Raw genomic sequence first — 72,089 nt, forward strand, 5'->3', positions numbered from 1 at the left:
GCAATTATTTCTGTAGTACATGCTTAAAACCGTACAACAATAGAGACCAGCATTCGTGTGAAACAACATGTACTGTCTGCTGCAGCTCGGACTGTATAAACACGTCCAGTATAATGTCTTGTCGTACATGCAACAGGATTTGCAGATCACTGGAATGCTTTCGAAAACACGTAGAGAAAAAACAAACACGAAAAGGAGGATTATTACATTCGGAATGCGACAAACGATATCAATGTAAAATATGCAAAAAAATACTAGTTTGGGACGATCGTTCTCCCGCCATTCACCAATGTGGGGAATGGAAATGTCCTTGCTGCAACGAATATTACACGGGAGAACACCTGTGTTATCAGAGAAGAATTACCAAGGAACTTACCGATAATGTTATGATTTTTTTCGACACCGAAACGAAGCAGGATACATTATTACAGTGCGAAAACGGCTACCAACCTACAAATACAAGGTGTGAAAATTGTACGGGCAAAGGTAAAAAATGTGAAAAATGTAAACTGTGTCAGACATGTAGCAAATCTTGGTGTGGTTCTAGCGAACACACAGTAAACTTTATTTGTATGCAGACGGCTTGTGACCTCTGTAAAGATAAGCCAATACTACACAATACTAAATGTTCGTATTGTGGTGTTCGTTGTCCGCTTTGTTCTCAACGTGATAAGAAAGTTTTCAAAGGCGGACCTTGTGCTAACACTTGTGGGTTTCGAATGAAACTGTTCAAAGGTAGTACCGCAACGGCCGAATTCTGCAGAACAGTATTTTCTGACCAATATAAAAATGGGATTGTCCTCAGTCACAACGGAAGTGGTTACGATAACTATTTTCTTCTTGAATGGTTACTCTCCAACTCCATCCGTCCAGAAATAATTTTCAACGGGAGTAAAATTATGTACATGTTAGTGCAACGTGGATTGAACATCAAGGTGTTGGACTCCTTAAACTTTCTTCCAATGAAACTTTCGAAAATTCCTAAAGCGTTTGGATTGACGGAATTGAAAAAAGGCTATTTTCCCCATTTTTTCAACAGAGAGGAAAATCAAAATTACGTTGGTTCCTACCCTCCCACCAGGTATTATGGAGCCGATTACATGAATACATCAGACAGAGAAAACTTTTTAACTTGGCACAAGTCACGCCAAAATGAAATTTTCGACTTTGCAAAAGAAATGGAGGCGTATTGTGTTAGTGACACGACAATTTTGAGAGAAGGTCTATTGAAATTCAGAAATCTAATGTTACAAGTCACTGGAACAGAAACCGAGATCACCGATCCCGAAACCGGACATGTAAAAATAACGTATCCAGGCGGGGTAGATCCACTTGATTACGTTACAATAGCCAGTGTATGCATGGGAATATACAAATCGAAGTTTTTAACCGAGGACTATGACATACAAGTAACTACTCTCACTGCAGACCATGTCGAATGGAAACGTATGAAACCTACAGAAGAGGGGTTCGACGTGTGGCATGATGGTAATTGGTATTCGTCCAATACCTATTTATCTGAAAACCCTCAACATAGATTCGGAAAAAGAAAATTCGTCAAGAGCCCCCTCGCACATGTACCTTCTGAGGGATATACCAGAAGATACAATCACAGTAAAATATCGATTGCTTGGTTGGAATGGGTCAAGAAACAGAACAAGATTCATATACAACACGCTCTGAATGGAGGTGAATTCAAGATACCAGGGACGAATTATCACACCGATGGTTACTGTCGGGAGACCAATACAGTGTACGAATTTTTAGGGTGAGTTTGTGAATGAAGTTGTGCCTTAAAATATTCTTAAAAATTTGGTCGCCGCCGCCGCCGCCCGCCCTCCGCACGCGCGCGTAATCAATTACGCGTATTCCATCATATGTTATAAGTTACGCGTTATTCATGACGCGTTCTAAGTTACGCGTAGTGCAGAACGTATTCATTTACGGGTATAAATATTTCATGGTACCGAAAACGTGTGTTAATTTCATAAAAAGTTCGGTAAAATGTTTTGCTGTTGGTGTACCATATTGCATACTCATGTGTGTCATTGCATGCTCAAACGTTCATGGTATTGTTCAATTTTCTTTTTTTTTTACAGTTGCTGTTTTCATGGTTGTCGTGTATGCTACCCAAAAGATAGATCGGAAACGAAACATCCACTTACTAAACAATCCATGGAGGAGTTATATGTTGTCACAAAAAAGAGAGAGTCAACTATTCGAGATCTTGGATACAGATATCGTCATATATGGGACCATGAATTTAGACAAGATATTGACAAAAAAGACGATCTTAAAACGTTCATTGATAATTTGGATTTGGTGGAGAGAATTTCGGAGAGGGAAGCATTCATGGGCGGAAGATGCGACGGGACGAAAATGTACTGCAAAGCAGATATTGGAGAAAAGATTAAATATGTAGACTTTACATCCCTGTATCCATGGACTAATAAATATTCTCGATATCCTGTTGGTCATCCCGAAATCATAACGAACGATTTCAAAGACATACATAATTACTTTGGACTGTGTAAATTGAAAATACTGCCACCAAGAGGACTTTACCACCCTGTATTACCATATCGATGCAACAAGAAACTCACTTTTCCTCTCTGCAGGACTTGTGTAGAAGCGGAAAACAGAAGTACATGCACGTGTTCAGAGGAAGCGCGAGCATTCATCGGTACTTATGCTACACCCGAGGTGTTTTTAGCCGTTAAAAAAGGATATAAAATTATAAAGATTTATGAGATATGGCATTTCCCTGAAACTACAAAATATGACAAAGAAACGAAATCCGGGGGTCTGTTTTCAGACTATGTGCAATTGTTTCTCAAGATAAAACAGGAGAGTTCCGGATTTCCAAAAGATTGCAAAACAGAATTAGAAAAGCAAGAATACATTCGACTCTATAGAGAAAACGAAGGCATACATCTTGACTATGATAACATCAAAGAAAACCCCGGTTTGAGAAGTTTGGCGAAGTTATGTCTTAACAGTTTTTGGGGAAAATTTGGCCAGAGACTGATCCTAAAGAGGCATTCATACTTCCACGAAACGGAATGTGACAAATTCTTTCAGGTGTTGTCAGATCCGACGAAAATGGTAGAAAACTTTCACATAGTTTCGAACGATACCATACAATTAGAATGGTCACAAAACTCACTATTTCCACCTGTGGATGTAAAAACGAACATTTTCATTGCAATATTCACCACAATGTGGGCACGGTTAAAACTGTACTCGGTGTTAGACTTAGTCGGTAGTGAATGTTTATATTACGATACCGACAGCTGTGTGTATTTGTCTCGTAAAGACACAAAAGAGCCAACACTTGGAAATTACCTTGGCGAACTGACGTCCGAAATATCACCAGAGGAAGGTCACATTGTGGAATTTGTATGTGGAGGCCCTAAGAACTATGCATACAGAACTTTAAGTACAGAAACATGCAAGGTGAAAGGTTTTACTCTGAATTTTACGAATTCAAACATAGTGAATTTCGATGCTATTAAAAGCATGATTTCTCGTGATAGGAGTGTGCATAAAACACTGACTAACCCAAGCAAAATCACCCGCCTTGCAACGCACAGAAAAATATATAGTCGAGAGGAAAACAAAAAGTACTGTATCACATACAATAAACGAGTTTTACTAGACAATTACGACACCATTCCTTACGGATATTGATTAAAGAGAGACATTTTTGTTTTACCACAATTTATTGAGAAATGTAGATAGTGTTTGTCAAAACAAATAAATTCAATATTTTAACCAGTGTTTCTTTTCGTTCGTATTTCGCATGCCGGGTACAACGTCACGCCTTCCTCCTCTTCTCTTAACGAACAGTCCACCTGATTGTTTGAATTGACACTTTCTTTTTCCTGTTATTAACCTTTTAGGTACATGTAGTTTTTCTAAAATGTCTTTGAACGTTTTGTCACCAATTGGCGTGTTTTCCCCAGGACACACAGAATGGCGAATGAGATCAATAATGTGTGACCCCTTAATGCATTCTCCATTAACGACCAATTCACCTTGCCCGTTATGACTCAGCTCGTTTTGATCTTGAGCCACAATGAACTTGTAAAGTTCCACAGCACGTTTGTTCATCCTTTTAGGTATAGAATGTACTATCATTGACAGCAACGTACTATCGTTTTTTTCCCCTTCGTTGGTATCTTGATCCATTTTTTTCCCATCTGTGTCTTTCTTGTTCGTTAGGGATGTCTGTTTCCTTAAACGATCATAGCGTTCCTTTGATATCAGCATGAGTTCCTGGGCCATTACTGTTCGTTCACCAGGGGCAAAATTGGTTTGATCAAGAGTGCTATCAGAATCGGATGTCTCACCAAAATATTCCTTTTTCGCCTGTGTGCAATCGATCGGGAACACAGGGCACGAATGTTCAACTGGTAAGGTCGGAGTTTTCTTATATGATGAGGACTCATATGCAAAACACCTCTGTAAATATTCAATGCTATTTCCGATAAAATATCGATTTGCTCATTCGTTGCAGACTGAATCAACACTACGTTGTCGGGATTCGGCATGATACAAAAAAATAAGAAATGTACTGTATGATCTGATTCTGAGTGACATTTTCTAACGTAATGATGTCATGTGGTAGTGTTCTCTACTTTTATTCACTTTGGTGTATACACTACTGTGACGTCATCAGATGGGAAGATCGACGTTCGTAACCGATACCTTTTATCCGTATACGGTGATAAGTCACATATGAGATATCCACCAATTGAAACAGAGCTAATAGCTTTTTCGTACGCCTCTTTGAAATAATTCACTTCACCTGGAAAAGCCTGACTTGCAAAGGCAAGGAGTTGTTTTTTATCCCTGTTATTAGCCATCAGGACGAATATATGAATATTTAAACTTATGGATCTAAAATGTGTTCCTTTTTCAAACAGGTTTTGTGTGATGTAAATCACAGAACAGTTTCGATGGTGCGATAGAACCGTAACCAGATGTAAAGCGTCGTCGCTTTTGCTTATTAATCTCATCATGTCATCAAGAACAATGACCGTGTGCTTCTCAGGGTTTGTCCATTCAATGAGATCACTTCGAGATGGTAACCCCTCGTGCAAGTCGAAATTGGGTATTGTATTTTCAGCTTGTTCTAAAGTAGGTGGAAACTCAGTATAACAATAGACGATTCTCACCGGAGGTATCTTGAACATGGTTGATGAATGTTTTAGTAGTTTCATAACAAAAGTTGTTTTCCCACTTTGCGTTGCACCCGATACCATACAAGTGCATGGACTTTGGAAAGGTAGAAGCGTTGTCGACGTTTCCATGACGGTGTCTAAAGTATGTGTGCGAGGATAGGTTTGAGGAGAGACAATTAAATACTGTGAAAAATGACTCTATATTTTATTAACAAAAACTAAAATACGTATTAACAAAATTAAGAACAATACGGTCGTTAACATCATCATCTGAATGAAAAAAACATGCAATATCTTCTAATGAATAATTTAAACATACAATCAACATTAAAAAAGTTAAAACAAACAAACCACAGTGAGAAGAGTTCTTCGACTGCACTTGAACATTAAAACATTCGTACTTTCTCACGTTAGAGTTCAAAAAGAGATTTAATTCTTCACCATAATATTCTGGCGGGTTCCCGAAACTATCAAAAAACATCCCTTCAGATTTGTTCTTGAACACGATGCCTAACCAATGTTCTCCTGGTCGATCGGCGCTGTCGCTGTTAACGATATAGGCACTAGGGTACTGTGTCATATCATCCGTTGGTAAGCTGTTTCTAGCATACACTCCTTTCACTAAATTTTGTAAACACGGATTTGATCTGATGGCACATTCTAACTCGTATCCATTCATGATTGCACGTAACGAACGTTACGTGATTTGTCTATTTCCAGAAACGAACCAAATACTCCGAAGGCAATACAGGTAACGGCTGTAGGAAGTGCAGTACTGAATTTCATTTCAAGTCTCACATTTCTATGTTTAACCAAGTTTATATAGTCATCTCCCAATCCGCTTGGGTCCAATTGGAAAGCATATAAGGTGTAACCCTTACCAAAATCTTCTCTGGAAATGGTAAGTCCGGCATCTTTATTTAACTTTTCACAGGCTTCAAATAAATTAGTGTATGCCACTGCATATTGTCGATTATCTCCAAAGTCCAGTTTTAAGGGTCTTGACGGAACGCTCTCTCCATTGACATATAGACCTACGTCAGTGGCGTTGTAGTGATTAGTGATTAAAAAAGAACGGATTTGTCCCATAAGAACCGTTACCGCTATCTTGTGATATTAAACCAACCACCAGAGTACTAGGGCGAATGGTAAATAGATTGTCCCAAATGAACTCACTTGAGGATTTGTTCCTTTTGACTTCAGTACGTTGGAAATAGTAGCGTACAGGTTTTATTTCGATCTGTTTCATATGATTAACGAGGATACCAGGATCGACTTTAATTTTACAGGCCTTGTAAACACAGTCTAATAGCTCTAACTTGTAGGCAGCACCATCTTCACCTGATATGACAAAAAACGGATTGGTAGTACGATACAACTTAATCGAGAGGTCAACACCTTCAATTAAATGATGGTCTAATGAAAATATATCTTCAAAAAGCGGTCCTTCCATTTCGAATTCTCTGCTTGCCTTGATAAAATCTCGACGAAGGACTAGACCTGTGTTTGCTCCTGATTTCCCATCTGTAGAAGCTAAATTGCCGATATCTTTCATAAAAAGCTGTGACTGGAGTTGTGATTTCTGCTCGTCTGAACCACTGTTCAAAATCGTCTTAAGGTAAGCTTTCCAAGGGTAGTTTGAAGTGCTTACGGAGACAAGTTTATTGTTCATATACACATCGATTTGTGACCACATGGCTTGGAGTGGTAAATTAACAATACTTGTCGTATCCGTGTCATCAAAGGCACTACCATCACCTTTGACGATCTTTGCACGAACGTACAGTCTACTCCGTCTCAAATCCATGTATTCAGGACCTTGTCCAGAAATGAAAAATTCAACTGTAGAAGCATCTGATGATGTAAAGTTAGAAAGCGGTCTTGTTTCTGAATAAAAAATCCTGTCGATCGCTACTTGATTTTTAGGTTCATCGAATAAATCTAGCTCCATTGGTATGTTAATGTCTGTGTTTTCATCGTTCAAATAAGCCATTATTTTGTCTTTACTCTATCGAAAATGGATGGGGTTGTGTCGAAATCTAATCTGCGAACTCTGTTTTGTTTTCTCCTCTTCCCGAGAGTTTTTTTTTTCTTAGAGCTTTTCTGTGCTCTTACTCCTTTTGAGTTGACGATTGAAATGCTTTGTTTTTTTGAGTTTTTTCCTTTTATACCCTTGGACATTGAACTTGACTTTTTCCTTCCAATGTACGGAGTTTTGTCTTGCTTTTGGTGTTTTAGTTCCGATTCTGCGCGGTCCTCAATTGCAACAGTTGAAGCCACCAGTTCTACTTTAGGTTCGTTTGTCGGTAATTTATTTTTCGGAAAAACAAACCGACGTTTCCTACTGTAACGTTTCGATAAACCGCCTCCTGACTGATTGTTTACACGCTTCTTTCGATTACTCGCTTTTTTTATTGATTCTTCCCAAGCTAGTACATCGCTTACGTATGGTGAATTGAACATTACTGCAGAAACGGATACTTTTTTAAATGAAGTGTCACGCAGCAGTTCTTGTTGATGAATGAGCTCGGTTGTCCAATTTCATCAGTTATATAGATATGGATTTGGTTCAGTCGCCCTAGACGTACAGGGACAAAATAGGGGACGCCAAATATTAAGTTTGTTTTATAGTGTTTCTGTTTGTTTACAGTATATTGCTCCGTTGTTTCTTTCTTTATGTAAACTTTTCGAAGAAGGGGTTTCTCTGAGGACCCCACAAAACTCTCTTCACAGATGTTTGAATAAACGTAGATATCCTCTATGTGCTTCGAAGTATCTTTATACGTGATACTTATTTCTGTCAACCCCACCATCCAATATCCTGTTAGATCTATTTGTCTATCCAGTTGTATTGTAAAGTTACATGCTGTGTTGTTTTCAAAAAGAAGATTTCCATCTGTTGATTTAAGAACCATGCGTATACTCATCTTGGCACCGAATGAAGAAAAACAAAGATTTGAAACTACTTATTCGTTTTGAATATCAGACATCGGTAACCAAGCGTCAAATTTTTTGGGGTAGCCAAGCCAACGTACCAAAGCTTGATTAATCCCATTCTGTTTCCGCTTTCTTAATATTTTTTCGATTTTCCATATCGTGTTTTTCTCGTCTTTTCTAACCTTCTGAAGTTCTGGATGATGGAAGGAACCAAGTATGTTTTCAGTTAACAAATCTTTGAGTAAGTAAGTGGGCAAACGATCTCGGTAATATCGACGTCGAATTTTAAAGAGCTCTTCTGTCCATTTCTGTTGATACCCTCTCTGAAACGGATGACGTTTAAATGTAATCCTGACCAGATCATTAACTCTGTATTTAAAGCTGTTGTCTGGTTTCTTTTTTCCCTTTGATGACATTGTTTGCTCATCTTTAGTTCTCTTCTTTTCATTTTTTTTTTGCTAGGGTTTCGGGCAAAATATGCACTCAGTCGAACTTCATCTGCGTTTTGTTTGTTCACTTCGGACGGGGTATATCCACCTAGTGAACGATGCGGTCTTTTATTATAACTCGCCACCATATCCTGTATAACGTCAATGTATTTATACGTTTGTTTGTGTCTGAAATATGTGTACATGATTGTTTTAATACTTCTGATACTTCGCTCCACAACAGCTGACTTGGTTTCATTTTGAGAATAGTATGTGTTTATCCCTTCTTTTGAAAGATAACCGCGTACATACTTATTGACAAACTCTTTACCTAAATCAGAACGGATAGAGGTTGGTCTTCGGCTTCCAGATAGAATTTTTTTTAAAGCTTTCAGCACACTTTTATGTGTTTTATCTTTCAGGCTTTCTATCCACAAATGTTTTGAGAAGACGTCAATAACAAACAACAAATACTTCACACCTAAATTTTCACTCTGAAAGCTATCAAATTGAGCCAAATCTATTTCCCATAAACTGTCTATCGTGTTGACAACATATCTACTTCTTCTGAACTTACGCACTGTATTTCTGGATAAACTGTACGAGTCCTGATCCTGTAACCATTGCCTTATTTTATGTCTTCCTATTTTAAATTTTCCATCTTTTTTTACTATGCGATACAGTTTATCAGGACCTGTAAATGATGCCGGATGTTTTAGATCATACCATATTTTGTGTAAGTAGTCCTCATAGTTTAATGAACTCATTCTGACTAAAGATATTTTAAAGTAAGTTGGATATTTAAACACATTTGTTCTTCAAATGTTAATTGATTGCGGATTGTGTGTGTGTGTGAGTCATTTTTCGTTTTTTAGCCATTATTGAGAATTACTTCCAATGCGGCATTATGATATTTACTGCTATATGCATGAAAAAAATTCAGAATGATTTTGATTTCTTGTGTTTATACACAGTAAAACAAAAAACAAAAACAAAAAAATAAAATATAAATAATTGCTGTTGTCTATGATCTGTTCACATTGTCGGCTCTTTTCAAGGCTTGGTTAATAGTTGATCTTATTCTCAGTAGGTAATTCCATTGTCTTTTGTTTAAAAATATGCCACTTGTTATATTTCCGATGAAATGTCGAATACCTATCCAAACTTGTTTTTGGTGGGTGCAGATAGTCACTTTATATTGTTCTGGTAAATCAAACTGTTTTAGATATCCACATGATATGTTGTTGATTCCACTGCTCTGATAATCTTCTGCTCCGTTGATCTTTTTACAGTCTGTATAGTTATAATGCGCACTATTCTTAATCATTCCACTGGTCAAAGCTAAACTTGTAGACATTAATGCCAGTAGAACAACGACTCCAGTCCATTTTATAATGTTTATATGCATGGTGTATTTTTCATATATTGACGATATATTTGAAACCACACTTGACTGAGATGGTATTCTACCTCCCATAGAAAACGTTATAGGTGGCATCTCAGTTTTATCAACTAATCCAGTCTCACATGATACTGTTCTTGACATCATGTTGTTTCCCGAACGAGTAAAAGACCTAATGACAATATAACACGAAGTCAATGCTTTTATACACAGCTGTTTACAAAATTTCCCCGAATGGATTACAACTTGAACAGTTTAACATGCTCTCTTGTACTTGGTGATCTTCTCCTAAAATACAAGGAACAATGTTTTCCAGTTCTGGTACAACCTGTCTTACTTCAGTAAATGTTCCTTTAAGAGCTTCCCACTTATCGTATGTTAAAGAAATACCTTTCTTTGTTGGAACAACTTGGCTTGAATTGGGAATCATCCAACGCTGTCGCACGTCTACGGTTGGATATATTCTATTCACAGTAACGTACACACCTTTACCAAGATGAAATGTCATTTCGGGATTTCCGTCAACATCATCAATCATCTGACCTATAGCATCATCTATGTCACTAGCATACATTTCCAAAAGCACCCATTGTGGTAAATTCAAAGCTATTCCTTTTTTGGTTGGAATATAAGCACCTGTGGAGTTTTTCTCGTATTTACGAATATGGATCAACAATTTATCACACCATTCGTTAGGAACAACAAATATGTCTCCACCTATAGGTAACATACATAGATTTTTGCTCACTCCTGAAGTATCAGTTATTGAACTTTTCAAAAGATTAACCAGATTTGATTTTCCCTCTAAAGTAAGAGCAGAGCAAAAACTTTCGAATGCTTGTGCACCTCTTCTCTGAATAGTAGATATCAGCTGTCTAGTTTTTGAATACGAATTCGACTGTTGTAAAATATCTTCCTTCAATTCGTCAGTAAGTATTCCAGCCTGGTATAGATGGTCTGTTACAACATCCACCGGCGTTTCTTTAACCAATTTCACGTAATTACGCTGAAGAGAATCTTTGTGTTCTTTCTGCATGTTGTCAGTAACTTTGTTTCACTAAAACTGATGTCGTGAACAACTTTTAACAGTGATTTTATACTATTTAAATACTGGGAGTGTCACAATGATGGTAAAAACTATTATTCTAAATTTTTGGGGTTATAGTGTGTATGGTGTATATTAAATGTAATTAAGTTGTATATTTTTAATCTATGTTCTGGAGACAAAATAGGTGTAATTATCGTCTCAGTCGTGTGAATACGTCTTTTAAAACGATGGTGATCAATTGCAAACTGTATCCAATGACTTTTCCTTGCTTGTCGGTATGAAAAGGACCAAGCTATCAAGTGATGTGTTTTCTTTATTTCTTCTCCTGGTAAAAATTGAACCTTCAAATAATAAAAAAAGGTACATCATTAAAAATAACCGAAGCATGCATCAATTGAAAGATATGTTGGATTCTTTTAACATTTACTTACAGTTCTCCTTTCTTTCGAAAGTACGTTTGACATTGCAACCAGATAGAGTTATCTCTTTTTGTTTGTTAAAACATCTGTTTATGTAGCTAATGCTTTTGAGTGTAAATCTATAAGGAGTGACAGTTATTCAAAATAGGGTGTGAAGGTTCGCATTGCATCAGTGTATTATTAGAGTGTTTAAAAGTGAACATTTATAAAGTGCTTACACTTTCACCTCAAAATATTTATAACCCCCTCTTATTTTTAAAAAGAAAAAAACTTTGACCCCAATATTTTATAACCCCCTCATATTTATGGCCCCATTTGAAAAGGGGGTGTGGGGTTATAATTATGCACCCACACTCAAGGGGCTTTGGGTGTTCAGTGATACTACACTACTGGCAAGTAAGTTTTACAACAAAAATCTGATTTTTTTTAATGTGAAATGAAAAGCTTAGGAGTATTATCGATTTAATTGCTAATTAGTGAACAAATGGGATACACAAGAGAGAAGAAAATCTGTAATTATTTTTGGATTTTATGGATTTCTACGTCAAGTTATCAGAAACCTTACTTCATTAGACGTAACCTTAAAGACATTGACAAACTACTTTACAGTATTAAGGTGTCTTTTGTTTAATCATAGTGTTCCTTGTGAAATTGAAAACAATTTAAATCACTAGGAAGCTTCTGAGTTTCGATCTGTTCTACTCTTTTATGCGTTACCATTCATTTCTTCAAATAAATAAATAGCCGGTTGTATTTTAAGGTTTTAAATTATGAGTATTTTATTTTAATGATACAACAGCTAAAAATTGATCTACAACACATAAATATAACTTATCTTTCTAAAATGGCTAACTTTATTTTTAAACCTTCATTCAGCAAAATGCTTTCATAAGTTTTACCACAAAATTATTTTGCCTCGCTTTTTCGTGGATTAAGCCAGAGAAGACAACCTTGCATGCCGATCCACTAATGATAAATGATGCATTGGAACCGTCGGACAATTCTTTAAATAAAACATTGAGACCGCCGGACAATCCTTGAATAAAACATTGGGATCGCCGGACAACTCTTTTAATAAAACATTGTGACCGCTGGACATAATTTATTAAATAGCAATTGACAGAACAGATTCAGAAGATAGGATAATGTGTGAACATTGTTTTAAATGGTATAGTTGTAATAAATCATGCAAAAGACACATGAAGAAAGTGCATTCAGCAGATTATAAAACAGAACGGATTAAATGTTTGATTTGCCATGAGGTATTTAGCAGAAAGAGAAATTTCAGGAGACATACAAGACAGGGAAACAGAAACAAGTGTATATGCAGAACAGAGCCGCTATGATGCTCATGGAAATTTGATGGAAAAAGAATCAATGTTTCACAATACGCCAACCTTTGAGGAACCGACATTCAGTGAAATGCCTGATTTTCTAGAGGACATTTCCTTGGACGAATTTAATACTGAACCATAATTGTACGACACGGAACGTAATGAAAATCGCAAATACAACGATAAAAAGAATAGGACAGTAGAACCGGACGAAAACGATAACCCTAGCAGTAATGTCATTGACAGTCAAAAAGAAACACTTATCCTAAAACTGGAAACTATCAACAGTTATTCAAAAAATACAGTGATACTGTAACATAGAATATTGTCCTCCATGAAATATTGACTGTCGGACAAATTTTCATATCCAATATTGTCCACTGACAGTATTTCAGAATTAAATATTGTCTTGGAATAGTGTCCTTGTCCATGAAATTCTGTTCATGACAATACTTCACTATGAAATTCTGGCTTTGAAAATATTTTTTAATCGAATTATTTCAGATTAAGAAATAGTACACAAGCATGCATCATGCACATTTTTAGATTTATAACTGATTTGAGGAAAAGTGTAACATATTTATTGATGTTGAATAAAATATGTTTGTAGCTACAACTACATAATGTTGGAATAAAAGTTTAACACATTTATAGATGTTCGATTAATTGTATGAATATCTACAAATTAATATGAATATCTATAAGTTTATATGTATGATTTCAAGATAATTGTGGGTTTGATTTGCTTTTAAATCTTTTTTCGTCTCTCTCATTGAGTCCATTAACTTCAAGAGTTCGTAACTGTTGCATCCAAAATCACTTTCTCTTTTGTCTTCCTTGTTAATCCCGATGTTGATTTCCTTAATGATTTAAAATGTGACGTTTTCAAAATCATGTCATGCTCTTGAAAGGTGTCTTGTAAGAATGTAGGACAGAAAGTTACAGGACAAGTATTATCCATTAGATACACTTGACGGAAGAAACTTATGTCATTGTACCATAAGTGTCAATTTTTTTTTCTACTGTCCCTCTGGTATCTTGCGTCCCTCTTTTATACACCGACAAATTCTTTTATAAAGGCGGTAAATCCTTATAACTATTTAAAATAAAAGATACGAAATTGTATTTTCCTAATCTTAACCTCTATCACATATATTGTGTATTTGACATTGAATATTGGCCTCGGGCATGGTTATATTTCTTGGTAAGCGCAACAAAATGTACTTTCATTTAAATCTGATAAAAAAAACTACAAGAGTATTTGCATCAATTTGTCTTTACAACAATTTTTTAATTTAATAATTAACATAAAATTCAACAAACATCATTTTCGGTGCGGTGTTTTTGTATGGTGTACAAATCAATGATCTACATTGTTTAAATATTATGGTTGTCTATAGTTGCTTGTATTTCAATGAACCTGACCAAATACCCGACTGATATATGTACAATAAGTCAATCACATCTTAGTGATAACCATTAATCGTAGTATACAAAAAGGCAACAGTAGTATACCGATGTTCAAAACTCGTAAATCGATAGAAAAAAAAACAAGGGGGGGGGGGGGGCATACCTTATTCCTGTTGTTGATGACTTTTGGGTGCAACACCAGGCTGATCCTTATGAATATCAAGGAAAATACGTGATTGTTATGCCCCACCTACGTTAGTAGAGAGGCATTATGTTTTCTGGTCTGTGCGTCCTTCCGTCTGTTCGTCCCTGGACATTTGACAATTTCCGTGGTTTGGGTTGGACAACCAGACGAGTGAAGTATTGTCAACTTATCAGTCACAAGAACAAGTTAGTTAGACAAGATTGGTGTCTTAATGCATTGGACAAAAAAGAGACATTTCAAAATGTCATTTTCACCGATGAAACATCCGTTGAGATAGGGTCTGATGGCAGACTTTTCTTCCACAAACCAAATTCAGCTCTTCAGTGCCATCCAGCAAAGAGACCTAAACCAAAACATTCTTATAAAGTAATTAATATTAACCTAAAATGTGTCTTTCCCTATTCTACATGTGACTCTGAATTGATATATGATAGTTATTTTGTTTTTCTTCTCTATTGTTTATTTTGGAATGTAAAAAGTTGATATTCTATACATGTATATAGGTGAACTATATTTGTTGTATGGAAGAGCTGTACGTGTCTACCTGGCATGGTTTATCTGCCCATGACCTCATTTTCATGGTTCTGTACTCAATGTTTAGTTTATGTGACAGTTGTAATAAAGCTTTATTTTTAGGACGATCAACATAATATCAATAATTTACAGTAAAGAAGACGAGACATTTCAGCGTGTCTCTCATGTTTAGCACGAGTCTTTCCTTTAAAATTATATATGTTTTCAGTTGATATTATTTTTTAAGAATTTTGTTATTTGGTAATAGTGACTCCAAGACTAGTGGACATGTCTTGTTCATTACCCTGTGTACACAGAACATGCATGAACATATCTTTATTGAGTTCATTCAGTTGAAAATTATCATGTTTTACTGATTATTAGAGATGGACACGTTAACAACTTCAAAGAAATCCTTAACATGGGGTATTTGAAAATTATGCTGCTCATCTCTAAAAGGAGTAGGTTCAGTAAGACCCCTTTTTGGCCCCAAAATATAGCAGTTTTAGAAAATTGTGAAAATGTAATCGTTTAGATATTTATTGAAAAGTAGAATGTTTCTGCTACATAAATATGGGCTGTTTTTGACAATACAATGCACATGTATCGGGTACTAGCATTATTAAGTCATGCTAAATTACTGAAATTTTCACAATTGTAGCATTTTAGTTAAATTGTAGACGGTTTCCGTCTTAAATGAAAGTGGCCGCATTCGTGTTCATTCATAATATTGAAATGTAAGTTGTATTTGATGATAATACATAATATATATAAAAGTTTAGGATGAACACGGATGCGGCCACTTTCATTTTTGACAAAAACCATCTGAAAAGTGACGATTTTTGGCATATTTGATAGATTTTTCATATTTAAGCTTGAATTGGAGCGTTTTTAATGACTTAATAAGTTAAAATCTTTCACATAAACTAATTGAATCAATTGAAAGAGTCAAAATCTTTCACATAAACTAATTGAATCAATTGAAATAGACTCTTAAGTGTTTATAAAGTGTCTAAAATCTGTCGTTAGATGGACTTGAAAATTGAGGCCGAAATCGGCTCTTACCGGACCTACTCCTTTGATACCAAAGCACTTAATGTATTAATATTTTAAATTTGTTCAAGGTTCACGTTTGGGCAGGAACATCTTACAGAGGGAGAACGAACCTTTGTGTTTTCAATGGAAATAATGGACTCAGTGATATACCAGAAAATTTTAAAGGACAATTTTATTCCATTTGTGCAACAGCGTTTTCCTGATGGTTACAGACTTTACCAGTCAAGTTTTATTTTTCTACAAACCTTAATTTAAAAGAATTCTGAACAAATTTATAATCTTATTCCAAATGTTTCATGCAAATTAGACAACAAAATGATTTTTTCCTGGTAATCCCTTCATTTGCCCATAGGTCACTAGTACACTCCTGTTTCAAAGATGTTATAGAAAACACACATATTTTTATTTGACCTCAACTTTCCTTGTGGACTTCTTTTTTTTGTTCTTTTTTCTCGTGTTTATAATTCGATATGTTATGAACTGTTCACATTGTGGGTCAAATAACTAATTGTGTGCATACGTGACGTCTAAGATTGAAAGACATGAATTGACTTGTAAACCAGTATTAATTAAATAAATACATCAAATGTTTGTGCCTTTTTTGACAAAATATAAACAGACCAACTATTTATTTCTATCTGTTACAAAAAATTATATGAAGCTTTAATTGAATTTCAAAAGTCCTTGATTTGAATACTCATAACACTATATACCCAAACACAGCAACTATTGCATACTAAACTGAGTTCAAACTGACCAGAATTGTTCGCTGTCAGTTACAGAGCAATATCATAGACTATTCATTTCCTGGACATGCTAGGTGTCTGATCATGTGGTGGCATACATGTACATTTGTGTTTGGAATATCAGTATGCACTTCATAACTAATGCTTTATTATGTTTTGTAGGACAATGACAAAAAATACGTCAAAAAGTACCAACAAATGGATGGAAGAGAATGACATCATGAACAATGTTATGGAAACACCAGCATCATCTCCTGACCTAAATCCTATTGAAAATGTATGGTCCACATTCAAAAATTATATGGAGACAGTTGTTAAGCCAAAGAAGAAAGCCGAGTTAATTGCTGGGATAAGAAAGTTTTGGTTGAATTTATCTGCAACTGCCTGTGGAAAGTACATTGACCATATTCACCGTGTTATTCCAAATGTGGTTTTGGATGAGGGAGCTCCCTCTGGATTTTGAAGATTACAATCATCATGAGTTGCCTGTGCAAGAACCAAAATGTGTACAGTTGAACATTATAACTTCATTTATAAATGAATTGTCAATGTTGTAGTCGTGATAAAGATGACGTGTATGCTTTTAGTGCCTGGTAAACTCTGGATATATGTTTGGTTAGGAACATGTAATATTGCAACAAAAGAAGGGAATTTTATCCCTAACCTCAGAAAATAATCAAGCTGTGCTAAATATTACACACTTTTTTCAAGAATTTTCAACATTTATCTAAAAGTATCCTGAATATAAATTAACTTTCTTGAAACACCAGTTCTCTCTATTGGAGCCTTTAACTAATCACGAAATAACCCAGATCCAAACATTTTCAAAAACCAGGACCGTAAACTCCAAGATGAAATATATGAGCTCAACTCCTGTATTCGCTATACAAGCACAACAATAAATTCACATTCTCCACAATTTTCAAGTGATCTATACCGTCGATCAAATTACAGACGAGGAAACAACCATCGCACCCCTGCAGCAAGGGCATTTTATAACTTCTCTCTCTACCAGGACGGTATACATCCAGAAAAAATGTTGGCTGAAGTTTGGCTCCGCAAAATACTGAAACACAGCGAGACCAACTCATATATAATTCACAACTCATATATAATTCAAAATACATTGTAGTACAGCTAACCAACTCAAGTTCGCTGTTTGACCAAGTCAGTGTGGGTTTTTTCTACGCTATACTTGGTTGATAGTTTTTACCATAATAATATCATCAGAGCTCTGTTGAACCAAGTCAGTGTGGGTGTTTTTCTACGCTATACTAGGTTGGCAGTAGCACCTTTGGGAAAATAACCTAAAGACAACAACTCGACTATCCACCTAAACTTCAAAACAAGTAAAAAAAAATTCATAATGTATTCTGTATTTTTTTTATAAAACTGCAATTAACAGTGTTGAGAAATTGATAATTTAGTAAAGATTCATTGTTTATTGCGTTAAATGGGATAGATAAATCATTTTTAGTGATGACTTTTGTTCAGTGCATCGTGTCTTGTAAACAATTGATCACTTCCGGTTCTGCTTCACTACCTGCATGTGGCCTGTGGAGGCAAAACGATGTTGTTAATCATACAGTATGCAGCTGTTATCAAAGAAATTCTTGTTGTGTTCTTTACTAATGTTACTCTACAGACACAACTAAAGCTAAGTGTGTGTCACAGAGATGTAAAATATCATTTGAAATTAGCTTTTGGACTGAAAAGTATCGCTCTGTACAAAATACTACAACTAACAACTGAAGAAAGCAGACTTGTTTATAGTGTTATCCCACAGAGAATGGATGTTAACTATTTATATTTCACTCGGAGTATAAACACCACACTGTTACAAACTTAGTATAGAGTTTCAACAAGGTAATTAAAAGTTACAAATGGAAACTTGACATGAGGATGAAGACAAAATACAGACAGTCAGAGGCCTTTTCATCATTGTTCATAGCCAAAGGAGCCTGAAGGAATACAAAATACTTCTCCCAGTTGATATTGGTACGTTTAACATTATGATTACTTTTTTTTCATGAAATGCGGAATAAAAGTACATTCATAAAATAGGATATTTTTATTTTATGGATTGATTGATTGATTGTTGGTTGCTTTACGCCGCATTAGCACAAAAAGGCTATATCGCGGCGAGAGCTAATTCGAATATTTTTACAATTTAAAGCATATTTTTAAAATAAGACAAAAAGTCCTTCAATATACTAAAATTCTAGACTAAAGCAAATTGATTATTTACAAATAAAAATCAATATGAGTAAAATAACGTGATAGAAAATTAAAAACGACTTAAATATAATAACATTTTTATATTCTATAATAAATTCCAATTTCTTTTAAAAATGCAACAATATTTGTAAATGGAACATTATTAAATAAATCATACATATTATTGACATTGAAATGCTTCTTACGAATATCAGCAAAGTCAATACAATTAATTAAAACATGTTTAATAGTATACTTGCAGTTGCAAGGTACACATTGTGGTTCATCTTCATTTTTAAAAAGATACTCGTGTGTTATTCTAGTATGACCAATACGACATCTAGTAATAACACACTGATCTTTTCTGCACATAAAATTATTAAAAGGTTTACCTATATTAGGTTTAATTTCATGTAATTTATTATCATCTGTTTTACTCCATTCATTTTTTAAAATATTAAACACATATTCTCTAATATTAGATTTAAAATCAGTATATGGTATATCACAGTTAGATAAAGGGTCACCCAGGGCATGCTTTGCCTCGAGGTCTACAGCTGTGTTTCCAAGGATTCCAACATGACTCGGAACCCATAGAAATATCATTTCTTTCAGAAGAATTTTCAAATTCCTCATTACATATAAAATTTGGAGAATTGTTGGGTTTTTAATTTTAGTATTTTGTATGGCATGAAAATACGGATTTTTTTATGTTATTAAAATTTGCTGTTACAAAATGATAGAAATTATTATAAATTAAGGAATGTATCTCCCTCATGCAAAGCTCTGATTCCTTTCACGGATTTGGCTATACTTTTTGGACCTTTTGGATTATAGCTCTTCATCTTTTATATAAGTTTTGGATTTCAAATATTTTGGCCACGAGCATCACTGAAGAGACATGTATTGTCGAAATGCGCATCTGGTGCAAGAAAATTGATACCGTTAATTTTATTTTATTGTAAGCATGAAAGTGAATCAGAACATATAATAAATTTGGATTTATCTGAAGAAGCAATAAATTTCAAAGCCAAAATTATTGCTTCTGCTTCAGCAGTAAAGATGGATGCATCAGATGGCAAACGGAGAGTTGCAGCTCTGTCCCCGAAGACAGCAGCAGATGCAACTCTGTCGCCATCTTTTGATCCATCAGTATGGACGGTTGAAAAATCTGGATACTTGGCTTTAATTTCAGCATAGTGTTGCTGAATTAAAAGAGGATTTGTTTTATTTTTATTGTGTTCACGGAGATCAAATATCATTTTTGGTTTGGGAAGTTCCCATGGAGGACATTTGCAAATTTTAACTTGAGCAACAGATTTTAAATCAAAAGAAGCTAAATGTGGTTTTAAACGTATACCTAACGGAGGAATTTTATTTTCATGTTTTGCAAAAATATCTTCATAAATCGGATTAAAAACACAGCTGTAGGCAGGATTATCTGAATAGGCTTTTAGTTTGACAGCATATTGAAGTCCAAGCTTCAAACGTCTGTCCGAGAGTGAGTGCTCATCAGCCTCTACATACAGACTCTCAACTGGTGAGGTTTTAAATGCGCCAAGACAGAGACGAAGACCCTGGTGATGCACATCATCAGGAATCTGTATGTAGGACTTCCTTGCAGAGCCATACACTATAGAGCCATAATCTAGTTTAGATCTAACTAGAGATCTATATAAATTGAGTAAAATGTTGCGATCAGCACCCCAGTCAGTGCTGCCGACAACTTTTAAAATATCTAAAGCTTTTAAACATCTCGATTTTACCATTTTGATATGTGGTAGAAAGGTTAACTTTTTATCGAAAATTAACCCAAGAAATTTGGTCTCATCAACCATTTTAATTGGGTTGCCGTACAAAGTGAGTTCTGGATCAAGATGCAATTTCCTTTTGTTACAAAAATGCATTCCGACCGTTTTTGACGTGGAAAATTTAAAACCATTTTCCGAGGCCCATTTTTCAATTCTTCCAAGACATAATTGTAATTGTCTTTCTATGTTATTCATATTTTTGCCTCTGTAACATATTAAAAAATCATCAACGTACAATGAACCTTCAATATTACTTTTTAAAACTTCAACAAGGCTGTTGATTTTAAGACTAAATAATGTAACAGATAAAAAACGCGCGTTTCTCTACAAAAGACTCATCAGACTTTCAAAAGACTTAACTTGCAAAGAGCGTGGCACTATCTTTACACTAGGCATCGGATTTAACGTCCCCCTTCTGACCGGACGTGACTGCGAACTTGACACATCCCGCACAGCCAAACGGACGCCCAACTTCGGCAAGCGTTTTACTGCCGGTCGGGAAAAGACCAAGTGACCATATTTCTATACCCTAGTCACCCTTGGGTTATGTGAGTGTAACATTTTTACGTTGTGTCATTTGTTTGTGTGTGTTACATTTTAATGTGTCGTTGTCCTCCTCTTATATTTAATTCGTTTCCTCAGTTTTAGTTTGTTACCCCGATTTTGTTTTTTGTCCATATATTTACGAGTTTTGAACAGCGGTATACTACTGTTGCCTTTATTAGAAACGTTTAAAGTACCACGAGCAGAAAACAACATTATTGAAGGCCGATAGGACAAAGAATGTCCCACTCACTCTCATTACTAAATATAATCCAATGGCAAAAACCTTAGTAAGGTTATAAGAAAACATTGGAGCAATCTGCAAAAAGACAAACACAGTAGTGAAATCTTCACCCAGGTGCCTATCATAGCGTATAAACGTAACAAAAATATCAAAGAATATCTTGCTAAATCAAGGAAATGGTTGGGAGACTTTTGAAAAGGGACCCATGCTTTAATAGTATAAGCAAAAAATCCCGAAACACTGTTAGTTATGTTTTTAAATGTAGGCAACAAACTTTCATTAGAAGAAATTTATATATAAAAAAAAAAAACGGCGTTAAGTTTTGAGATTTATTACGTATGTTGGTTGAAGGAACCGCATTTAATTATAAAGTCCTTTTCGATGGTTTAGGAACAATAACAAAATTTCCAAATCGAAATACCAGATACAATAAACACTGTCTTTGACAATTTTCCAAGTTAAACACCACCACACACAGATAGGTACATGTGAATCGGTGTCAGAATACTTCAAAACGTCTCATGAATCCGAAGAAGTCAATGCTGAAACTGAAACTCTATAACAAATCTAGCAAGATGGATACAACATAAAAATCTGATGACAGTAGTAGCTAAGAAATACAGAGTGCACAACAGGAAATGGTGCGACCAAGCTTTAGAGAGGAACAAAGCACTGAAAACAAACCAGTAGAGCAAAGTCCAACTATTGCTAAAACAGTTGAAGAACTTAGAAGACTTGAGTAATGTGAAATATATTTTTTATACAATACAAGAAGGACTAAATTTAGCCAAGGTGACCCGTGAACTTCCACCTTAGTTAAGGCTTGAACTTTCATTTACCCCGAAGATGTTAGAGCATCCATCAAAGGAGGTTGTGAAGGACGAGATACGTTCTACTAACTTGGAGTTACGAAAGCTGGCATTATCCAAACTCTCGGGAATGAATGCAAAACACATTTTAGAAGTGTCAAAATAGCTGGACTCAAAGATGCAAGAATTGGACGAGGAATTAGATAAGGGAGGACGTTACACAGATCGCCGAGAATTTTTTAAGATTGTCGAGGAGCTGATTGAGGAGTTTAAAGAGAAGCTCAGAAGCTCAGACGCTACAAAGAAACTATTATAAGAAAACCAGCTCAAAGTGGATACAAACCCAAAGACAAATTTGAAAGGCAATTTTAAGTTTACTATTATTCCGATAGTGGGATTAATTTACCAGCAAGGATGGCGATCCACCGGAGGGTAGAATTTTGTGAAAGGAGTAGGTCCGGTAAGACCCCTTTTTGGCCCAAATATATAACAGTTTTACAAAATTGTTATAATGTTAACTTTTAGCAATTTATTGGACAGTTGAATACTTCTGCTACATAAATATGGGCTGTTTTTAATCTTGGTACCTTTGACAACTATTTGACAATACAATGCACATCCATCGGGTTGTAGCACCATTAAATCATGCTAAATTACTGAAATTTTCAAAATTCTATCATTTTAGTTAAATTTTAGACGGTTTCCCTGTAAAACGAAAGTTGCCGCATTCGTGTTTATCCTTAAGTATTTTACGATAATACACAAAAGTTGTGGATGAACACGGATGCGGCCACTTTCATTTTTGACTAAAAAACATCTGAAAAGTGATTTTTTTGGCATATTTTAAAGATTTTTCATATTTGAGCTTGAATCGGAGCGTTTTTAATGGCTTAATCAGTTAAAATCTTTCACTTAAACTATTTGAATCAAGTGATATAAACACTTAAGTGTTTAAAAAGTGGTCAAAATCTTTCGTCAGATGATACTGAAATATGAGGCCAAAATGAGTCCTTACCGGACCTACACCTTTATACTTCATGCAAATTTAGAACCATCAACCATAAATCACCCATTGACATAGGGAGATGGACAAATATTTAGAGAGATGGACGAAATTGTAAATTATGCAACTGTCAAGATCTTGGATCTATATTATGATGTGCACAGAGATGTCAGTAAAAAGAAACAAATGTATACCATTGTAATTGCAAAGTTTTGATAGAATAAAGATATACATAGAGACCAAATAATTGTTTATGTCCTTAGGTAAGATATTAAATGCTATTTTTTTATTCATACTATATTCTCTTTTAATTTTAATGAGCATTAGTTATCATATAATTACTCAATAATCATTTCATTTCTTTTTCAGTAACCAGTGAAGGTTCTTACAAAGATAGATGATATTTCACTATGTTATAAAGTAAAGGGACAAAAGCTCAGAGCAGCTATATTATATACCATCAGTGCTCTTTCAACTGCTGCAAATCAATAAACAAATGAACAATTTATTCATGATAAGGGATGCCCTTGAATTAACATTTTATAATATTTTGTGATAACTTATTGAAAATGTGAGACTCTATTTGTCAGAATTTTGAGAGTTTAAAATGATCTTGGTCTTAAACATTAAAAAAATTGATTTGACAAAAGTTGAAATGTTGAGCAAAGAACAATAACAATTCGCTAAGGAGGGAAAAAACGGCAAAATTTCCTTAAAATTACCAATTCAGGGGCAGCAACCCAACAACAGGTTGTATGATTACACTGAAAATGTCAGGGCAGATAGATCTTGACCTGTAAAACAATTTGACCCCATGCCAGATTTGCTCTAAATGCTTTGGTTTTTGAGTTATAAGCCAAAAACTGCATTTTACCCCTATGTTCTATTTTTAGCCGTGGCGGCCATATTGGTTGGTTGACCGGGTCATCGGACACATTTTTTTAAACTAAATACCCCAATGATGATTGTGGCCAAGTTTGGTTAAATTTGGCCCAGTTGTTTCAGAGGAGAAGATTTTTGTAAAAGTTAACGACGACGGACGCAAATTGATGGGAAAAGCTCACTTGGCACTTTGGGCCAGGTGAGCAAAAAAATGAAGATGAACCACAATATCCTAGCAAGCCCATATAAGACTGGTTAAAAAGGGAAAATAAAAAGACAATTTCAGACATTCATATAAGCACCATCAACTGTAAAATGGATCCAACATTCTCCTACAGAAGGAAACAAATAGTTGAGGATAAGGTGCGAGTCGAGGAACTTATAGACATGTTCCCCTGGCTACAATCTCGTCAAGAGGTATAACTGTAAATTCAGAAATTATTGTGTTTTTTTAGCAGTTTTGCTTACATTATATAAGACCAACATTTAATGTTAATTTTTGAGTTATTGAAAAATCGCCTGAGAAAAGGCATTTGATTTTACCATGTGATAATGAACTTGCCGATTGGATTGCCATGTGATTATGGACTTTCCTATTGGATTATCCTCTGAGTTTAGTATTTTTGTGATTTTACTTTGTACATTTAGATGTTACTCTGGTGAACAGCACGCCCCGATAGCTGCACCAATACATTGTTGATATAGGAGTCCATTAAAATCAAAAGTATTGTTTACGAGGACAGATTAAAGGAGGTGTAGTAGATCCTCTAGGTAGCCATTTTGTTTTGTATTGTGATTTTTCAAAATCATCCAGGCAATTTTAATTTGTGTATAAAATCTGATATGTCTTCTATGTATTGTTGTTGTTTTTGCACGATAGGCATAAGAAAATAATCGACATACCGGCTTATATATTCTGTAATCGAGCCGATCTGAAAATAATTGATCAACCAGGTGGCACTATGTTATGAATATTAAACCCATTGCATTTTATATCAGATATGCCAGATTGATTCAATTTATGAATTTGTAGAAGTGTGTGCATAGGTACTGATCCATTATTCTATTACCATTTATTTGGTAATTAAAAGTATCACTGTCAAGTAGTCTCCTGTTAATCATACCTATTAGATTTTTATTCAAACTGTTTCTAAGACGCACAGAAACCACTATTATAGCATGTTAAAAGCACACCAATTTAGCACATCTGCTAACATCACCTAGAATTCGAAATTAGGAAATCCCTGATGATGGCGGGCCTGTATCTAAAACCCAATTTATAATTATAAAAATACCGCCGAAACACAAAATTAGTGTAGGAATGATGCAAGCAATTCTATAAATTTATCCAGTCAGTACTAGTAATTATCTAGAATATATTAAAATATCACCAGAAATGAAACATTTTTATTCCTTAGTCAGGTTAAGTAATGTTTGACATGAGTGGAATTAGAATGTTGGAAAATTTGGTTGTTGGGTTCCATTTTTATTTTCCCAACAATGTGTCCTTTTGGAAACATTCTGGTTTTTGGTCAGAAAAAGTAAACAGTTTGCATTTTGCAATGATGGGGTACATAAATACAGGTTACTCAAATATTACGGTAATAAAGATTATTTAGTAATAAAGGAAATATACAGACTCATTGTTAAGTGTTGCTGTTTAAGTGCAGGTAAAGATATATCTCAAGTAGTACGACAATTGGACCTTTAAATCAACGGGGAATGGTATTTGTACAGTCATTGAGACGTGTGATGAATATTCGCAAGAAAACAAAATCAAAAGAATGTCTGGGCAGTACTTAGAATCAGAAGTCCAGATCTATCTATAAATGTTTCTGAGGATCATTATGATCCAACAAAAACTCAGAACATGCCTCTTTCACAACAATAGAGAAGATTTTAGAAATCAGTTAGGTTTTTCCCTCAAAAATACTAGTAAATTTGTTTTAAAATTTGTACCAATAAATCCCCCTTGACCCGATTGCTAAATATTTTAATTGAATTATTTTAGTCTCTGCACAAGAATTCTTTAGAAATTATATGTTTGATGAACAGTAGACGTCAAAAATTAATGTAGAACAATATATCTCTCTACCTATAATTTGTCACCTATTTATCATGATCTTTAACATGTATACTATGACTGAAGACTTGTATTGGGTTTCCACCTTGATAGAAATTGTACCATGAAGAATACTCATTTACTTGGTGTGGTATAGGTAGGACTTTTGTCCTCTAAAAGATTTCGACTTCGAGCGTAGAAGGACGCCACGTATCAATGTGTAAGGTTCTATCTACACTGTTACCTCTACCTTTGTGTGTTATTAAATGTTTATAATATTTTGGCCCTCAGGAAGTTAGTACTTAAGCAGATTAATTTTACAAGTAAACAGTTTTTTTGTTGCTGATAGACTGCAATAAATGTGTGGGTATACTGATATAAGACATGCAGCACTCTCGTGCTCATGCTAAGAAATGGCGGTTTTCGATTTAATAATTTTAGCGTACTACCAATGACAAAATTACCTTATTGTTATCTGATTGACTTTGACACCGACACATCCTGCGCTCTCTGGATAAGCATAACCCAACCAAAATCGTTGCAATTTAAACATCTACTAAACTCCGACTTCATAAGGCTGGATCAAATATTCTGCTTGGAAAGTGTCGGATACAATGAAAGTGTCCAAATCACGCAGGTAAATATTAAATAATTGTGTCGTTGGTAGTACGCAAATGTTTATTGGTAAACGACAAAAAATATTCAGTTTTCATAGGTAACAGGCTTTTAATCTGTTACGCTCGACGCGTGTTTTGTCTACTTTAAATTGATTGATTGTTGGTGGTTGCTTAACGTCCAGTGGCAAATATTTCATGCAAATTCAGGACGAGAACATGTTAATAAATACAATAGATATTGTGCTGTCTCACAAGTAAACACAGCTAACCATGGTATATCTTTATTGTTAATTGTTGTACAATTGTCATATACTGAATGCGGTGAAAAGCTACAATATAAAAATAAAACAATACTGTAGAAATTTGTTACAGAAAAAATACCTTAATAAAAATAGCAACATGCTAAGAACATAATTAGATGAAAATGTCTGAATTAGCAATTTATATAGCACATAGCAAGTGTGCATTGTTCCAGTATCACATAGAAATATTAAAAGACAGTACAAATTCACAAAATTGTAACTGCATGTTTATATACCTGGTGTACCATGAAAATATCTCAAAGTAGAAAAATATGGCTTATCAGTAGAAGTTACCTAAATCTACACTTTAATTACACAATTAAATGTAAATAATAAATGAAATTATTTCTAAATTTCAAATACATGTTAAAAAATATCATAATTCTCAAAAACAATCATAATATAATAACGCGGATGGCGTTCCATACATAAAAAATCTCGCAACTTGACCCTTTGACAAAATAATCTGAAAATGCCGTTATCGCGCAGCATACAAAAACTACAATTAATATGCATTAAGAACTATTTAAATGTGCACTAAAGACATGAAAAATTTACTTACATTGTGCTTGGATTAACAGATTATTACTTTTAGATGATAGAATTAAAACGTGATAGTTTCAAGGAAGTTATCGTAATTCAATAATAAAAAAATCAAATCGGAAAAAGCTTTACAAAATTCCGGAAATCGTTTCAGCATACTCCTCGCCTGATATTGAAAATTTCACCTTAAACTCAACAATATCAAAAATAAAAACAAAAAAGAAACTTGCAACGTACATATTTACAAGTGTTTATAAGACATTGATTCATATTTAGAAGACTAAACATTTTTTCATTAATAATGTCAAAATATATGCAAAAATACCAAAGTTCAAAGTTCACATGTACTTTAACACTGATTATTGTTCTACAAGCAGAACCACTTCACTGATAGGACGCAAGAATGTTTTTGGGTTGCCATCTATAATCATTCTGAGTTCTACCTTTCGGACTAGTCCATCATCACTGGGCATGACTTTTGTAACAATACCCAAAGGCCAAGAATTTCGAGAGAGTTCCTTGTCACGAACGAGTACAACGTCACCTAGTGAAACATTCTTTTCTACAGAAGTCCATTTCCTTCGATTTTGTAGTGTATTGAGGTATTCAACTTTCCAACGCTTCCAGAAGATTGCAGCGAGATTTTGAACCCTTTTCCACTGTTTACGGAGAAGATCCTTTTTGTCAACAGTTTCAAAATCTATGATGTTAGATTGCAATACATTAGATTTCTGAGTGAGTAATATCAACGGTGAAAGAATAAATGGATTGTTAGGATCTGTTGATGTTTCAACGAGTGGTCTAGAGTTTATGATATAACTAGCCTCGGCTAAGAATGTTGTGAGTACTTCATGAGTCAAACTACGAGATCCATATTCAAGCAGCATGGCATCCAAAATACGACGAGTCACACCAATCATCCTTTCCCACACTCCTCCCATGTGTGAAGAGTGTGGTGAATTGAAGATCCATGAAATTCCATGTTTTTGTAAGAAATTCTTAATCGGTCCATTTTCCACCTCCATGACATTTATATTCATTTCATTCACGGTACCTACAAAATTTGTGCCTCTATCTGAACGAAATATTCTGATGGGACCACGTATTGCTTGAAATCTGAGTAACGCATTAATGAATGATGAAGCTGACATCTCCTCCACGACTTCGATGTGGACGGCTCGTGTTACAAGACATGTGAAGAGAGCAGCCCATCGTTTACTGTTTGCTGCACCGCCTCTGGTTTTCCTTGTTAACACCTCCCACGGACCAAACATATCAACGCCGACAGACGAAAAAGGTGGTTGTTCAGGCTCAATGCGATCAACAGGTAAGTTTGACATTTTTTGACATTGGAATTCTTTCCTGAGTTTTCTGCAAGTAACACACTTGTGCAGAATGGATGAAACAAGTCTTTTGCAACCTACTACCCAGTATCCTGCTGAACGAATTCGGCCTTCAGTAAAATGGCGTCCCTGATGTTTCACATCTTCATGGTATTTACGGACGATAAGAGTTGTAACATGATGTTTTGCAGGTAAGATGATAGGATTCTTGAAGGAAGAATAAATTTAATATGTTTCAAGCGTCCACCTACACGTAGGAGCCCATCATTGCCGATAAATGGATCCAGTTGTACGATAGAACTGTGTTTGTTTAGAGGCTTTGAGTCACGAATATCATTTAATTCACTTTCATAAAATTGCTGCTGTACCTCTCTTAGAACAAGCTGCTCTGTGTTGTGCAGCAATTCAACACTGTCCATGTTCTTTGAGCCATCTGATCGCTTCAAATTTAAATGACGCCGAATGAATTTTCGAACTGTAGCTAAGGCAAAATTCAATCTATTCCAATCAGAGAATTTCTCAAATACACTGTTGCCAAGACCATTCGGTTTAACATTCTCAATATCAACTTTGTTCGAACGGATTTCCACATCAACATCTGGCTGAATGAGTGAGAAGTCGGAATCTTTATCCAAAGATACATTAGGTGCTTCGATTCTGCTTGGCCCATGTAGCCAGAGACTATTCTGTAAGTCTGCGGGATGAATACCTCTAGTTCCTATATCTGCAGGGTTCTTTTCAGAACGAACATAGAGCCATTGAGTAGGTTCGCTATAACTTCTGATCCTTGCAACACGGTTGGCTACGTAAACAAAAAAGCGTCTCTTTTCATTGTAAATATAGCCTATAAGACTACTCGACTATCACTGAAATATTTGATGTTATCAATATTGATCTGCAAGTGGTCTACTGCAATCTGAGCAATTTCAACCCCTAGCACTGCAGAACAGAGTTCTAGTCTTGGAATGGTGGTACATTTCGCTGGAGCAACCTTGGCTTTACCTAGCACGAATCCAGTAGAAGTAGAACCATCCGAATAACTAACATGAAGGTAACACACAGCTGCAATGGCAAGTTCTGACGCATCACAGTAAATAAATAGTTCCTTGTTTACAGCATTGCTAAGATTTGGCACGATAATACGGGGTATGCGCAAATCCTCTAAGTCAGGTAAGTTTTGACTCCATTTATTCCATTCAGTCAACAAATGTTCAGGCAATGGATCATCCCAATCAAATGTTGAAGACACTATTTTTCGAAGTATGATTTTGCCTTGCACAGTTATTGGGGAGATAAATCCCATTGGGTCGTAAAGACTATTAACAACTGAGAGTATGCCTCTACGCGTTGCTGATTTAGTTTCATTAGAGATGCTGAATTTAAAGGTATCGGATCCTAAATCCCACAGCAGACCTAGGCTACGCTGAGTAGGTGAGTCTTTCTCAAAGTCCATATCCACGAGTCCCTTTGCTAAGTCTCCGGGTTCCAACGCATTTATAACAACTTTGCTATTGGACGCAAATTTATGAAGTCGCAGATTTCCATGCATTTTCATGGCTTCTTGGGTTTTAAGAATCAAGTCTATAGCATCTTGGCTTGACGGGCAATACTTCAAGCCATCATCAACATAGAAATCATTGTTTATAAAATTCTTCACATCGTCACCATGAGATTCAGTGGCTAATTCTCCTATTCGACGTAATCCATACATAGCTATTGAGGGCGAAGGTCGATTCCCAAAGACATGTACACGCATACGGTAAGTAACAAGTGGGTTTTCAATCACATTATCTTTGTGCCATAGAAATCTGAGGAAATCTCTATGTTCTTCCTGTACCAGGAACGAATGGAACATTTGCTGGATATCAGCGACTACTCCTACCATCTCTTTTCTAAATCGAATAAGTATTCCGAGAAGACTGTTGATGAGATCAGGACCTTGAAGCAGCTGGTCATTCAGTGAAACATTGTTGAATTTTGCAGATGCGTCAAAGACGCCGCGAATTTGCTCTGGCTTGCGAGGGTGATATACCCCGAATAATGGAAGGTACCAACGTTCTCTATCAGGAGGTAGATACGGGGCAATTTCAGCATGGTGATTGTCAATAATTTTCTGCATGAATTCGAGTAGATGCTGCTTCTTAGTTTCATTCCTATGCAGTGAAGCATCTAGAGATTTGGCACGATTAAGCGCAAGCAGATAATTGTCTGGCATAGTATAATGTGGTGAACCAAAAGGTAAAGGCGCTACCCATTTACCATCAAAGTCTAGGCGAAATTCTTTGTCCATTATGTCTAGAAATTTACGATCTTCAATTGACAGTCCGGGCTTATTGTCGTGACTAGTTGTTTCGAAAATGTTATATTTTGTCAATTGGGGTTGTTCACTTCTGATGAATGTTTTTCGAACGTTAATAATTTGTTCACATGGTTTCAAACTCGTAGGGCGCCCATTATCTATGATGAAATTCTGATCATACTCCGCTGATGAAGGACAATGTTGTCCAAAGAGACAAACATCACCAATGATAGTCCAGCCTAGTGGTGAACGTTGTGCAAAAGGTGACCGTGGAGGTCCTAACTTTTGTTCAAGAACGTGGTGAGCACTTGAAAGGTCACGGCCTATCAGTAACATTATTTTCATAGAAGCGTCGTGTTCATGTAATTGATGAGCAATGTCATGCAAGTGTGGGTAATGGCGAGCAACATCCGGTGTCGGAATTTCAGTTTGATTGTCTGGAATATTGTCACATTCTATAACAGGTGGTAATTTCATTTGCAGATTGTTACTGACGCTTTCAACTACCAGTCCTCCTACAATCCGTCCACTACTTGTCGACCTTCCGGAACATGATTCCATCTTGTATTCGATTGTTTCAGATTCAACAGATAAGCTATCAAACAAACAAGTTTTTCCTAGAGTCCTATTGCTGTGGTCATCAAGCATTGCATATGCGAGTACAGCTTTGTCCGATTGTCCTTCCGGAAATATTCGCACTGGAAGAATTTTTGCGCATGATTTGCCTGTAAAGCTGGGAATACCACAAATCTCGGTACAACGAGAGCTTACTTCTGCTGGTGTCTCCTCGCCATGCTTTGGTGCAGCATTACCAGTTCTTTGATTTGAGTTATTGTTAATGTCTGCATTATTATTGTTAAAGTCTATATGAAAAGCAGTGCAATGAGTTGACGCTTTGCATATGTCACACTGTATCTGAGCCCGACAACGGTTTGCAAAATGGTCTGAAGTATCGCAACAACGTAAACAAATGTTATGACTTCGAAGCAGAGTCTTTCTGTTTTCTAAACTTTTGCTCCGGAAAGCTTTACACTCATTAATGGTGTGTTTGGCTCCAATGTGAATCAAACAGGCATGTGTTGAGTTTGAGTTTGACTTTGTTACAGGAGTAGAATTTACCTCCATCTTATTTGCCGTTATAAGATGCTGATCTTTTTGTTTGTACATAGTGTTTTGTGGTTTACTGTAACTTGGTTTTCTTGTTGACTGATTCATAGGTGTTTCAAAAAGGAGACTTGGGTCATTTCGAATAACACTTATTTCACCAATGAATTTTAAGAACTCGCTAAAAGGCGGGAAAATCACTTGGTTCTGCTTCTTATAATTCACCACTCGTGTGATCCATCTATCTTGAATAAACTTTGGCAGTTTTTGAACTATTGGTCTAATGCCTAGTGAGGAGTCTAAGTATGAAAATATCACACTATATTCTCGGAGTGTTTTCACAGCCTGAATTTCATTTAGCAAATCGTGTAGGTCATAAAGAACTTTACGGTCAATCATATTTGGCAAATTTGAAAGTTTTGTTTTCAAAGCAAATTCTAATAACTCTGCTGAACCGAAACGTTGGTCTAGTCTATTCCAAATATTGGTTAAACACAAGTCTGGACTGTCGGCACATGAAGCCCTGGTGCTCATGATCAGACGATAAGCATCGGAATCCTTTTTTACACAATTTGTCAACAGAGTGATTTCTTCTAATGCAGAACATTGAATGTCAGCAGCCATAACTTTGAATTGTTTTTTCCACACGATGTAACGGTCTGGCTTGTCGTCAAATCTTTGTTGTTGAAAGCTTTCTAACAATAAGTTTTTCTTAATAAGAAACGTTGATGTAAATTGTGTTTCTGCAGCAGCGCTATTGTGTGAAGCTGAGATTAAAGTGGTTGGCCCTTGGACTGGCATTGTTGGTTTTGCAGTAGTTGTTTGTTTAGGAATAGTGTGAACAATGTTCTGTACTATTGGTGTAGAAGCAGTAATATCTTTTTGAAAATAGTCTGGCGAGACTGCAGGTACAAACAATTTTGCTTCAGCTGATAGAGGTTTGTCTTGTGGAGAAGTAGAGCCCAATCCATCTAGATAGTTTAAAGTTCTTTCGAACGCACCAATTTCCTCTTTAGGTAAGATATCAGACCCATCATGTTCAGATCCGCCTTGAGAATGTCTCTCTAGATAAGTTGCTTCTACATCAGCCGCTGCTGCATTTTTTTTTGTTGTTCAAGAATTTCTAGCTGTAAGGATTTTTCAAATTGTTCTTTTTTCAATGCCACTTCTTTTTCAACATATTTGAGCTTTATTTTTTCAGATTCTGCTTTGGCTCTTAGCCCAACTGTACGACTCCCAGATGCTGACGAACGAGTTCTGTCTGATCTTTGTGACGTGTGCGATTTAACTGATTTTGTTTCTATGGATTCCTTTGCAAACTGAATTTTGTCCATTAACATACTGTATTTGTTTTTAACATCAGTCATTATCACCCAGTATGATTCCAATTCGTTTTGGGCTTCTGAATCTCTTGAACGTGACAGAAAATCAATGTACTCATTTGCATTTTTGTCATATCTTTTGTACACAGTGTCTAAATCTGTTTCTGCACTTTGTAATGCTGACAAAGACTTTGGTAGTGTATTAAGATTGTTCATACAATTTGATAACATGAAACTTGACACTTTTGCCCTTTTTATGTGAGTGTCCTTTTGTTCCTGGTGGAACAGAGTTCCCTTTTCAGTCATCTGACTAGTTCGTTGATCTGTGTCTTCTTCACGACTGTCTGTAAACATGGCGGACATGTACCAGTGTGTTGTAAGGATCCTTCAAGTAATCTTTTCACTGTGCTGTCTCACAAGTAAACACAGCTAACCATGGTATATCTTTATTGTTAATTGTTGTACAATTGTCATATACTGAATGCGGTGAAAAGCTACAATATAAAAATAAAACAATACTGTAGAAATTTGTTACAGAAAAAATACCTTAATAAAAATAGCAACATGCTAAGAACATAATTAGATGAAAATGTCTGATTTAGCAATTTATATAGCACATAGCAAGTGTGCATTGTTCCAGTATCACATAGAAATATTAAAAGACAGTACAAATTCACAAAATTGTAACTGCATGTTTATATACCTGGTGTACCATGAAAATATCTCAAAGTAGAAAAATATGGCTTATCAGTAGAAATTACCTAAATCTACACTTTAATTACACAATTAAATGTAAATAATAAATGAAATTATTTCTAAATTTCAAATACATGTTAAAAAATATCATAATTCTCAAAAACAATCATAATATGATAACGCGGATGGCGTTCCATACATAAAAAATCTCGCAACTTGACCCTTTGACAAAATAATCTGAAAATGCCGTTATCGCGCAGCATACAAAAACTACAATTAATATGCATTAAGAACTATTTAAATGTGCACTAAAGACATGAAAAATTTACTTACATTGTGCTTGGATTAACAGATTATTACTTTTAGATGATAGAATTAAAACGTGATAGTTTCAAGGAAGTTATCGTAATTCAATAATAAAAAAATCAAATCGGAAAAAGCTTTACAAAATTCCGGAAATCGTTCCAGCATAGATAGGTCTTGTCTAAATAGAGGCCATTTGGGATAAGGCCTAAAACAAAATAGTGTTTGTTTCCCCAATCCCGACCGACTTATTGCATATTGTAATTTCTCTGAAAATGTTTTTGAGACTAATTTGTGAGCTGATATTTCCTGAATGCTTTTTCGACACCTTGAACTCAAAATCCATGTTTTAGTTTGATTTGATCTAAATTTCGGCACATTTTATATCTATTTAAGCTTCTCTGAAGTTGATTCAAAGATATGTCCTAGCAAAAATATATTACACATTAACACTAAAAACAGAAATTTATCAGTGGTCACCGATGCTATCAATATATATTGCATAAAGAAAGCATGTTCATTTTATTATTTGAAGACTACACTCAATTTGATTGAAATCTCCATGTATATACCATAGTTGACCTATATTTAGCTTTTCAGTGACCCAGCTGTTGTTTTGAGAGTGGCAATATCTCCGTAGGTTATATCCGTTCCATATACTTTAGCTATAAAGTAATAGGACCAGGGTGCAAATGGTACTCCCAAATTTTATCTATCTTAACGGCATCTGAAAAAAAAATATTGCTTTCATTACAACAATAAAAGAAAAGTAAACATCAAAAGAGCATGGCTCCCACACTTAGGTCAATGTGCATATCAGTAAAACAATGAATAACATGGTAGGTAAAAATAGAATTCATGACAAAAAATCTCTTTTTTGCTGATCTTTTAGTTTGTTTTGTTGATATCTATCTTCTTTAAGTTTGCTGAAGAAACAAAAGAGGCCTAACAAATTATCTTTTAAGGACAAAGAGTTGGTTGTATAAAGAGTCACATTCTACTAAATCTTTTGACAAAGTTGGACTTGTTTGTAGATCTTGCGTAAGTATTTCTATTGCATTACAGTGAGCAATTCTCCTTTGTTGCCGTTCAATCTAATTCCTCTCAACTGCAATTTGATGGCACTTTGTTATTTTACCCATTATCGTCGATTATTTTATTTCACCTCTGAGTTAGTCTCATCACTAACAGTGACAGCACTTGTCAAGGACACCACAGTTGACCTGTTTATGACAATTGTGTTGTCTGTCTTTTGAATGTAGTGTCTCAGCATGACACTTGTCAAGTTTTAGCATTGACACTTTGGCACTGTCATAACAGATGGCTGTTATGAATCCGGTACAATCTGCTACAGCAATCTTGGGGAGGTCTTTTCCGTCCCATCTCTCTGGTACAACCTTCACCCTGATTGGTACATGGTATGGGGTGTTACCAGGCTGTTCTATGTTATTTATGGTCTGAAATGTATATAAACAATGATCAAGAATCTAGATGAGTGTACATACAATGAAATAAGGTGATTTGTTTTGACTGTAAATTTCTTCCCACAAAATCACATCTCTAGAACGGACATGGTGAGTTACGAGGACCATTCTTCTTTTCTTCAACTTGTTGTTAAAGCAAACTACCTTCTGATATGTCTTCATATACCGAGTTGTTATCATCCCAGTCGCTATCACTCTCAATCGCCTCTAGCTTGAATGTTCTTCTTACTTCCGTATTCTCTGCCATCTTTGGAAACCAACGAGGGTCTGTTGTTTCAGATTCTGATGACTCAATATTCTCAAACTGAGACAGTACATTTTTAATATTAGTCAAGTCTTCCTTAACATGTACGCTCCTTTTGAATGATTTGTTCGTACGTCCATATTGGTAATTTAGATTGTAGAACTGACTTGTGAATCTGTACTTTCACCCAAACGTCACCAGTGGGTTCACCATAGCCAATATCTTTTACAAAATCTTCTCTGAAACTACTGGGTCAAATAAAAGAAACTTGGCCACAACCTTCATTGGGGTATCTAGTTTAACGAATGTGTGGCATGACCCGGCCAATCAACCAAGATGGCCATCATGGCTAAAAATAGAACATAGGGGTAAAATGTAGATTTTGGCTTATAACTCTGAAACCAAAGCATTAAGAGTAATTCGGACATGGGGTTAAATTGTTTTGCAAGTCAAGATCTATCTATCCTGAAATTTTTAAATGAATCCGACAACTGGTTGTTGGGTTGCTGCCCCTGAATTGGAAATTTTTAAGGACATTTTGCTGTTTTTGGTTACTATCTTGAATATTATTATAGATAGAGATTAACTGTAAACAGCAATAATGTTCAGCAAAGATCCACAAATAAGTCAACATGACCAAAAAGGTCAGTTGACCCCTTAAGGAGTTATTGTCCTTTATAGTAAATTTTTAATATTTTGTACATTTTAATAAAATATTTTCCTCTGTAACTAATTGGCCAAGTTCAATATAGGTGTAATACCACCAAATCATGGTACGTCACATCCGGTTGCATACGAAAGTAGGCCTAAAAAAATATTCCCTTGAATTTGACAGTTGTAGAAAATTAACCCTGCATTTCAATGCACTTAAATTTTTCTGAGTCGTAAATATGTATGTTGGATGTCTGAAAGCATCATTCTTTTTATATTTGATGGTCTTATAAAATATTTTGGAACGTTAAGGTTACGTAGTTACCAAAGCAGGTAACATGTAAATAACAGTGTAAAAATTGGGTTGTTTACCTCCGGCGATGATTATTTTCTTATATGCAATGAAATGTAGTGTGAAATTTTCACTGTATCACTGGAAAGGATTAAACTTTACACATGCAAAGTATTTCTTTGGTTGAAATAAAGGTAAATACTGTACAATTTTTTTAAAAGTGCCAATTTAACAAAGACTAATAGGGAAAAATCAATGGTGGTATTACACCTATAAATTGAGATAATTGTAAGAAGCAAGAATATTCAGTAAAGTAAGATCTACAAACACATCACCATCACCAAAACACAATTTTGTCATGAATCCATCTATGTCCTTTGTTTGATATGCACATAGAGCAAGGTGAGCGACACAGGCATCAGACTGTCATTTCATGGCCTGACCTAACCTTTGACGATTACATAACTAATGAAGACGAGTACATATAGAGTGTTAAAACAGCTATACAACATACACCACTCTTTTAATGATATTTTAAAGAATCAAGTTAATATATGGATTACAAAGAACGTCATTCAAAGAAATTCCTCTATAACAATGCTAAATATGAACATTATCATGCTGATGTAGAGATGCAAAGTTCGGTGGTGTTTCTTCTACAGGTTGATTTGCATATTTCCCCAAATCTTGATACAGTTAGTCTCCATTCCCTAGCTTGGTACCAAGCCGTACTTACAATTTGTCCTCTTGACATCGGTTCTGTTTTGTTTGCCGTTTTAAATAAAATAACATACTTCCACATAGTGTCGTAGGCTTTTTCAACATCGAAAAAGACCGACATCATATGATCATTGTTACATTAACCTGAAATGTGAATTAATAATTTTTTGAATTTTTATATGTAAAATCCTCACCAATGAAACAGACAAATATTAGAAATATCAATGTTATTGCACCTGAAGCGCAAATAAGTTTTCTCCAGGCCAATCAAGTTGTAATTCAGAAATGCTATTCAACGTTGTACTTGTTTGGTTTTATAACTTGATTGATTGATTTTTGGTTACTTTACGCCGAGTTAGCTATAAAGAAGTAAGTTTTGGTGGTCAAGTTCATATCTCAGATACTATAAGCTATAGGTCTAGTACGTTCAGTGTATGGAACGATTGTACATGTCGCCCTTGTTCAAAAGGCCGGATAAAGTTATCAAAACCTGGTTAATGATGGGTTAGGTTATCCACTGGACAAAATATTATCCAGTGGACAAGTCCCATAACTCTTAGTACTTCCTGTCACATTTGCTAAATGGAACCAGAAAAGGGGAAAAGGGCTGCAAATTTTACAGAGGCAGAATAGGTCTTCCTCAAAGAGCTGGTGGAAAACATAAACATAACAAAATTCACTAGCTCAATTACCAATCAAAGAAAAAAACAGGTATGGGAAGACATTGCCAAACTTTTGAATTCAAGGGGTGGGGCACAAAGAACTGCTAAACATATCAAAGAAAAGTGGAGGACGTCGTGTGGGGCAGCAAAGGACAAGGCCAATGCAAGGACGACTTGCGGTGGACCTCCAGCCGAGGCAAAAGAACCTGTAACACAGAAAACATTGGAACTGCAATACTTTTGGGTTAAATGGTAATACTATATGCAATACTTTCACACTGGTTTAAAAACACAACATTTTATGCTCATGTAATGACTACTACAAACGTTCGTGAATGTGTCGTCTACTTATGAGCGGTCATATTTAAATCTTCGATGTTGATATGCTTTTAATCTAAATTGTTTTAACACGAGAAACGGCGTTTTTCTTAAATCATAAAATGTAAAGCCATATGCATTCTCCATTAGTTTTACATGGTATTTGACCAAAATATACATTTATGTAGTATATACGCATACGCATGTTTAATAATTTCGTAATGTGTACACCTGTACTGCCTTCAGTGGTGCCTGTTATACATCATGATTTAGCGGTCGCCCTGTGTCTGCATTTTCTTCATCTTTCACTTTCAAAACTGTGTACTGACATGTGCATGATGCATGATAAAAAGTATCCTTTACTCTACACCTTTTTGTTTGTCGTTGACCGTATAATCTGGATAGCAGCACTCAACAAAAGTTGAGAAGATCGTTGTTCAAATCCGTTGCATTTAGCTTTGTAGCTTGTTGATGAAAGCTCTGCATATGAAACAGGAGTTTTAGGAGGATTGAAGTACTTAAGCATAGCTGTTTTCCTAATGAATATTTGCAGCAGGAAAATAATAAGTGTCTTCTTAATTTTAAACCAACCTAATAGGAGTGTTGTCTTTTCATATAGTCTTGTTTCCAATTTGTTTTATTGCATCATTGAATGCTAATTCTAACCTATGGGCGAGGCAATGAATAATTATAATCTCCGGATTTTCCTCTCTCAGGTGAGCAGCAACACCACTTCTTTTGCCCTAACAAAAAAGTAATCAACTGAAAAGGTGCAAAATAAAATTCTTTAAAAATGAAAATTATATATGTGATTGTCAGAGAATATTGTGCTTTAATTTATGCTAGCTTAACTTTTGCCAATAAAATATAAATTAGAAACACGAGGATCTGGTATGAGTGCCAATGGGACAACTCTCCATCCTGGTCCAAGGCAAAACAATAAATATTTAAAATAATCAGCAAACCTTTGTCAGAATTAAAGCATGTAATAAATAAATACCAATGTCATTAGGTGTATAAAAAAAAAACATATCAGTCCTTAGCCACAACTTGACCTGTTTAGATCATGGGATGAGAAAGGCGCTTTTTTAAGTTAAAATTATTACCTTGCATATTGATGCGCCATCAGAACCAAACACCTACTATTTTCGTCCACAAATCAGTATTACATGTACGATCTTCCCTGTCAAAAGTTGCCTTTATAAATGAAACAATATCTAAGGCACAGGCTGACTCTGCTGTTCTTAAACAAAAGAAACTGTCAGTGACTCATACTCGTCTCCCATAAAATCACTTGTCCCATCACACGTTACACTTATAAATTTTGAGGCATCCAATAACTTGTTTACGTCACTTCTCGAGACATTGGCGATTTGTCATTCAAATAAGTTTCGCCAACATCTAAACCTTTAGCCTAGTCTAGCTGGCATAAAATGGGATAAAATTTGAATGCTAGATGATGTTTTGCATTTGCATTGCGAAAAAGAACATTCATCCTGTCATAATCATGAGCTTTCAATTTCACAACAGCCTTAGCTGCCTCTGATTTTTCAGCAGCTGGCCTCGTTGAAACAAGTGAGACAGTTTTATGTAGCTTGGAATTTTCATGCGCTTGTATTGCTTCAAGCCTAAAGTTGGAAGTCAAGAACATACCTACACCGACAGAAGAATTTCTTCAATTCATAGGATGAAAGAGTAAATAATTTTCGCATAAAGAACATGCAGTTTTAAGCAGTTGCTTTTCTTGTGGTATGTCAGCTTGGCAGGTATTGACTGTTGAAGTTGTGAGATTTTTGAAATTTATATAAAACTTATTTTTTTTCTTAATATAAGATTTTGCTATATTTTTGTTTAAATGAACTTTATCTTATACTTAATAGAAACTGAAATAAAAACATAGGGTCACCTGATAAAATGTGTTGGTCAGGATGGACAATACAAACTCATATGATATATAGATTGATGCTGAAACATTTACAATGCCGCCTGTTGAAACAGAACCTAACGTTAAAATTATAATCCCAAGAAAACCGATACCTTCTAAAACCAGTACTTATTCAACTCAATCATTGACTGCTACAGCAACTAAATAAATGCCATCTGAAATTGTAAAAAAAGCTTGGAATGAACCGAGAAGGAATTATTGCTGGAAATATGATTGATTGTTGGTTGCCTACAAGAAAAAAAACTACCTCTGTTAAGTCGAGTTCATAATCCTATTCAATTTTATATTCTTCCTCAGAAAGGGGGCATGACTGGTTGTCCGTTCGTTTATTACACATTTTTCCGTTCTTTTTATCCCATTTACAATGTGGTTGATATGTGCCTAAGTATATCTTTCGAAACGCTATTATCAAGTGAATCAGTTATTTCGTTTCAAGTCTTGCAGTATTTCCTATAAAACCTTAAGATTGTCTTCAACTGACTTTGTAAATGTTCTCTGAGCCTTATCTTTACCCTGCACTAATAAATATGCTTCCTAGTACATGTAGTAAGTTATGTAGGTATATACAAGTAACATGTAGGTTAGATTGTACTTTGTTTACCTCCCACTCCCCCCCCCCCCCCCCCCCACCCCCACCCCCCGTGGTTTTAACTAGGAAATTCCTTGCAAAAGTTAAGTATAAATCTGTGTAATAATGAAATGAACTCATCTAACTCGAAATCACCAAAAGAAAGTGAAACTCGAACAATAACTGGGCCGATTTTGAGCACTCGAATCTTTGTTGACGGGCAAACTTTGAATATGAATTCAGCATCTGCACTCACTGAGACAGAAAGAGAATTAAAATCAGAGATAGAAGAGTTGAAATTTAAAATTAAGCAGATACAAGATAACAGGATCAAAATATGCTTCAAATAGACACATATTTAAATTGAATCGAAATATGGCTGCCTTAGAAGAAAATCGACATGCATCACTTTCAAATTCAGATGTTTGGAATTTATTAAAATGAATGGCTATCTAAAATGCGTTCAATGGTTACAGGAAAAAATTATAATTTGGGTTATTTTAAAGAAGCATTGCAAAACTTTTAAGTGAACAAAAAACTTTGCAAACATAAATAAGCAGAGCTAAATAAAGCAGAATTTGTGTTATGTTTATGTGTCTCTAAAATTTCAAGTACAAAAAGTGTAACCATGCATCATGATCTTAGACAAAAATCCTTATTACAAAACAAAGCTGAGTTTGAAGTTTCCAATTTGAATGAGAAACTGCACGAATCATTCCATCGATTAACTTGATTCATTTGAAAATAAATTAAGCAAAGGCAAATTAAGTTTGAAAAGAATAAAAGCTAGGAAGCTATATTCTAGTTCAAAAGTCAAAATTTAAATTCATGTCCACTATAAAATGTATGTCTTTCAAGATTCTAAATTCTTTCACCCCAGTTCTTCGAAACCGGTTCTTGACACTTCTGTATTGCAGTGGATGTAAATTATCATTTTAGACCAGACAAAGTTTTTAAATCCATATGGATGATTGGGGAATAGAAGTATGGTCAATTAGTCTTTTTCTGACCGACATTAACATGTTTATTAAAGACAAGCGTTCTTTTGATTTTATAGCGGGATGAACAAGTTTGCAGCCACGTCTGGTAATCTAGACGTTAAATACGATGACTTGTGAAATGGAATTCTGGAACAAATTTAGTACTCTTTACGAACTAGTAATGGAATTCTAGAAACAATTCTAGAACACTTTAAGAACTAGTAAATTCTTCAAATATTCTAAAATGTGACACAAATCGAGGCTTCTAGATCAATGATTTAAAACTTTTAAAGATTTTCAAATGATCAAAACAATTTTAGAACTTTTCAAGGGCATATATTGTTTAGAACTTAGTCATTATTAATAAGTTCTGAAAATGTGCCATGAATTATTATAATAAACACATAAGTATCTCACCACATTGGAAATCTTTCAAAGACAGAATGGCCATATTTGTTTGGAAGTCTGCATACAATGTACATACGGTAGAACAGATCATTTGAATTTACTTGTATTCTTGTGTCAATAAACACAACCCTGAAGGACTTCATAAAGTTTCTCAACATCTATTCCCCAAGGGTGACTGGGGAATAGAAATATGGTCACTTGGTCTTCTCCCGACCGACAGTAAAACGCTTGCCGAAGTGGGGAGTCCGTTTGGCTGTGCGCAATGGCGGATCCAGAACTTTTCCTAAGGGGGGGGGGGCCTATGGTGAAAAACCGGAGATGATCTTAGGTGCTTTGATTCAGTTTGTAAGCAATTCGGTAACCAAGTGAGCACACATCAATAAACTCCCACTTTTATTTCTATAATATTATTCATGTTGACATGATACCTGTGTACTGTTATATTGAAAACCATAGCCTCTTGTTTGTCAAACAGCATCAAAACTGCATTCCAATTAATCACTTGGGGAAATATCTTTTTCTTATACACTGGAATATATAGGAATATAGGAATCAGATGTCTCATCCATAAGTGACAATGCTATACATTTCTCTTTCTTTTTCAGTGTCTTAGGATTATGTGGGGCTTTGTTGCATGTGCTGAGATAATTCACAACATGATCAGGACCCATTCCAGAGTGCATTTAGAGCTGTACTTGATGAACAAATTGTCTTTAAAGGACAATACCTCACAAAGGACAATTTTGGTCATATCATTATTATTTTTTTTCTAAATCTTACTTTGCTGAACATTATTACTGTTTACAGTTTATATCTAGCTATAATGATATTCAAAATAATTACAAAATAGTGCAAAATTTCGTTCAAACTTCATAAAGGTGCATAGTGTGTGTGGATCGACAAAAAACTGCAGTTATAATACCATGTGGTCATACATTTTGTATGACTTGTGCTTCACAGATTAAGGCATTACACCAGCCTTGTCCGGTATGCAGAACAGCCATTTAAGATGTACAATTTTCCTACATGTACATGTATAATAAACGAATTTAGTAATTATTGTCATTATTGGCTGGGAATATACATATCCATCCATTGTTAAGCTGCATTTTCCCGTGCACTTATTACGTATACGACTTTCCGTCCTGATTGCGCATGAGATTTTTGCCACAACACGTTAATCAACCAACAAATTAAATTTGTCTATTAGAAAAATACTCAATTATGATGAAATATAGAAACTGAGAGTAAAATGGAGATATATTCATTATTCAGACTTTATTTAATTCCATCAAGGCTTTCTAACTGGGCCCGTATGCAAAATGGCTTGTTTACTCAAGTTAAGATTTGTTCCGAACGGACGGATTTTTCAACACTTTCAACGACGATGACGATGAATTACGTTACAAAACGGAACTTTCAGTATAAGAATGTTTAGTAGTAGACAAAAGTGGACAACGCTTTCAAAAGGGGGTTTTGATCCATGAGAAAGCCACATCTTATTTTAAATTTGATCTGTTATTTCATTTACCGTTTTCAAAAGAAATAAATTGAATGGAAAATTTTACGACTTTGTGGAGATTTCTCAATTGGTTTTGAATATAACATACATGTAGTTGAAACAATACGGGGTTTTTTTGTTGCAAAACCATATATGTTTATTATTTTTCAAATGAAACCGTCTGTATTTGTTTACCGAGTGAACTTGTACATGTATGTGTTTATTTGACTTTAATAAACTACCATCGCTAAACACCGTGACACGACTCTAATCAACACACTAATTGGTAAAGAATAAAATCGTCGGTCGTTGATAAATAATACCATGTAACGGCGCTAGCCTGGGGTCCTGCCTAATCTTGTCAGTGACGCGCAGCTAGATTGGGTCGGATGCCAGGCTAGTAACGGCGCGTCATGATAATGGGAAATTGAGTTTTGTTTTCTATTTTTAAGTATCTTTCTCCTTTAGAAAATGTGTCTATAAAACTATACAAAAAAATGTTCGAATCAATAGTTAAACCTATTCTGATGTATAATTCTGAATTTTGGTATATGAATTTTTATGAAAAAATAAAAAGAGCTGAAAGACGAGCACAAATTAAAGACATGAGTAAATTTGATATTCTAGCAATGATCGATACATTGTAGTAGCCAAGTGGAGAAGACACATTTAAAATTTTGCAAATATATACTGGGGATTAGTAAACAATCTGTCAATATAGCTGCAAGAGCAGGACTAGCTCAGTATTCCATAGATGTCTTTATTAAAGTCAATCATTGAAGTACTTAGCAAGAATTTCTAGTGATGAAAATAACCCTTTATTAGAACTAAAAGATAGCTTTGGAAATATTTTCTTTGAAAAATTAAAATTAACTAATGACACCAGTAAGATAAAGAAAAAAATATGAAATAGACAAATACATTTCTAAAAATATTTTGAAAATAGAAAATTATTATGTAAAAAGGGAGTAAGTGACCATTTCTTGGAAATAGAGAGGGGTAGATATAAAAGAATTCAAACAGAAAATAGAATATGTCAACATTGTAATATAAATGCGGTTAAAGATGAAACCCACTTTTTCTTAAAATGTAAAATTAATTAATCAGCTTGAAAATGATATAAATAATATATGTCCAGAATACTTTAAATTGTCTGAAACAGATATATTGCAATTAATTCTATCTTCATTTGATATTATGCAGCTTACTGTTCCGTTCATTAAAAAGTCATTTATATATGATGTTTAATATGTTAATTTTTCCATTGTGTATATTGTATTGTATTGTTTGTATTTGCCTTCAACCCCTAGGGGTAGAAATGTGCATTTCATAGATAAAAAAAAGATAATTCTATCCAATTCTTTATTACTCTAAGCACAGACATTATGCTTATCAGTGCAATAATACAAATACATTTCTAATATGACAACATGGCATACTACATCAGAGAAGCAAATAAACATCAAGAATTGACAAATAACAGTTTGGTCCTATGATTAAGTGCATTTATCAAGAGTTTACACAAATTACGCAAATCTTTTATATTTTCAGTGCTGAGGAGTTGCACTAATTTGAACGACAATGGACGTCTATAATAATAAGGTTTCATAAACGGCCTACTTAAGTCTCTATAGCTTTTTCGGCCTTTGAAGTATAATGGTTAACTTTTGAAATGTTTTTTTCTTTTCTCTGATGGATCCCATATTGCCCATGCAGATAATGAAACTTCTAGATTGCGGAATTCTTTCAATCTTAGATGTCCTCGTTGAACAATTGCCAATGAAATTTGATTCTCCTGAGATTTTTTAAATGAAATCCTTCAGTTCCATAAGAAATGTGTTTTAAAGGATCTTGTGGAAAATTGTACGAAGCCGGAAAAAGAAAGAAAAAAAATTGTTATGAAAGAATTGTCAGTAGCTGGAATGATATGCATCTTACCAGGAGACAATAAACCTGAAAGTTGCAAGCGTGGTTCAAAATAAACAAATCATTTGTATTTGTTTTGGAGAAATTTGATGTTCCGATGAGTTTTGATTTTTTGTATAATTCTTTCCTCGGAAGCCATGTTAGCTTTTGTCAACATTAGATGTCTGTCGTCCATTTAATTCTTTTTTTTAAAACAACCACATTTATTAATAAGTCTATCTTACGAAGCCATATTTAGCTCTTGTCAACAGAACATTTAAGGTCTTGTGAGAATTGGTCTGTAGCAGCTTCTATAGATATAGGAAGATATACCTTGACTAAAACTGATCTAAAAATATGAGGGCGGCATTCACTGGAACTATATCAAAAGGTCAGTTATAACATTGTTAAATCGACCAAGACAGTGGATATCATTGGAACTGGTATTTATAGACCTTGTATTTAGATATAAAGGCCAAAACAGAGTCAAACTCTTGAAAGCTGTGCATGTGAAAATGGATTGACATGGGGTTTACTAAAAAAAATAAATTAAGTTATCCCTACTGATGTATTTTTTTTTTTTACCTTAACTCCTATTGGAACTACCAGATTTTCTTTGGATTTTGCAGAGCTGTTGTTCTGTGCTGTCTGTGCTTTCAGTCGTTTCAAGATTTCCTCCTGCCTCTCATATATTCTTATTAATAAGTCTCTTTGACCTGTACAGATGAAGAATAAAAGATTAATTGACAATTAAAAATCAGAGAAAAATAATTTGTTAACCTTGTTTTACGAAAAAATAATTGTCTTCCACCTTAGCCTTGCCCTTTATTTTTACACCCTCATATCTAAGTATATTTAATTACAAAGTTTTTTCAATGGATCATATTATGACTTGCCAGGATATCATTTCTGTGCTTCCCCCAAGGGTGACTGGGGTATAGAAATACGGTCACTTGGTCTTCTCCCGACCGGCAGTAAAACGCTTGCCGAAGTGGGGCGTCCGTTTTGCTGTGCGGGATGTATCAAGTTCGCAGTCACGTCCGGTCAGAAGGGGACGTTAAAGCCGATGCCTCGTGTAAAGAGAGTGCCACGCTCTTTGCACGTTAAGAACCCTTGCAACAACTCTTTGAGGGGTCCGTAGGTGGCCTGTTGCAGGGCAAAATTTCTGTCCCTATCCATATACCCTCCTTTTCCTGTGGCAGTCCAAATTTATCCGACCATAATTCCTGAATGGCCTCTATTGTATCAACCTACCTATTGTATTTATTGTGAACTTGTCCTCGTCCTGAATATGCATGAAATATTTGCCACTGGACGTTAAGCAACCAACAATCAATCATTTCTGTGCTTCATTGATATGTTCATAATTATAAATCAACCGTTTACAAAACAAGTCACTGACACATGCGTATCACAGAAGTTAAAGGTCTTGTCTACTCCTATAGTTATTAAAGGTACCAGGATTATAACCTAGATCGATAGTCCGGAACAACACGCGTCTTGTAGTTGGGAATCGGTATTAAGTATCAGGCGCCTTCCCTTTTAATAGATCAGACAATGGTATCTTTATTACCGTCTAGCATCTTGTCAATTTCGTTAATGTAGTCTGCAATATTATCACGACTTAGGAATGACCTTAATCTTGTATCCGCTGTTTTGTTTTCCCTTATCATTGTAGTTTTGTCGTGCACTTGCTTGGTTCACTAGTCACTTCACATTTGTTTGTCAACGGTCGGTCTTTAAGGAGCATATCGGACAACTCGGTCATCACGCTTGCGGGTATTCTTCGCCAGATTTTGAATTGCCATGAGGTACTAAGCCTGGAAACTGTCCTAAATATTCGACTTCAGCTATACTTTCCTGTGCGCCTTGTGCTAACCAAGATACTCTCTGTTTATAATTCGAATCTTTCTTGAATGTTGCGTAGCTTCTACTAAGCTCGAACACGGTCTCCAGAATTGGCTGTGGTTTACACCAAAATCATCAGAGAACTCGCTTTTCTATCCGTTAGAACGATTGGTGATGTTGATATTCCTAAACATGAAGAACGCGTCGTTCTTTGTTCCTTGTGGTATACCGTCGTGGGATTCTGCCTCGTAGAACGTCGATAATAGATCGATCACTTCTGTTGTTTCTAAGAATGATTTTTGAAAGCAAACGTTTGACAGTGGATGGATATTCTGGAAAGCATCGATGAACGGGTATAAATTCTTAACTACGAAGTTGTCTGATCGTGTCTTCGAATTCATATCTAATGCTAAATCGGCGAAGATGATACATCTGCATCCATAATATCGGTTCGGGTTCCACGTCTGAATTATCGTCTACGTTTACAACTTCAGGTTCTAGATCAGGTTGTATGTTACAGTGATACACAATTGTTCAGAATAAACAGCCCAGCTGAATCTATGAAAAAGGTCCACAAAATGGTACACATGGGTATTCCTGATACATAAACACCTCTGCCACAGACTTTCCTAGAATGAGGTTGCGATATATATTCTAACGCTACCTGCGGGGGGAAATATGATCGAATCGTATCTTAAGTGCGGCACTCAGGGCATACATATGCATCATGTCAGCATATGTACCAACACATCCAACACCAAGAGTCAGTTCTTCTAAAACACATGGGTGGTACCTACGGAGAATGCCAGTTGTTGCTTCATGTCTTACGCTTCGAACTGAGCCTGGAATAATGGGATCGGGCATGACCTGACCGTATGTCTGTTGAGGTAAACTCTCAGATTTTGTAACATGTTTTACTTGTCTGGACTTACGCACTATTACACCACTCAATCTACAATTGAGATTGCATTCTTGATGAGTGATGGTTTTATTTATGTCCATTTTAAGAAAAGAATATGTAGTATACTCGTGCTTATTTGTAAGATATCTATATAAAATTATAAATTTCTGATTTATAGAAAGTAACGCAATAAAGTGATCTTTTTGTTTTGTTCATTTTAAATAGAAAATATGTGAGATAATTGGTGCTTTCTCAAGATATTTCTTCTTAGAATCTAATGCAATATATGGACATTAATTTTATATTTTTGATCACATTATACTAAACAACTTTTCAGTACAAGAACAATGAAAATACACAAGCATTAACAGTATTAAAAAGAGGTAATGATGATAATGTATTATGCACGTATTCGTTGGCGCTTTCACAAAACCAAGAAGTAAGGGACGACGTAAAAAGTTCAATGAAAAATGTTTAGAAAAAGAAAAACAATACCTTTGCAAATCAAACAGGTTAAACTAGTTTTACTGCCTCTGACTGCAGACCTGATAACCTGACGGTCGTCTGTGAAGACACCTGCCGAAAAATGGTGTCTATTCCCTCAAATATGGATTTCAGCTTTATTCCAGCATTATATATATCATTCAATTTTTCCTCAATATCTTCTAATCTTCTTTTCTTATCCTCGGGAACTGTTGTCCTGTAGGTAGGAGGAGAACATATTGATGGTTAAAATTATGGCAACATAATACGCATGCCCAAATCCTTTCTGTGATTGGACAAAATGCTGTCATGGTGGGTGATTTGGTTGTGTTTGAAAAAAACTGTCTCGAAAATTATATCGTGATGGAAAGCAAGTGAAAACTATAAATATTTGAACTAGATCTTACAAACATTTATATTTTTATTAAAATAATTGTTTCTCCAAAAGCTCTTTGAATCCATGACAGCTGTTTATTCGGGACAAGTATATAATTTTAATGTAGACTTTGTTGTACGAACGTACATAACTTTTAGACGCACCTACGCATATGAGATTTCCGCGGGGTTTTGGTGAATGTTAACAGAAAGATACTAATCATACTACTAATATTTTCTAGCTTTTTTAACCATGAATTAAGTTTAATGTAAACAGTAGTAAATGTATATTTGTTTCTTGTTATTTGCACTGGATTTTTTGACAAATAAAATTTTTAAGTGTCATCATAATATTCTTATATATTATTGCCCTTATATAACCAGACTTAGCAAAGAATTTCTTGTAGTTACATTCAGATGGAGATTTTATTAAAGAGGTCCTGCATCATTAGGTCATTGTCCTTCTGAAGGTTATCGAAATGATAGTTTAAAAAAAATTGAGAATGGAAATGGGGAATGTGCCAAAGAGACAACAACCCGACCATAGAAAAAAACAACAACAGAAGGTCACCAACAGGTCTTCAATGTAGCGAGAAATTCACGCACCCGGAACCTCAGTCCTTATCCTCATTTCACCTTTGAAAAGAAACCAATAAACAAATTGGTTCAAGCTTATATATTTAGGCAATACGAAAGAATGATATGATTTTAATCTACAAATAATTTGTGATACAGGTAACGAGTGTGGAAAAGTAAATGACTTCTTTCCAAAGAATTATAAAAAAATAAATAACTTTTTAAAAGAAATTAATTGGTGTATTGATTGGAATATTTGCCACTGGACGTTAAGCAACCAACAATCAATCAATCTAGGTCATTACTAAAGGAATAGATGTCCACAGTACACTGAAACCTCACTATCATGTTGTTACTAACTTACTTGTATCATGTGGTGGCCAATCTACTGCTTGTGATGGTGTCATCAATGGTGATAGGGCTGTCAATGACCTGCTTCTACCAGACCTCATTGTTGAGGGTGATACACTTGATCTTATAATTTCACCTGTCAAGCTTCTGTTGAGTGGTATAAATGACGATTCTGTTCTGAAATCTAAATTATATAGAACAAAAAATAAATAAACAAATTAATTTAAGACTCCTATATATTGTAAAATAGGACAGTATGCATACTAAATAAGAGAATTCTTTATTTGCAAAACATCAACAAGTGAAACTATAGCATAACAAACTTCCTGGACAGCTCATGGGTATTCTCAAACATCACCTAAATTGCACATAAATACTGTGGACCATGCAATTCCTTGGTTCAGGGATAATTTCTAAAACAGATGAAAAAAAGGGGGAGAATTTCAACTTCAAGGGTAGATTTTTGTCAAAATGAAGATAGTCGGCTACAGAAAACAGCAAAAAGACGACAGAATACTTACTCATAGTCAAGTAATGGCGTACAATTCGGCTTGTAAGCTGAAATCCGTAGGTACATAGGCCATTATTCTCCTCTTGCAACAAAAACATTCCGTCTATTCAAAATATGTGGTTTCAAGCTTCCTGTTGAATCGGTTTTCCATATAAGGAAAACAAGCCACGCCTCCGTTGCGAGATCGACAAGTAGGATTTTCATACAATACAAGTTATGGCTTGTAAAATAATGTGACATTTTATTTTTATTTTCAAGAAATTATCATTATTTATCTAATTCTGCATAGTTTATCAATAAAAAAGATCAAACTACAAGAGCGATTGACGACCAGAGAAATGAAGCGGACAGCGTCGTCACTATGGAGACGCAACGTTACTCATTAATATTCATGAGCATCACAAGAGTTATTTGCCCCTGAAAAAAATGCCTTAACATACCCGCGAAGTGATGAGTTGTTTTTTTTAGTGTGAAGGCAACTTTTTATACACTTACCTTTTTTATATTTGCTAATACTGTTTTGATTTTTTTATTTTAATTAAAAAATTTATCAAAATGAGTGAATTTTACTTTTTTTATCACACTTTTGAACATGAACAGTATATACATTATAAATTTTAACTTGGTGTTTAGTTTGACAATGCTATGTTGTTATGTGCCTAAATTTTATACCGTTTTTATCTGATTGCCAATAACTAAATTGCGGTTACTGATATTATAAGCACATTTTTGCTTGCATCTTTTTGAGAAATAACATACGAATTAATAACTTTTTGCAACTTGTTTTTATGTTTTGTAATATTATTTTTCCTTTGTATTATATTGGTTTTTTTTTTAGACAATTTGGATCTAGACAGCTACTCATGGACTATTACAATTTCCGCGTCAATAGCAACAAAGGCCATAATGCTAATGAAATACTTTAATGACACAAAGTTCTGTCTTTTGCCAGAAGTTGTAAACAGCCGTACAGAAAACTTGGACACTGCTTCTTCTGAAGGTATTTGCAGTAATGAATTTTACATGTATGGTGGGGTATTACAAATTGAAAGATGGTGTCATGAGACATTTTACAACTAAAAACAACCATTACAACAGCATACGATGTAATATTGAAACTATATTTATTTCAATAAATAATTTTTTTTTTTAAATGGAAAAATTACATACACAATATTGTTATAGCACAACTTGATTGTGTATTTATTATAACATATTTAATGATTAATAATTTACTGATATTTAATAATTTAACACTTTCAGTTTATGGCATTTTCCAAGAAAAATAACTAATATTATTTTAGTTGAGTAGACTTGTGGGGCTAAATTTAATAAACTAATTTAATTACAGACAAAGACCAATCTTTTATATTGGAAAATCAGCAAAAGATTAAAAGAATTTTAGAGTACGATTCAGAAGAAATAGAAATTTCCTCATCTATTGCATGTAGAAATGCACTTTTTCCTCCTGTATCTAAAGATGAAAGAGTAGCAGCAGTTCAAACAGATGTCCGTCTTGGGCTGCTGAGAAGTTTCTTATAGATGTAAGTATTTATTTATTTTTTTGTAACCTTTTTTATTTCACAAATTTAGGAAATACTTACACTTTATTTAAAACAGAAGTTTAGAAATAAAGAATATACATTGCATGCACTTACTATGTAAATTATTTTTTACAATTAAATTAATTAACCAAAAATCATTTGCACAGTATATAGTTTAATGCAATCTTTATAATTTGAGCTTACTGGTTGCTTTTATAAAATACTTTTGTTTGCTTGTTTTAGCAAATTATCAATTGATCTTAATTGATTTTTTTTATATAAGTTATATATAATATAACCTTTTTTTTCATTTAAATTAGCAGTTTGGGATTTGGTGAAGTCGAGCAAAACAGCCATAGCTTAAACAAAAGTAGCTCGTTAGTATTTAGGAAAAGGAAGTTTGAAGAATTATCGGAACCACACATTGAACTAATTATAAAGTTGAAAATTTCAAGCCAATTTATCCTTTAAATGAGTTGACCGAATTCATATCAACACAACTATCCCAAATTAAAGTTTAACAATGTAGTACTTTGTGTGGTTTTCTTTAGTGGACGATAGGGAGTCAGCAGTTCTCGATATACTTGACAACTTACACTGTGATTCACCTTTACCAGCTCTTGATGTAACATACCATACATACAGTTAACTTGTTGATGGACTTGTAGCTAAGGGAGAAAATGTACAACAAAATTTGCCGTTTATACTAAACAAAATTAATGATACTTTAATCTTTAATTATCCCAAAAAAATTAGCAACTTAACTAGAAAAGTGAGAAAATATTTAGAAAGTGGTGGAGATAAATTAGCAACCCTCAAAGATTTGCAGAAGGATCCTGGTCTGGAATTGCCCTTGCTTTTCCCAAAATATGGCATTACTGCTGAATGTCTTGTTGATAGAAATATATTGCCAATTGAGCATCCACTTTCATTGTCTGTGGAAGATGTCCTCTTCTTGATGAGATTATTGCAGGACAAGAACCTGCCATGGACACATGCAGGATACTGGGTGAATACCCTTTTACACACATCTGTTTCTGTCAAATCTATTCGTCTCCAATGGAACAACATTCACCAGAAGTTCCATCATTATAGAACAGGTGATGGTGATGATCTGCTCACTTTTATAAGTGGCCAATACCATCACCCAACTACTCATGGCAAATCAACAAAACCAAATTTGAAAACAGTTGTAACTTCTCCACAGCAGAAAATTAGAAAAATGAGAGTAGAGCTTGTTCAAACTTATGCCTCCCTAATTAACGCTACTGATAAAGTTGAGCAGCTGACATTGAACAATGCAACCTTAGAGGGCCAGATGGGAGACTATCAGAAACTGAAAAATGAAATTAGATATAAGTGTAATGCAATTAATGATTTAAAGAGAGAAATTGCCTCTTTAAACCCAAGAAATGTCAACAAAAGGTTTAAAAGGTGTAAAAAGCAAATTCAAAATTTACAAAATCATGTTATTACTCAAGATGAAATTTTGAATGACAGAATTACAATGATGTTAAATGAAAATAATGAGCTAGAAAAGGAGTTGGGAGATTTAAGGGGTAAAATTTGTGATTCGAAAACATTTTGACTTTCACTTTCAAATGAACGTCAAGTTGCGAGAGAGTTCCTGGTCTGGAGACTCAAAATATGCAAATATTTATATTTTCCCACCTCCTTTATAGGAGATCGGTATGAAGCATTTAGTTCCAACCACGTTACAATCGGAGGCTCTCTATTTTGGGTGGGCAAATATCCACTTTTTGATATGGGACGAGCTCTGACGTCCCACGGCCCCAGCTTGTCTGGCAAAACAGCCGTTGGACGTCAGAGTAATATCGGACTACATTACAAGTAACATCATGTCTCACCTTGAAAAACATCACATATATTATACGATCTTCAGCACGGCTTCAGAAAATCAAGGTCGTGTGAAACACAATTAATAGACTTCATTCAGGAACTAGCACGATCAAATAATAGTAACACACAATCATTGACTTAATCATAATGGACTTCGCCAAAGCGTTCAACAAAGTCTCACATCGTCACCTCCTTTACAAACTCAAATTCTATGGTATTGAAAATAACACACTAAATTGGATTCAGGCATTTTTACAGGACAGAACACAAACAGTAGTCATTAATGGCATCTCCTCCACCTCAGTACCCGTAACATCTGGTGTACCACAAGGAACAGTATTGGGCCCAATACTGTTTCTTATCTATATTAATGACTTACCGTAATCCTCTTTTAATTCAGCATTATGATTGATAAACATAGAAAGATCTTCAGAAACAACAACTTCAGTCATTATACCAACGCCAAAGCCTGAGCCTGTATTTAAATGGTTACGCAATCTCACACTACCAAAGGTTGACCAAGGCTACTGTGAAGGGTGCAGAGATAAAAAGAAATCTTTGTTGCCAATGGTTTTACTAACATACAACGCAGTACTTGGCATCGTCATGAAAACCACCCTGATCGCAAGATGGTCGCGCTATCCACACAGCCAAGTAAACAACAGCCTACACTTGAAAAGACTACTGATGTCACCATTGCTTATCCATGCAAATAGGTTTAGCTTAGAACTATGTTCTTTGCAATAAAGGATAACTTATATATGCACTCACATACAGAACTACGCACTCTACAGAGTTAATGGTTCTCCATATTTTTAAGATACCACAAAGAACTACAAAAATCACTAATTACATACCGACATGGTAAATAAAGTCTCATCATGTCGAACAATCAAAATTCTTAGTCTTATGGTCATAGTGACATCTTAGACTATGTGATTTAGATCTTATCATATAATAAATTCATTAATAAAGTACTAATATGAAAATAAATATCGGACCATTTTTCAAAAACTATATAAAACAATTCCAATAGTTTATTCCAACTTTTTTTTTCTATTTATGACTATTAATTAAGGAGTATCTAAACAATCATTTATATTTTTCATATTTCAACCCAAATATAATGTGCATTTATTTACTTTTTTGTAGATTTTTTTTTAATTGTTTTATTGAACCGGTATGTCAATATTTCGGTTAAAAAATTTAAGTGAGGAATTTTTCTGCATGAAGACAGTTCTGTGTTATTTATATAACATCTGATCAAAATGTGCACGCACAGCTATCAATGGTACTAGGCCTATAATTTTTATACGCAAATCGCTCGTTTTGTCTGCAGGTTAACGACGAAATGAAAAGAATACCTTTTATTAAAAGCAATCGTATTTAGTAAGACAGATAAAGCTGAATAGTTATTAATCATTGTCTGGTATTTTTTTTTTTGTCTACATTCAATCGTTACTTTAAACTTTTCGCATACTAGAAGGTGATATTCAAGATTTTAGCTTAGAACTGGAGGTGATTATGTACCTGTAGTCCCTTATCTATTTATATACATTGAAAACACCTATTTATTTCAGAGTCGCGTACACAGGGAATTAAAACTGCGGGACAACCGCCAATAACAAATAAATCTCGCCCAGTGAGTCTTTGAACAATCAAAACTGAAATTTTAAAGTTTAAACTATTTCATTGCACATTGAAAGTGTCGATTTGGAGTACTTGTTTAATAGAATGATGTCAGGGAAAGGTCACGGACAACACAATATAAATTACTTGCAAATTTCTTGTTTTCTCTGTCAGAAAATATCAACAACATATGTGATGAAGGTAAACGGACAGAAAGTCACAGGACATAAAGCACAAATTTGGTAGGAGTCACAGGACAAAAAGTAACAAATAATCGGTTGACAATTGTTTGAATATATACATGATATAAGATTGATTGTTGGTTTATTAACGTCCAGTGGGAATTTTTTCATGCATATTCAGGACGAGAACAAGTTCACAATAAATACAAAAGGTAGGTCTTGGCGTAAATTTTACATTGAGGTTCTGAAAAAAGAAATCACCAATTCACCAACATTCCAACTGACTCCATTTTCAGAAAACGACATCTGTAACAAACATTAACTTTTAGCTACCGCTTTACAAGCAGAGCCAAATACAATGAAAGTCCCAACTATGTACTGGCTTCCGAAGCTACAAAAAACACCTTACACATGTAGATTTATTTCGTCTTTAAGCCATTGTTCCACTAATAAATTGTCTTTCTTCCTACCAGCACACTTGGTACAATTAAAAATCTGATAATAAATTGTTCAAATAAGGCCTTCGAAAATAGTGGAATTAATTACTTTTGGAGTGTCAAGAACTCGTTGGAAGTACTTGATAAATTGCATGCTTATATTGGTGATTTTGAATCTGTTCAAAGTTTTGATTTTTCTACCCTGTATACCACATTGCCTCACATTCTCATTAAGAAAAAAATCACACACCTAATTGAATGGGCATTTAAAAAGTCAGAATGTGAATATATATGTTCAAACTCTTTTAGGTCATTTTTTAGTAGCAATAAACAAAAAAAACTATGTCAATTGGACATGCTTTGATACTATATATGTCCTTGAATTTTTACTAGATAACATTTTTGTTCGCTTTGGGAATTCCGTATATCGTCAGATTATCGGAATTCCAATGGGAACTAACTGTGCACCACTTATTGCGGACCTGTTTTTGTATTGCTATGAGTTACAATTTATGACAAAAATAAGCAAAAGACCCATCGAAACAACATGTGATAAACAAATTTAATAATACTTTTAGATATTTGGATGATATTGTGGCTCTCAATAATGACCACTGTCCTTTCCTCGATCTTGATATCTATATCACTAACGGAAAGCTGAATACTAAAATTTATGATAAAAGAGATGATTTTTCATTTCCTATCGTTAATTATCCATTTTTAGATGGTGACGTTCCCTTGTCACCATCTTACGGTGTTTATATATCTCAACTTGTACGATTCACTCGTGTATGTAACAATGTTTTAGATTTTAACGAGAGAAATTTATGTATTACTGAAAAATTATTACACCAGGGTTTTCGATATCACAAACTAGTCAAAACATTTACTAAATTTTATCATCGGTATAAGGACATCATTCGTAAATATAGCTCAACATGCAGACTTCTTATACGTTCAGGTATTTTACATCCAATTTTTTATGGAAATATTCTTTATAAAGCACAAAGGTGTCAGTATTCACCTCAAAAACTAACAAAACCTTTGAATAGACTTATTAAGAAGGGATATAGTTACTATACTGTTGTCAGGTCATATAAGATTGCATATTTTGGCGTTAATATTGATTCACTTATAGGGTCTTTGCATCGGAACTTAACACATTTATTCAAAAACCAGTTATTGGCATGACACGGGTTATGTTCTTCTCATATATGTTATGATGGTATGATACTAAACCCCTAACGGGAAGGATTGTGCCTGATGTTCATATGATGAAATCATAATCTTTCAGTCAGTTTAATTGAAGTCTGGAGCTGGCATGTCAGTTAACTGCTAGTAGTCTGTTGTTATTTATGTATTATTGTCATTTTGTTTATTTTCTTTGGTTACATCTTCTGACATCAGACTCGGACTTCTCTTGGACTGAATTTTAATGTGCGTATTGTTATGCGTTTACTTTTCTACATTGGCTAGAGGAATAGGGGGAGGGGTGAGATTTCACAAACATGTTTAACCCCGCCGCATTTTTGCGCCTGTCCCAAGTCAGGAGCCTCTGGCCTTTGTGAGTCTTGTATTATTTTATTTTAGTTTCTTGTGTACAATTTGGAAATTAGTATGGCGTTCATAATTACTGAACTAGTATATATTTGTTTAGGGGCCAGCTGAAAAACGCCTCCGGGTGCGGGAATTTCTCGCTACATTGAAGACCTGTTGGTGACCTTCTGCTGTTGTTTTTTTCTATGGTCGGGTTGTTGTCTCTTTGGCACATTCCCCATTTCCATTCTCAATTTTATTTACTTGTCATAATAGAGGCCATAACGGATGTCGGTCGGGAAAATGTCGACTGCCACTGGAAAATGAGGGTATATTGGATAGGGACAGAAATATTGCCTTAAAACAGGCCACCCACGGGCCTTCAAAGAGTTGTTGTAAGGGTTCGTAATGTGCAAAGAGCGTGGCACACGAGAAATCGGACATGAGATAAGAGATATATCTTGAAATATTTACTTTTTTATACGAATGCCCAGTGTAGATACAGAGGCATCTTCGTAAAGCATCTCTTTAAGAAGACATAGTGCTGCCAACCAACAATTACGGTTCTAAAAATGGTTTTAGATCCCGAAGCTTTCCTCTGACTCTAAGAAATCAATAAAAAAGAACAATTTTAAATAATTAAAGTAGACCTTTAATATAACTCAATTTTCTCTATTTAGATCAAATAAACATGTAAAATATCTTTATGAACTTTTGTGCAGAGGTAATATATCTAAAGGCTATATTGAATGCTGAAAATTAAAGCATGCTTCATTGTTTCTACAAATATTGCACCAGTTTCTTAATTGATTACATCATTTATGGATATCAGTTCCAGTTAAGAAAAATTTTCTATAACCTAATACGGAAGAAACAAATACTGTAATATTGTACAGTACTTGCAACCTTAGGCGTTACTGTTTGACGTGAACTTGACTGATCGGTGAATGATCGGTGACGGATGTTTGACTGATCGATGAGTGATCGGTGACCCATAGGATCCGTCAGATAAGTCAAATAACCTATGTGAGAGTTACCCTGACAACTGTCACCGATCGATCAGTAAATTAAATTTATGCACGGATCGGACGGATACGTATATATTTAAAATTCTTATGTAAACCGAACTCGACAGTATTTACAAACGATGAACGCGGACCTCTACGAAGACACCTTAATTTACACGTTAATTTGTAATAAAATTGGTTGCAATAGAAAAGTGAAAATAGTATACAGAATAATATGCTTAGAGCGTTAAATTGTTTGTGTTGATTAATAGTTTTGTATTAAATATTGTTAACATCATATTGTGTTATATGACGGGTTACACTAATGTCCTGACAATGTCCTGACAATGTCCTGACAAAGTCCTGACAGAAATGTAAATGCCTAATACTTGTTTGTTATTGGAAGGATTTACTTGAAATTTGGAATCAAGCAAGATGAGAACTTATATTTAATAAATAAAATAAAAAAAATAAAAAAAAAATAATTTAAGACTTAGAAAACTTGACCTGACCAACTTGACCTCGAAAATACTATTGTCCTGACCGATATGAAACGGCTAAAAAATAATTTATTATTGACAGGATAGACTTCAAATTCGATACCAAGGAAGATTAAAACATTTATTACAAAAATATAAGAAAAAAAAAAGAAAAAAATAATTTTAAGAGTTAGAAAACTTGACCTGACCAACTACACATTTGCCGCGACTCATGTCCGGATCGATATAAAAATGATTCTATCTATTTTGTTATTGTAATGAATGAATTCAAATTGAGTAGTAAAGAAGTTTGCAACATTTAACAAAGAAATTAAAAGAAATAAAAAGAAAAAAAATGTTGAAAAGACCAAAAAACTTGACCTGACCAACCTAATAGGCTATTCACCGAAAAAAGGCATGTATCTTTAAAAAATAGAATGACTATGTTTATTACTTAAATAAATATCTTTAAGTTTGAAAACTATCATTATCTTATTAAATTTTTAAATGACTAAAAGAAAAAAAAGTGAACAATTATTGCAAGGGTAAATAATATTGACCTGACCACTGTAGGACTTGATAAATTTTCTAACTTAGCTTGTTAACCTCTTACCTTAAATTAGTGAAATTAAAATATCCGATCACAATAATATTAAAAACGACATTGAATACGATAGATACAGTTGAAATGAAGGAAATAAAAGTGTTAGGCCCAGTCCCAGTTGCTGAATGTGAGTATTGTTTATTCATGTTAACATTCTCTTATTGCTCTATTAGTTAATCTGATTAGGGGCTTGTGATGATTAGATTAATCACCTATTTGTTAATCCAATTAATTAAATTATGAACTTGAACTTGTGCTATCATAAGTAGACTGATTATAACACCGAAGTTATACCAGCGCAAAATTCGGAAATAGTGGAAAATATATATATAGATATGCCAGAAACACCAGGAAAACAATCGTCCACAACGGAAACACCTAAATCGAAGAAAAAAATTAAATTGAAATGTAAGGAACAGGATACGAACACTTGTGAAACACCAAATTATGATTATAGTAATTAATGTAGGTGTGTTTTAATTTTATGGATTCTTGTCACCTTCCTTTGCCTTTATTTTAATACATTTTTTTTAACTTATAGTTATTGCACCAAGAAGAAAAAGAAAACTTTCAATTAACTTAGTTATTAAAATCAGTAGGTAGCTAGCTAATCACATTTACATTTTTATAGTTTTTAATTGAGGTTAATAATTCAATAATTAGTTTCATTAGTCAATCTGAATTATTAATCAAATTAAGTAGATTTGTGTTACAAAGGGGTAAACAATACTCACAGTCACTCAGCAACTCATATTTCCCCTATCTTTTCATTTAACAAAATTTATTTGCTTTGGATGTTGTATTTTATGGATAGGAAATATATAAATTCAATTACAATATAAGGTAAGAACTAAAAATGTTGTTGTTTGTGTATTAAGTTTAAGGGGTTAAGTCAAGTATTTATTTCCTTTGAAATATTTTGTTTCCAATTTATTGCAGCAAGTATAAAAATAAAAACGTTACAATTTGACTTGGTTTCAATTAAGAACTCAATCATACCAACAATGTTGCAAGTATTAGCACTTTTATATCGGTCATTTACTCACAACAAAGTTGATGTTCGTCAGGTCAAGTTTTTTTTACCCTTAAAGTATTTCCCCCCTATTTTTTTTCAAATGAAATAAATTACCAGTTTTATATCGGTCAGGACATTTGTCACGGTTGGACGTGGTTGGTCAGGTCAACTTTTCTAACTCTTAAAATATTTTTTTTCTTTTTTTCTTCTTATATTTTTGTAATAAATCTTACTATACAAATCCTTGGTCAGGACAATAGTATTTTCGAGGTCAAGTTGGTCAGGTCAAGTTTTCTAAGTCTTAAATTATTTTTTTTTAATTTATTTAATTTTATTTATTAAATATAAGTTCTCATCTTGCTTGATCCCAAATTTCAAGTAAATCCTTCCAATAACAAACAAGTATTAGGCATTTACATTTCTGTCAGGACATTGTCAGGACAATAGTATTTTCGAGGTCAAGTTGGTCAGGTCAAGTTTTCTAAGTCTTAAATTATTTTTTTTTATTTTTTTTATTTTATTTATTAAATATAAGTTCTCATCTTGCTTGATCCCAAATTTCAAGTAAATCCTTCCAATAACAAACAAGTATTAGGCATTTACATTTCTGTCAGGACATTGTCAGGACAATAGTATTTTCGAGGTCAAGTTGGTCAGGTCAAGTTTTCTAAGTCTTAAATTATTTTTTTTTATTTTTTTTATTTTATTTATTAAATATAAGTTCTCATCTTGCTTGATTCCGAATTTCAAGTAAATCCTTCCTATAACAAAAAAGTATTAGGCATTTACATTTCTGTCAGGACTTTGTCAGGACATTGTCAGGACATTGTCAGGACATTAGTGTAACCCTTATATGACTCTGTTAACATAAATTTATTCCTACGAAAATGGTTATTATTGTGTGCCATTCGATTTTTGAACTTTTTATAGTTTCGAATAGGTTGTTTTTTCGTGAAATTAAAAGAATGTCAAAGAAATAATATAAAAAATGTTTTCGCATTGTTTAGAATTACCAAATTGTTCTTTTTTTTTTATATCAAAAATGATACCATTTTTTTTTTCAATCAGTTATTTTTACCATCTTGAGACAAGTCTTCTAATCAGAATTGAGATATAATGAGAATTAAAATACTTAAACTTTTATTTTTATGGAATAAGAATGCAGTTATTGATTTATTTTGATACAAATTATTAACGTCATATGATTTGAGTACATTTTGTTCATCAAGATTGGCTGTTCTTCATAAAATATGCTTACTTAAAGGAAAAAGATACTAAATTTTTGTACGCGTTACCTAAAATGCAAATATTTCTTCATTTTACTGAAAATTATTGACCGCCATTAAATTTTGTACTTTTTATAGTTTAAAATAGTTTTTTTTCATAAAATTAAAAGAATATCAGAAAAATCATACTAAAATTTTGTTTGCATTGTTTAAAATAACCAAAACTATTCTTCCTTTCATCAAAAATGATACTATTTTATTTGAAATCAGTTATTTTTACCATCTTGAGACAAGTGTTCTAATCAGTATTGAGATATAATGAGAATTAAAATAGTTAAACTTTTATTTTTGTGGAATAAGAATGCAGTTATTGATTTATTTTGATACAAATTATTAACCGTCATATGATTTGAGTACTTTTTGGACATGAAGATTGGCTGTTCTTCATAAAATATGCTTACTTAAAGGAAAAAGATACTTAATTTTTGTACGCGTTGCCTAAAATGCAAATATTTCTTCATTTTACTGAAAATTATTGACCGCCATTAAATTTTTGTACTTTTTATAGTTTAGAATAGTTTTTTTTTAATAGAATTAAAAGAATATCAGAAAAATCACACTAAAATTTTGTTCGCATTGTATCAAATAACCAAAATTATTATTCTTTTTATCAAAAATTATACTATTTTATTTGAAATCAGTTATTTTTACCATCTTGAGACAAGTCTTCTAATCAGAATTGAGATATAATGAGAATTAAAATAGTTAAACTTTTATTTTTGTGGAATAAGAATGCAGTTATTGAATTATTTTGATACAATTTATTAACCCTCATATGATTTGAGTACTTTTTGTACATCAAGATTGGCTGTTCTTCATAAAATATGCTTACTTTAAGGAAAAAGATACTAAATTTGTGTACGCGTTGCCTAAAATGCAAATATTTCTTCATTTTACTGAAAATTATTGACCGCCATTAAATTTTTGTACTTTTTATAGTTTAGAATAGTTTTTTTTCATAAAATTAAAAGAATATCAGAAAAATCATACTAAAATTTTGTTCGCATTGTTTAAAATAACCAAAACTATTCTTCTTTTTATCAAAAATAATACTATTTTATTTGAAATCAGTTATTTTTACCATCTTGAGACAAGTTTTCTAATCAGAATTGAGATATAATGAGAATTAAAATACTTAAACTTTTATTTTTGTGGAATAAGAATGCAGTTATTGATTTATTTTGATACAAAATATTAACCGTCATATGATTTGAGTACTTATTGTACATCAAGATTGGCTGTTCTTCATAAAATATGCTTACTTTAAGGAAAAAGATACTAAATTTTTGTACGCGTTGCCTAAAATGCAAATATTTCTTCATTTTACTGAAAATTATTGACCGCCATTTAATTTTTGTACTTTTTATAGTTTAGAATAGTTTTTGTTTAATAAAATTAAAAGAATATCAGAAAAATCATACTAAAATTTTGTTCGCATTGTATAAAATAACCAAAATTATTATTCTTTTTATCACAAATTATACTATTTTATTTGAAATCAGTTATTTTTACCATCTTGAGACAAGTCTTCTAATCAGAATTGAGATATAATGAGAATTAAAATACTTAAACTTTTATTTTTGTGGAATAAGAATGCAGTTATTGATTTATTTTGATAAAATTTATTAACCGTCATATGATTTGAGTACTTTTTGTACATCAAGATTGGCTGTTCTTCAAAAAATATGTTTACTTTAAGGAAAAAGATACTAAATTTTTGTACGCATTGCCTAAAATGCAAATATTTCTTCATTTTACTGAAAATTATTGACCGCCATTAAATCTTTGTACTTTTTATAGTTTAGAATAGTTTTTTTTCATAAAATTAAAAGAATATCAGAAAAATCATACTATAATTTAGTTCGCATTGTTTAAAATAACCAAAACTATTCTTCTTTTTATCAAAAATGATACTATTTTATTTGAAATCAGTTATTTTTACCATCTTGAGACAAGTCTTCTAATCAGAATTGAGATATAATGAGAATTAAAATACTTAAACTTTTATTTTTGTGGAATAAGAATGCAGTTATTGATTTATTTTGATAAAATTTATTAACCGTCATATGATTTGAGTACTTTTTATTCATCAAGATTGGCTGTTCTTCATGAAATATGCTTACTTTAAGGAAGAAGATACTAAATTTTTGTACGCGTTGCCTAAAATGCAAATATTTCTTCATTTTACTGAAAATTATTGACCACTAATAAATTTTTGTACTTTTTATAGTTTAGAATAGTTTTTTTTTCATAAAATTAAAAGAATATCAGAAAAATCATACTAAAATTTTGTTCGCATTGTATAAAATAACCAAAATAATTATTCTTTTTATCAAAAATGATACTATTTTATTTGAAATCAGTTATTTTTACCATCTTGAGACAAGTCTTCTAATCAGAATTGAGATATAATGAGAATTAAAATAGTTAAACTTTTATTTTTGTGGAATAAGAATGCAGTTATTGATTTATTTTGATACAAATTATTAACCGTCATATGATTTGAGTACTAGTTGTACATCAAGATTGGCTGTTCTTCATAAAATATGCTTACTTTAAGGAAAAAGATACTAAATTTTTGTACGCGTTGCCTAAAATGCAAATATTTCTTCATTTTACTGAAAATTATTGACCGCCATTAAATTTTTGTACTTTATATAGTTTAGAATAGTTTTTTACATAAAATTAAAAGAATATCAGAAAAATCATACTAAAATTTTGTTCGCATTGTTTAAAATAACCAAAACTATTCTTCTTTTTATCAAAAATGATACTATTTTATTTGAAATCAGTTATTTTACCATCTTGAGACAAGTCTTCTAATCAGAATTGAGATATAATGAGAATCAAAATACTTAAACTTTTATTTTTGTGGAATAAGAATGCAGTTATTGATTTATTTTGATACAAATTATTAACTGTCATATGATTTGAGTACTTTTTGTACATCAAGATTGGCTGTTCTTCATAAAATATGTTTACTTTAAGGAAAAAGATACTAAATTTTTGTACGCATTGCCTAAAATGCAAATATTTCTTCATTTTACTGAAAATTATTGACCGCCATTAAATCTTTGTACTTTTTATAGTTTAGAATAGTTTTTTTTCATAAAATTAAAAGAATATCGGAAAAATCATACTATAATTTAGTTCGCATTGTTTAAAATAACCAAAACTATTCTTCTTTTTATCAAAAATGATACTATTTTATTTGAAATCAGTTATTTTTACCATCTTGAGACAAGTCTTCTAATCAGAATTGAGATATAATGAGAATTAAAATACTTAAACTTTTATTTTTGTGGAATAAGAATGCAGTTATTGATTTATTTTGATAAAATTTATTAACCGTCATATGATTTGAGTACTAGTTGTACATCAAGATTGGCTGTTCTTCATAAAATATGCTTACTTTAAGGAAAAAGATACTAAATTTTTGTACGCGTTGCCTAAAATGCAAATATTTCTTCATTTTACTGAAAATTATTGACCGCCATTAAATTTTTGTACTTTATATAGTTTAGAATAGTTTTTTACATAAAATTAAAAGAATATCAGAAAAATCATACTAAAATTTTGTTCGCATTGTTTAAAATAACCAAAGCTATTCTTCTTTTTATCAAAAATGATACTATTTTATTTGAAATCAGTTATTTTACCATCTTGAGACAAGTCTTCTAATCAGAATTGAGATATAATGAGAATCAAAATACTTAAACTTTTATTTTTGTGGAATAAGAATGCAGTTATTGATTTATTTTGATACAAATTATTAACTGTCATATGATTTGAGTACTTTTTGTACATCAAGATTGGCTGTTCTTCATAAAATATGCTTACTGAAAGGAAAAAGATACTAAATTTTTGTACGCGATGCCTAAAATGCAAATATTTCTTCATTTTACTGAAAATTATTGACCGCCATTAAATTTTTGTACTTTTTATAGTTTAGAATAGTTTTTTTTTCATAAAATTAAAAGAATGTCAGAGAAATCATACTAAAATTTTATTCGCATCGTTTAAAATAACCAAAACTATTCTTCTTTTTATTGAAAATGATACTATTTTATTTGAAATCAGTTATTTTACCATCTTGAGACAAGTCTTCTAATTAGAATTGAGATATAATGAGACTTAAAATGCTTAACCTTTTATTTTTGTGGAATAAGAATGCAGTTATTGCTTTATTATGATATAAATTATTAACCGCCATATGATTTCATTACTTTTTGTTCATCAGGATTGGTTGTTCTTCATAAATTATGTTTACTTTAAGGAAAAAGATATTATTTTTTTGTACGCGTTGCCAAAATGCAAATATTTCTTCTCATATTGGAAAATATTGTAATTTCAATTGCAATCAGTTGTTATAAGTGATTTTCATATGATTTTTGTAGAAAATGTGAATTATTTAAGAATAAATCTGCTTAAAATTATTTCTTTCTTTTTAAGGAATGTATTTTTGTTTACCACCATTGGATTTTTGTACTTTTTATTGTTTAGGAGTAGTTATTTTTGTAATTTGTTATTTTAAAGGCTTCGATTGTGACGAGAATATAGAAAGTCCATGATTATGATGTTAATTTTATGATGATAAGGATACAAAAATTTAAAATATTGAAAAAAATAGACTGCATTTTTCAATAACTGATCCTTTCATTTTGTATTTTTGGAAAATAATAAAATCAATTTCGCGATGTAGACACTCGCCGGGTTTGAAAATATATAACCTAAATAAAACGAAAAAGACCATTATTTAATGATGATATTTTTATTTAGGTTTTATCTGTACATTTCTTTTCATTTCAATTCATAAAACTTTGCTAAATAATTAATAAACAAAATGTAGCATTGAACGTTTGATTTTCACGAGTCGCCATTTTAATCAAAATTAAACGAAACTAAGATTCCGTAATTTGTATTAGTTCATCATGTGACGTATTAAAGTTCAATCCGTCATCAAGGTCGATCGGTACTATCCGTCCGATCAGTCCGATCAGTCAATTACTTTTACTATAAGTCTGACGGATTGCTGACGTGAGTTTGACGCGAACTTGACTGATCGGTGACTGATCGATGACCGCTGATTGATCGCTGAAATAGTAACGCCTAAGGTTGCAAGTACTGTAGTTGAAAAGATATATGCCACAGTATATCTTTCATTTGGAACTTGTATTTAAATGATCAAATTGTTCTAGAGATCATGAACATGGTCAAGATGAGATGAACGTTTTCATACCAGATCTACTAAGGCAGTACCATCAATCCATACACCAAATTTAGTAAACCTATAGCTATTGCTAAAAGTATCTTAGAAACCTCATAAAATAATTAAGATTTGACAAACGGAACAATGAAACTATGTTATTTTCAACTGACTGTTGGGCACCTGCTGCACACATTACAATTATTTCATACACCAAATATATTTCTACTAATGATCCCTTTGTAATTTCATGAAAAACATACCAAATCAGACATTAAAAAAACCTAATGAACACTGAAAATAAGTATACAAGGTCAAATGACCTGTCAGATAAAATATATACACCTGAATTACAATCCTTTCATAATTAAACCAAACAGTATTTGCACTTAATATGTAAATTTGATATTTTGTAAAAAAAATGTTGTCATCTTCATATGGCCCGAGACCAGTTATTTCCTAGTTCATTTGAAAGTTTCTTTTTTTCGGCACCCTGGGTAGTAGTGGACAACATATTTCCTTACGGCTAACTTAGCCCTTTGGCACACTTGTCTGTTCGCATTTATCCCGCCCCCGTTCCAATTGTACATGTTCATTAGATTTTCTTGTCCAAAAAGATGTGGCATTGATTTTTTCAATAGTAAAGTATCATTAAACCAATGACAGGTTTGTTTTTACTGTCAATATAATTATATATAGAATATGGTCGATTTCTAAAATTATAAAAAAAAGTTATCAAATTCATAGGCAAATGTAGAAAAAATATAATTAAACCAATGACAGGTTTGTTTTTACTGTCAATATAATTATCTATAGAATATGTTCCATTTCGAAAATTATCAAAAAAGTTATCAAATTCATAGGCAAATGTAGAAAAAATATTATTAAACCAATGACAGGTTTGTTTTTACTGTCAATATAATTATATATAGAATATGGTCGATTTCTAAAATTATAAAAAAAAGTTATCAAATTCATAGGCAAATGTAGAAAAAATATAATTAAACCAATGACAGGTCTGTTTTTACTGTCAATATAAATGTCTATAGAATACAATCGATTTCTAAAATTATCAGAAAAGTTATCAAATTTTTGGAAAATGTAGAAAAAATACTATTAAACCAATGACAGGTCTCTTTTTACTGTCAATATAATTCTCTATAGAAAAAAGTTATTATATTATAGGCAAATGTAGAAAAAATATTATTAAACCAATGACAGGTCTGTTTTTCCTGTCAATACAATTCTGTATAGAAAATGGTCGATTTCTAAAATTATCAAAAAAATTATCAAATTTTTAGGCAAATATAGAAAAAATAATATTTAACCAATGACAGGTTTGTTTTAACTGTCAATATAATTATCTATAGAATATGGTCGATTTCTAAAATTATGAAAAAAGTTATCAAATTCATACGCAAATGTAGAAAAAAATTTATTAAACCCATGACGGGTTTGCGTTGTCTGTCAGTATAATTATCTATAGAATATGGCCGATTTCTAAAATTATCAGAAAAGTTATCAAATTTATAGGCAAATGTAGAAAACATATTATTAAACCAATGACAGGTCTGTTTTTACTGTCAATATAATTCTCTATAGAATATGGTCGATTTCTAAAATTATCAAAAAAGTCACAAAATTTATAGGCAAATGTAGAAAAAATATTTTTAAACCAATGACAGGTCTGTTTTTACTGTCGATATAATTCTCTATACAATATGGTCGATTTGTCAAATTACCAAATTTATATTTATATTTATATTATTTAACCAATGACAGGTCTGTTTTTACTGTCAATATAATTCTCTCTAGAATACGGTCGATTTCTAAAATTATCCGAAAAGTTATAAAATTATAGGCAAATGTAGAAAAAATACTATTAAACCAATGACAGGTCTGTTTTTCCTGTCAATGCAATTCTCTATAGAAAATGGTCGATTTCTAAAATTATCAACAAAAAAAAATCTAATGTACAAAATGTATAGGCAAATGTAGAACAAATATTATTAAACCAATGACAGGTCTGTTTTTACTGTCAATATAATAATCCAGAAAATACGGTCGATTTCTAAAACTATCAAAAAAGTTATTAAATTTAGAGGCAAATGTAGAAAAAATATTATTTAACCAATGACAGGTCTGTTTTTACTGTCAATATAATTCTCTATAGATAATGTTCCATTTCGAAAATTATCAAAAAAGTTATCAAAAAAGTTATCAAATTCATAGGCAAATGTAGAAAAAATATTATTAAACCAATGATAGGTTTCTTTTTACTGTCAATATAATTATCTATAGAATACGGTCGATTTCTAAAATTATAAAAAAAAGTTATCAAATGTGCAGGGAAATGTAGAAAAAAAAATAGTATGAAACCAATGACAGGTTTGTTTTTACTGTCAATATAATTATCCATAGAATATGGTCCATTTCGAAAATTATCAAAAAAGTTATCAAATTCATAGGCAAATGTAGAAAACATATCATTTAACCAAAGACAGGTGTGTTTTTACTGTCATTATATAATTATATATAGAATATGGTCGATTTCTAAAATTATAAAAAAAAAAGTTATCAAATTCATAGGCAAATGTAGAAAAAATATAATTAAACCAATGACGGGTTTGTTTTTACTGTCAATATAATTATCTATAGAATATGGTCCATTTTGAAACTTATCGAAAAAGTTATCAAATTCATAGGCAAATGTAGAAAAAATATCATTTAACCAAAGACAGGTGTGTTTTTACTGTCATTATATAATTATATATAGAATATGGTCGATTTCTAAAATTATAAAAAAAAAGGTATCAAATTCATAGGCAAATGTAGAAAAAATATAAGTAAACCAATGACGGGTTTGTTTTTACTGTCAATATAAGTATCTATAGAATATGGTCCATTTCGAAACTTATCGAAAAAATTGTCAAATTCATAGGCAAATGTAGAAAAAATATTATTTAACCAATGACAGGTCTGTTTTTACTGTCAATATAATTATCTATAGAATATGGTCCATTTCGAAACTTATCGAAAAAGTTATCAAATTTATAGGCAAATGTAGAAAACATATTATTAAACCAAAGACAGGTCTGTTTTTACTGTCAATACAATTCTCTATAGAATATGTTCCATTTCGAAAATTATCAAAAAAGATAAAAAAAAGTTATCAAATTCACAGGCAAATGTAGAAAAAATATTATTAAACCAATGACAGGTTTGTTTTTACTGTCAATATAATTATATATAGAATATGGTCAATTTCTAAAATTATAAAAAAAAAGTTATCAAATTCATAGGCAAATGTAGAAAAAATATAATTAAACCAATGACAGGTTTGTTTTTACTGTCAAGATAATTCCCTATAGAATATGGTCGATTGCTAAAATTATCAAATTTATAGGCAAATGTAGAAAACATATTATTTAACCAATGACAGGTCTGTTTTTACTGTCAATATAAATATTTATAGAATTCAATCGATTTCTAAAATTATCAGAAAAGTTATCAAATTCATAGGCAAATGTAGAAAAAATATAATTAAACCAATGACAGGTCTGTTTTTACTGTCAAGATAATTCCCTATAGAATATGGTCGATTGCTAAAATTATCAAATTTATAGGCAAATGTTGAAAACATATTATTTAACCAATGACAGGTCTGTTTTTACTGTCAATATAATTCTCTATAGAATATGGTCGTTTTCTAAAATTATCAAAAAAAATATCTAATATATAGGCAAATGTACAACAAATATTATTAAACCAATGACAGGTGTGTTTTTACTGTTAAT

The 72,089-nt window shown here is 33.2% G+C and overlaps 4 protein-coding genes across 4 annotated transcripts; all 4 read right to left on the reverse strand.

Moving 5' to 3' along the window:
* Nucleotides 1–6,243: 6,243 nt before the first annotated feature.
* On the reverse strand, nucleotides 6,244–7,179 carry LOC139494088 (uncharacterized protein F54H12.2-like). The gene has a single exon (XM_071282262.1). It carries the CDS (start codon nucleotides 7,177–7,179, stop codon nucleotides 6,244–6,246), a length of 936 nt encoding a protein of 311 aa, XP_071138363.1.
* Nucleotides 7,180–7,327: 148 nt separating this feature from the next.
* LOC139495369 (uncharacterized) lies at nucleotides 7,328–11,740 on the reverse strand. The gene has a single exon (XM_071283675.1). It carries the CDS (start codon nucleotides 10,987–10,989, stop codon nucleotides 10,171–10,173), a length of 819 nt encoding a protein of 272 aa, XP_071139776.1. The 5' UTR covers nucleotides 10,990–11,740; the 3' UTR covers nucleotides 7,328–10,170.
* Nucleotides 11,741–28,076: 16,336 nt separating this feature from the next.
* LOC139494089 (uncharacterized) lies at nucleotides 28,077–29,057 on the reverse strand. Its single transcript, XM_071282263.1, has one exon. The coding sequence runs from the start codon at nucleotides 29,055–29,057 to the stop codon at nucleotides 28,077–28,079; it is 981 nt and encodes a 326-aa protein (XP_071138364.1).
* An 847-nt stretch (nucleotides 29,058–29,904) lies between these two features.
* On the reverse strand, nucleotides 29,905–34,944 carry LOC139494090 (uncharacterized). Its single transcript, XM_071282264.1, has 2 exons — nucleotides 34,815–34,944; nucleotides 29,905–34,279 (listed from the first exon to the last, which is right to left on the reverse strand). Exon 2 carries the CDS (start codon nucleotides 33,262–33,264, stop codon nucleotides 29,905–29,907), a length of 3,360 nt encoding a protein of 1,119 aa, XP_071138365.1. The 5' UTR covers nucleotides 33,265–34,279; nucleotides 34,815–34,944.
* Nucleotides 34,945–72,089: the final 37,145 nt, after the last annotated feature.

The sequence above is a fragment of the Mytilus edulis genome, chromosome 11 (genome assembly GCF_963676685.1).
Source record: "Mytilus edulis chromosome 11, xbMytEdul2.2, whole genome shotgun sequence".
In the NCBI taxonomy this organism is placed as follows: Eukaryota; Metazoa; Mollusca; class Bivalvia; order Mytilida; family Mytilidae; genus Mytilus; species Mytilus edulis.

What these genes read in the sequence shown, in the direction of transcription:
- LOC139494088 (XM_071282262.1), bottom strand. Translation starts at nt 7,179, where the DNA reads ATGGCTTATTTGAACGATGAAAACACAGACATTAACATACCAATGGAG.
- LOC139494089 (XM_071282263.1), bottom strand. Translation starts at nt 29,057, where the DNA reads ATGTCAAACTTACCTGTTGATCGCATTGAGCCTGAACAACCACCTTTT.
- LOC139494090 (XM_071282264.1), bottom strand. Translation starts at nt 33,264, where the DNA reads ATGCCAGTCCAAGGGCCAACCACTTTAATCTCAGCTTCACACAATAGC.
- LOC139495369 (XM_071283675.1), bottom strand. Translation starts at nt 10,989, where the DNA reads ATGCAGAAAGAACACAAAGATTCTCTTCAGCGTAATTACGTGAAATTG.